General features: G+C 43.1%; 1 protein-coding gene and 1 long non-coding RNA gene across 2 annotated transcripts; one reads left to right on the top strand and one right to left on the bottom strand.

The window, feature by feature from the left end:
• Nucleotides 1-3,813: 3,813 nt before the first annotated feature.
• LOC138844157 (uncharacterized) lies at nucleotides 3,814-4,594 on the bottom strand. Its single transcript, XR_011379697.1, has 3 exons — nucleotides 4,492-4,594; nucleotides 4,261-4,392; nucleotides 3,814-4,047 (listed from the first exon to the last, which is right to left on the bottom strand). It is a non-coding gene; the product is annotated as an uncharacterized lncRNA (long non-coding RNA).
• A 32,429-nt stretch (nucleotides 4,595-37,023) lies between these two features.
• Nucleotides 37,024-66,623, top strand: SERPINB5 (serpin family B member 5). Its single transcript, XM_002713632.5, has 7 exons — nucleotides 37,024-37,187; nucleotides 45,582-45,756; nucleotides 48,317-48,454; nucleotides 51,292-51,409; nucleotides 55,073-55,215; nucleotides 60,137-60,304; nucleotides 65,142-66,623. Exons 2-7 carry the CDS (start codon nucleotides 45,589-45,591, stop codon nucleotides 65,532-65,534), a joined length of 1,128 nt encoding a protein of 375 aa, XP_002713678.1. The 5' UTR covers nucleotides 37,024-37,187; nucleotides 45,582-45,588; the 3' UTR covers nucleotides 65,535-66,623.
• The last annotated feature ends 5,466 nt before the right edge of the window (nucleotides 66,624-72,089 follow it).

Genomic DNA, 72,089 nt, shown 5'->3' with positions numbered 1-72,089 from the left:
GTTTGGTGCAGTGGTTAAGATGCTACTTGGGATGCCTGCGTCTCACATTGGAGGGCCTGGCTCTGAATCCCATCCAGCTTCCTGCTAATGCTAATGCGAAGGCAGTGATGATGGCTCAAGTACTTGGGTCCTATACACTCATGTGAGAAACCCGAATGGAGGTTCTGGCACCTGGCTTTGTCTTGACCCAGTCTGGGATGTTGCAGATATTTGCAGATTGAACCAGCAGATGGAATATTGATTCTCTTTCTCTCTCTCCTCACCCTCATTCCCTCTCTCTTTCTCCCCCTCCCTGTTTCTCTATCTCTCTGGCTTTAAAAAAGGGTACATAAAAGCAAAAAAAAAAAAAAACCACCCAAAATATGAATCCAACAGAGAATTCAAACACGATCCCTTCTTTCTGAAAGTTTCCAATATAGTTGGAAAAATAAAGGTGATACAAGTAGAAAGCAGTCTACAAGGGTCAGAATGAATGCCGAACACAATGCGTGCCTTGTGAGTTAAAAGCAAGGAGAAATGTTAGCCTTAGTGATCATAGAAAAGGTTGGACCTGAACTGCTCCTGAGAGGAAATAAGATACAGCGGAGGAATTTACTTGTTCCTATAAAGATATTCAGTGCTACTGGAGAGAGGTGTCTTTTCATATTATTCAAATTGTAATTACAAAATGAAAATCTTGAAAGCCCAAATATTTATTCATAATCTTGGCCAAATTCCACTTTGGAAGGGTAAGGATAAGTTAAAAACCCCAGCCAATTCAATTATTTAATTTCACTGTATTAAAGCTCAAGGTTGCCAAATGATCTCATTACCAAATTATATCCTAAGGTCATCCTGGGAAAATAAGCTCTTCTGTGCCAGACAAATGCTTCCCAAGGGCTATTCTTGGCCAATGGTATTTTTGAAGTTGCAAAATGGCTGTTTTTCGTTGGAAAATTCCATCTTCCACCCCTGGTCCTCTTGGAGAATTCTGTAGCTTACCTAACCCAGCACAACAAAGCTTTAGACCAATCAGGAACATGTAAAACCCATTCACTAACATGTGAATGACAACCAGCAGCAGTCCAAAACCAATTTTGCAATAGTTCTTGTGAAGAGGTAACTTGTTTTTATAAAAATCACGTGAGAAAGCAGAGGATTCTAGTGTTAAACATACTCGGATGGAAATGCTCCCAATATACTCTTATGATCAGATATTCACAGATGATAAAAGCACTGTAATAAGAGACATCATGCTGGAGAACACTACAAATCAAGACATGTAAGGATAGAAGAGGCTAGCTTTCGCTGTTCATGTTTTCAGGCCTGCTTTTTCAACGGTGGGACTTTATAGAAGCAAAAGTCTCAGGTTCCCTCCTCAAAGAGAAAGTATGCTACTCCATCAAGGCAAGGAGTACCCCCACACAAAGTAGCTTGATTGTGCTAGGGACAAGTGAGAAACTCCAGGGTAGGATATCATAAGAGTCTCTAGGGGTAGATTTAGGTCAGAGGAAATCTATACCTTGGAGGGAGATGGAGACATTAACGTACTTAAAAATTGGCTCCTTCAAAGACCCTGGGGTGTAAAGTATCATGTAATTGATCCGAGTGGCCAACACGTCAATCAACAAATCTAAATCGAGGTGACTAGTCTGTAAAAGGCACCTAAGCCTTCAAGCTCCTTCTAAGTTTCCCAAAGGAAAAGGAGCAGCATTGTGCATTGATTGTCTAACTCACGGGTATTACAACACAAATGGATTTCAGAAGTGCCAACAACGACCTTGTGATCTGACCAGGCCATGTCTGCCCACTGTGGTCTGGTGCAGTTCTGACTTCCTGGCTTCCAACTCTGTCTCCTCCACTCAGCAGAGACTAAGAGAGGGATTTGGATTTAAGGTCATGTGATTGCGTCAGAAGACTCTGGCTCTCCTCTCAGCTCTACCACTGCCTTGCATTTTGATGTTGGGGAAGGCACTTGGTTTCTCTTACACAAATGCCATCATCTCTGAAATCTCTTGCCTGTATTAAGCCAGTCCCTTGATACACAGCATGATTCTATTACCCGTGGTTACAGTGGACACTTAAGAGTTGTATGTGGACCTTTAGGCTGACTCTTGGAGCACTGTGGTGCAACAGAAAATGTTAGAGGTTTTTAAGAGAGACCCACAGACAGGCACTTAACTGCCCTGCAGCTTAGTTTTCTTATCTTTAAAACTACTCTAGTAATTCTTACTTTACATGGTTGCTGCGAAGAGGAGAGATAATGAACTATGGTGGACACTCATTAGTGCTGGTGCTTTTTCAGTTTTCTGTGGATGACTTGATGCCAAGGTATAGTATTATTCCTATGGGAAAGTAAATAGGCTTCATAGCAATCTAGCACGTCTAGGGCATCGCTGTGGCAGACATAGCGTGCAGCTATCTTTTGTAACGTGGCCTGCCACGTATGAGATTGTAGGAAAACCTACTAATGGACCCAGGCATCTGTTTCTTTGCGAAGGTGTTGGATGTTGCCTTGTGGTGCTGCTCATTTTCTGACATTTGATGCCCAGGGCTGCTGCAGGTGGCCAGGCCAGCTCTCACCCGCTCCAAGATAGGGCCACAGACAGAGTGAGTGAAGGGTCTCCTCTGTCACACTTTTCCAGCTCCTGCTTCTCACACCATCTCTAGGACACTGCAGCAGCCCTGCTCTGTGTTGTTGCAATTCTACCACGTTCAAGATGCTCTTGGATGCCTCCTCTTTCTTTCAGGAAAACCCAGAGGCATCGTTGCCTCTCTTGGCTGTTTCCCTTCATCTCCTGTGCACAGCCCCCACCCCCATCCTCACAAGTGCAAGGTTATACGCCATTTACATTTTCTAGGACAATGCTTGCTTCCAGAATCAACTTCAAGTCACTTCTTTTATCCTGTTTCTGAACACCTGTCTTTGGCTGTTCTTGGACAGGGGGGCCTGGTTGGCACTCACAAATGAGCATTCTTTGTAGTGTTTCCTGCTTCAGTGGGTTTACCCTTCACTAGCAAATCCCCGCAAAAGGTGTGGTCCCTGTTCTCCGAGTTTGCAGCACGTTCACCAGTGGAGAGATGAGCAAATGCAATCCTGTGTGACAAGGACAAGCAGAGTGTTGCCAGCAGCAGGTGCGTCTGGAAGGAGTGGAATCCCTTCTGGGCTGGGCTCTGCCCAACGAACTTGAGGTGTGGGAGAGCAGGGGATGGGCTTTGGCGAGTGGAAGTGCAGAGGCCCGGGGGGGGGGGGGGCGCAGAAAGTGCTGACCAAGTGGTTTGTTCAGCTTCTTCTCGAGAGAACTTCTAAGCGAAATCCTTATCTTCCAAGCAGCCCATAAGCCCCCCTGATCTGTGGACCTTCTTTTTGGTGTAACCTAGAGAAGAAGAGCGAGCATCAGGTAGTGGAGGGATGCACTTGGCTGGACCGCGTGTCTGTGTTTAGTCTGACGTCATCCACCTCCAAGGCTAATGCCGTGGGTCAGTGTGACAGCCGCGATGGGGCAGGGAGGTCCCTGGGAAGGAGCAGGTTCTGGTGACTGTGAGTACTGCTGCTTCTGCTCCACATGGGTGTATGTGACAGGTGGCGAGGTCGTACTTAACCTCTGTAGTTTACTAATCTTACCTGAGAATTTACTCACAAGTAAATCCCATTTGTATGAATGACTCTAAACACAGATTTGTAGATTTCCTAGCTCTTTATTTCTGAAATATTTCTGTGATGAATAATTTTAAAAAAATAGTTTTATAGAAATCTAGTCAAATGCGTGAGAATTGTCCAAAATTTTCATGGAAAATGCTTATTATGAAAATAACTACAGGTGGATTTCACAATACTTCTTTTTTTAAAATTTTATTTATTTGAAAGGTGGAGTTACAGAGAGGGAGAGGCAGAGAGAGAAAGAGAAGTCTTGCATCTGCTGGTTCACTCCCGAAATGGCTGCAGTGGGCAGGGCTGGGCCATAGCAAAGCCAGGAGTCAGGAGCTTCTTTGGGTCTCCCACGTGGATGCTGGGACGCAAACACTTGAGCCATCTTCGGTTGCTTTCCCAGACACATTATCAGGGAGCTGGATTGGAAGTGGAGCAGCCGGGGCTTGAATCGGCACCCATGCGGGATGCAGGAGCTACAGGCAGGCAGCTTAACCCACTATGCAGCAACACTGGCCCCTCAAAATGTTTTTGCACTAAAATAAATTTATCTTTAAAAATTATTTATTTGCAAGCATAGAGACACACAGAGAGACAGAGGGCTCCCATCTACTGGTTAACTCCCCAAATACCTGCAACAGGTAGGGTTGAGCTGAGGCCAGAGCCAAGAGCTGGTAACTCATCCAGGTCTCCTGTGTGGGTGCTGGGAACCCGATTACTTGAGCCATCAACTGCTGCCTCCCAGGGTCTACATCAGCAGGAAGCTGGAAGGAGAAGCAAGCGCCAGGAATTGAACCCATCACTCCCACAGGGGTCCAGGACGCCTTAACTGCTAAGCTAAACACTGTCTACCATAAGCTTACCTTTCATTCCCACTTGTCATGGACTTTTTAAAGTACCACCGTGTTAGCAAATAAACCAGAAGACTGCGTCTCGACGTTTGGCTGCTCAGTTTCCAAATGGCCCTTTCTCCTTCAAGGCACCACCCTGCCCTGGTCTCCTGGGGCTTCTGGAGCGAACTGCTGGCTTCCGACAGCAGAGGTGAAGTTGTCTCCCAGTGCTGAGGCACCGGCTCCTCGCAAGTGCGGGGGGAAGGACCCCTTCTTGCGGCTTCCAAGTTGTGCCGGTAGCGGTGCATCCGGTTTGTGGACAAATCGCTCTTCCCTCCTCATTATAATGCGCTCACCTTGAGCGTCCGAGTCTCTGTCTCTCTCCTTGTCTCCTTGTCTGTCAGCAAGCGAGGACTCTGAGCAAGGCGACATCAACAGGAACAAACGTATTAGCTCAAATCTTGTCAGGGACTCCAGGGAAAAGCTGGACCTAAAGACAGTTACCTTCAGGAGCGGAAGAGCCCGTGCATAGTGGATACAATTATGGCTTTGCAAAAACTGCTGAAGAGAGAGGAGGGAGGGAGGCGCTTGGGGGGCAGCAGGGGAGCGAGGGAAGGGTGACTCTTCATGGATCTTGTGGAATGCATAAAATCTGTTCTCTTTATATTAATACTTTTTTTTAGAAAAAGAACATTCCTGAGTACGAAGCCACCCTTTCTTTGGCAATATTTTACACAAATATTTTACACAGGATAAACTGCTTTTGTAAATAAAGTACTTACATCAGGAAATTTGGGTATCTTGCTCTTGAGATCTGAAAGGAAAATTCAAATTATTTTAAAAATTATAGCTTGAGGGAAAATATTAAAGGGGAGCAGTTTCTTACATCACTGCTCCTTTACATTTTTGACTTTTGGAACAGTCTCTTTTGGGCTTATTTGTAAATTTTAAAAAAATACTCTCACTGAGTATGAATTAATTTTACTTTCTTAGTTCACAAAATTGATCTGTTAATCCTGAATTGGCTAACAAATTTATATTGCACAAATTTAAATTCCAAATAATAGGAGCAGGTCCCTAAGGTTTTCAGTCTTAAGTGGGATAAGAGATCCCTCTACTGGCAGTCCTTAGGAACTACAACTTTTTAGTCTCCACTGTAACACAGGGGTTCAAAAGTGACCTTCACCTCTTTAACCACCTTTGAAAACTGTCAGAGGGAGGGGCCTCCGGCACAAACACTGAAAGGCCCAGAATAGGAAACCTGTGAAGTATGCGTCAGCCCACAGCTCTCTGAGTTAAGTTGAAAAATGCTTTGAATTGAAAATGTCTTTTCTCTATGGAACAAGGCGTTCAATGGGAAAATAATGGAAGTCCCAAGTGTGAGCCACACATGTAATCTTAAATTTCCTAATGACCATATTAAAACAAAACTAAAAATAAAAGAGTAAAATTAATTTTAATAATATGTAACTTTAATGACATATTTTTATGTAACCTAGTGTATCTCTGAATTACTATTTCATCATGCAACCAACATGAAAAATGAATGTGACATTTGTGTTCTGTTGTTGCAGGAAGCCTCTGAAAGCTGGTGTGCACTGTCACCTGCAGGGCATCCAGCTGTGTGTCAGGGGCTCAGCAGCCTCACGGGGCTGGTGGAGGTTGTGTTGCAGGGGACAGGACTCATGCCAAGAGCCAGAACAAGGCACAAGGGATGTGGCATTAGCTGGTTCATAGCTTAGCATCCTTAGCTCAGGGCCACACTTTACCATTTGTCTGAAATCCATCTAGAAAAAGACCAGCAAACATTGGCTTGCAAGAACCTAGAGGTTGCTGTTGTCTTGAGCCGTTGTTGAGCACAAGGGCTACAGTGTTCTGCAGGGTGGCTTACATATTTGGGGCCTCTGGGCCATGGCTCCATCTGTGGGAAGCGTAGCTGTGGAATCCGAGCAACAGCCTGGCTTTGGGTGCCAAGCTCTGGTTTGCTGGGCGGAAGCTGGCAGCTGTAGGTCTTTGCTTACACTGGCCCTGGCACAGCTGCCACCTGACAGTGCTGCTAACACACAGGGCTTCCTTTCCTATCCTTCCCCCCCAGGGGGGAGGGGGATCTGAGGTTGGGGGTAGGTTAGGTAAAACTTACATGCATACATAAAATGAAAATCATAGTTAACTTGTATAATTCCATTAAAATAAGTAGATAATTGCACAAAATTTATTATTGATCATGAAGATCTTTGCTGTCCAGGGCCTTTTTTGGGTCACATGAGAAGGAGCCAGGGTTTGTAGGGAAAGGTGTGACTTTCCCAGTCCGTCTGCCCTGGAAGGGCACCTGCCCTAGGGAGGAATAGAGAGGTGCAGTCCCAGAGCGGTGAGTGCAGCTGTTCAGTCTGGCCTTATTTATATTAGAAACAGTGGCAAAGTAGGGGCCGGCACTGTGCCTCACTTGGTTAATCCTCCACCTGCGGCGTTGGCATCCTATATGGGCCCCGGGTTCTAGTCCCAGTTGCTCTTCTTCCAGTCCAGCTCTCTGCTGTGGCCCAGGAGGGCTGTGGAGGATGGCCCAAGTACTTGGGCCCTGTACTCGCATGGGAGACCAGGAAGAAGCTCCTGGCTCCTGGCTTTGGATTGGCACAGCACCGGCCATGGCGGCCATTAGGGGAGTGAACCAATGGAAGGAAACCTTTCTGTCTCTCTCACTGTCTATAACTCTACCTGTCAAAAAATATATAGTAGAAACAGTGGCAACAATGTCGGAATTTGGTTACCATCATGATGCTGCTCGATAGGACATTCCCCCATGGCAGATATTAAACAGGCTTTCACACAGGGTTGCAGCAAACGATTTTCCTCTTCACTTCTCAGGCTTTGGTCTTGTCAGTGGTGCCTGTGTCTTATCCACGAGAGTGAGCATCAGCTCCTTCTGTCCCCTTCTGCACTCCCCAGAAGCCGCCTCATTCGCTGCTTTGGAACTGGTAGAGTGATTTGCTTTCAATTCTCCAAATAACCTACATGAATTTCTGCCTGTGGGTTTTTCAGAGCCAGTCAAGATCTCCTGACTGCTTGTTCTAGAGGGGAGGCTGTGAGCTTCGCCTCCATCAGCCCACGAATGCCGCCTGCTTCCTCTCCCTTCCTTCCTCCTCCTGCCTCCCTCCTGAGAGGCTCTCAGACGGGTGCTGCTCTCCGCCTGCCCCAGGCCTCCCTTTGTCTTCCACCTGACAGCTTGAGTTGCTGTCATCCATTGCGTGGTCTCAGCACTGGAGACCTCTTAGGCTACGGTCTGTACCTGTTGACTCTGTGTGTTGTGTGTTTGGGACACCCCTGACAATCAGGGTGTGAGGAGGGCAGATGTTGCACACAGGCTGCTGCTCTGGGAGGCCTGGGGAGTGCCAACCGCACCACCAGCTGTGCTGCAGGTAGTCCTGAGGCCAGGGCTCTCCTGTCAGGCTCTGCCATCTCCCCACCCCCATCACGAGGTTGTAACCCTAAGACTTGGCTTCTGTGTTGAGGTCTCCTTTGTCTGCCCCTCATTATGGATCAGCTTATCCCCAAGTGTGCCTGGCATTGAGACACCAAAACGTATATCAAGATCAGTTCACTTAAAATCCATCTTATCATTGAACCATCCCACGTAGGACTGTGTTTTCTCCCGAAATGAGGTACAGAACTTGGATGCTTTTAAGTTGGGACTTGAAAATTGGAGAAGACACTGCCATATGGGGACAGGCTGCTTTGCTGAAGGGCATTCCAAGTAGGAATCCTTTGAAACAGGGCAGAGCGGGCTGGGAGCCAAGAAAAGCCACCTGCTTGCTTTAGCTATAGATGAACTGTTCTTGTAGTCAAGATTGGACCACAGTGTTGCTGGGGATTCGATTCGATGCACTCTTGCCTTCCAGAGAGCTTGCACGTATCTTTGAATGTCTGCAGGTAAAAAATCTGCTAGATCCTATTGAAAGCCCATTATAGGACAGGATCTTGCTTGACCCTGAGACAAACACAATCAAAAAGACCGGATCAGGGCCAGCATGGTGCCTTAGTGGGGTTAAGCTGCTGTTTGCAATGTGGGCATTTCATATCAGAGCACTGGTTTGAGTTCCAACTGCTCTGCTTCCAATACAGCTTCCTGCAAAAGTGCCCAGGAAGGCAGCAGAAGACGGCCCACATGCTCAAGCCCCTGCCACCCATGTGGGAAACCAGGATGGAGTTCTAGGTCCTGGTTCTGGCCTGGCTGAGACCTTGATGTTGAAGCCATTTGGTGTGTGAATCTCACTTGTTTGTTGTCTTTCTCTGTTGTTCTATCTTTACAATAAATCAGTAGAAACAAAAAGACAGATGTTGTAGTTCAGGAAGTAGCACGATCACAAACAGTTATAAGTACAATAATTGCTAGGATGGGAAAGTCCTGCTTAGACTAGGAGGAGTGGTCAGGAAATGCTTTCTGGAGAGAGAACTGGAGGAGACTCATCTGGTGGAGAAGATTGTAAGGATCATGGTACCAGCAGACAAAAGCCGAATTCCAAGTAAAATAATGTATGGAGATAGAACAAGTAGGCAAAGACATGTTTAAAGTTGCTCCGTCAATTACACACGTATTCTTATGAATTTTAAAAAACCAGGTGTGCAAAAATGTAACAGTTTTGATAACTGAATTTAGTTCTAGTAAAAAAAGAAGTGTAAGTATGTTCAGCTAGATAGAGTAATTTGAAGGGCATTATTGATTTAAAATTTAGTTCTACAAAGACCTCAGCCTCATTCAGTGCTATCACTCCAGGCGTATTCCTCTCCCCAGGATGATGTTAGGAGGCCACGTTTGTACCCCAACTGCAGACTGACCCGGCCAGGAGCGGACCTGGGCACCTCCTGCCGCCCTTCTCACATTCTTGGATTTGCTGCTTCCCTCCACGGGTGCCACAACCCACCACCCGAACGAGAAGCCTGAGTGTCCCTGAGCCTCCTCTAGCACCCCCAGCTCAGGCCCTGTCTGTTCCTGGGTTCTGAAACTTAATGTGGGGGCTTCATATGTGCTTTTACTACTCCTCCTGCCCCCACCTCAACGTGTCCAGGGATGGGTGAGACTCCCAAATTATATCTTACCCTCTGATTTCTTTCTTTCTTTCTTTTTTTTTTTTTTTTAAAGATTTATCTATTTATTTGAAAGTCAGAGTTACACAGAGAGTGAAGCAGAGGCAGAGAGAGAGGTCTTCTATCAGTTGGTTCACTCCCCAATTGGCCGCAATGGCTGGAGCTGCTCTGATCTGAAGCCGGGAGCCAGGAGCTTCCTCTGGGTCTCCCATGTGGGTGCAGGGGTCCAAGGACTTGGACCATCTTCTATTGCTTTCCTAGGCCATAGCAGAGAGATGGATCGGAAGTGGAGCAGCCAGGACTTGAACCAGTGCCCATGTGGGATGCCGGCGCTGCAGGCTGTGGCTTTACCCACTATACCACAGCACCAGCCCCTAGTTTCCTTTCTAATCCTTCTTTGTTCTTTCCAAGTTGGGAGTCATTAATTGTATTGGAGTCGGGGTGGGGCTCTGAGAGACATGGGTCTTTTCTGCTCTACCTCCTTACAATATTTTCTGCCTTTTCCCTTTCTTTTCTCTTTAAAAATGATTTATGGCTGGCGCTGCAGCTCAATAGGCTAATCCTCCACCTGCGGCGCTGGCACACCAGGTTCTAGTCCTGGTCGGGGCGCCGGATTCTGTCCTGGTTGCCCCTCTTCCAGGCCAGCTCTCTGCTGTGGCCCGGGAGTGCAGTGGAGGATGGCCCAAGTGCTTGGGCCCTGTACCCTCATGGGAGACCAGGAGAAGCACCTGGCTCCTGCCTTTGGATCAGCGTGGTGCGCTGGCCACAGTGCACCGGCTGCAGCGGCCGTTGGAAGGTGAACCAACAGTAAAGGAAGACCTTTCTCTCTGTCTCTCTCTCTCTCTCACTGTCCACTCTGCCTGTCAAAAAAAAAAAAGATTTATTTATTTGAAATAGCTAGAGAGAGACAGATGGACAGAGACCTTCCATCCACTTATTCACTCCCCAAATGGTTACAACGGCCGGAGCTGGGCTGATCCAAAGCCAGGAGCCAGGAGCTTCTCCGATGTTGGTGCAGGGTCTGCAGCTTTCCCAGGCACATGAGCAGGGAGCTGGATTGGAAGTGGAGCAGCTGAGATTTGAACGGGTGCCCGTATGGGATACTGGTACTGCAGATGGTGGCTTTACCCGCCGTGCCACAACAGCTTCATTTGCCGGCTCTAGCAATGCCTAGGCTAGGGGAGGGCTGAGCGTGCTGGAGACGTGCAGAAGGAGGGCGGCAGCCACATCTGATCACACATCCCCAACGCGTATGCCCACCGTGTTCCCAGGAGAATGGGGTTCTAAGACGGTGCGGAGTGTCTGGGTAGTGGACCAGACGATGTGGGTCTCAGGGAGAGCCATGGGAACAGTCATGGCACCTGCATGGAGGGGAGCTGAGGCCAAGAGGTGCTACGGTGGTAGAAGCACAGGAGTTCAGAGTATGCAGAGCCTGACCTTACATCTATGAACGATTTGTACCATGTTGCCAAGACATTTGTTTTTCATTCCTTTTTTCACTTATTCAGTTAAAAAGTGTTACAGTTAAAAGCACAGATCGCTTATTTGATTTCTTGGGTATGAAAACTTTGTTTCAACCTTGGGTACATGCCTAGATGCTTGAAAATGCAATAAATTAAAAGCATGTGGTAGGTTACAGAAGGGTTACAATGAACACCTACGCCTGGCTGAGTGGGTCAAGTTGAGTGTCTCTTTAAAAAGGGCTGTCAGAATGAGACAGCGATTATGTCACCAGTTGGCAATAAAAACACGGGAGCCATCATTGACAGGAAGTTAAGGGAAGAGTCTCCAGGGAACCACATCGTTCAGTGTCTGGTTCCCTGGGGTGTAAATATGTCTCTGGGAATGAGTACGCGTATACTTTATTACTTATTACCACATACAGACCTCTTCCCTAAGGTAGGGCACTTGTCATAATGATGGATTTGAGTACTCAGCTTTTATTCCTCAAAGGTGCGGTTCAGTAACCTCCATTCCTGGGGTGATCAAGCACCTGAAATGTGAGCCTTTTCTAAACTGCCAAATACATACATGGATCTCCGTCCCTACCCTTCCTTAACATGTGAGTTCATTCCGTCGAGCCCAGCTTCGCTGGAGACAGGGGTGGGGCCTCTGTAATAGAGATGCATTCATTCCTGGAAACTGGAAACTGGCGAATCTCCTGCAGGGACCTGTCTGAGCGATTCCCATTTGGAACGGACCCTGCTGGGCACTGTGCCCAGACCCTGGGCAGAGGACCTGCCCCGTCACATTTGTATCCTCAAGCCAAATGTCTTGTCTTATGAAGTTAGTGAGTTCCTCTTAACATTTTATGGGAGCAGCAGAGGGAGTGGTTTGATCGAGGTAAGAGAGAGAGGGGGAAGGCGTGGAGAAGTCCTCGCTGGCTGAGAATCATTGGGAAAAAATTGAGTTGAGATAAAGAAGAATTCTGAGTTATGGAACATTTCTACAGAAACATAATTTAATACTTTAAGATATTACTTATAACTTGAAGTACTTATGGTTATTAGTCAACTAAATGAAAAGCAATAATTTTTCTCAGTCCACGTTGTGTATCAGTGTATCGCAAATATAAAAAATAAACTGTTTTGAACTTTTAAGCAAATACAAATCAGTCATGTGTATGTATGATAATAAATTTTAAATGACTAAAGCTGAAATCAAGGAGGCTCTTTGACTTATTATTAACATTAAAGTAATTATTGCTTAATCATTACAGTTGTAACTGCTATGAGGTCCCTGAAAGGGCATCTAGGAGATGCTCCCCTTTGCAAGGGAAAGATGCAAACTCCATTAATTGTAGGATACATGTTACTGATGATGGACTCAGGCAACAGGAGTTGGTCAGGAGAGGGACGTGTGACCTTGGTCAAGCCGATCATAATGACAGCCTTGAGCTCTCAGGTGATGGGTACCATGATGAGCGACTGAGCAATGGAACCAGGGAAACAGACTGAAGCCACCATTCAGAGAGAGAGTAGAGATGAAAGGAAGTGAAAACACCCTGAGTGTGTGGAATCCCTGGTCCATTCTTGCCACACCCACTTGGTTCAATAGATTTTATACTGTCTGTCCCCTTTCCAGTTTAGGTAAGCTTGTATTTCTGTTGTATGTAACCAACCCTGCTGTTATCTTGATCTCAAGTATGCAGTCTCCAGATTTTTAAGAAAATATATTGCTGCTGTTGCAGCCACCCAGTCTGCAGTCTGTAGTAGTTTTTATGGCAGCCCTAGCAAACTAGTACAGTATGTGTGTGGTTATTACATTCATATCTGGCTGCCAAGTGAAGGTATGGCACCAGAAAACTGAAGCACTTAGAGACATGCGATGACATGTTACAGTCACAGCAAGCTGGAGGTGGCATGATCTTGGTCTCCCATGGTGCTCAAGTGGTCAATTAGAGTACCAGAATTGCCTAGGAGGAAAGTGACAGTTCCACAATTGTATAGGCATTAGAATCCACACAAATAGGGCTTTTCTGAGCCAGCTCCAGGGCTGGAGAGGTTCAATGGTAAGGAGAGCTTGAAGAAGCCACACCTTCAGTTTGCTTTCCGAATGTTCTCCTCCTGTTGTCATCACTTTGGTGAAGTGCATTGGATTTTGAGTATCTGAAATCAGCATTATTTTGGCTAATAAAGTAAAAGAATGCATGAATCCAGTTTTTTTCTCTAATGATGAAATGCAAAGAATAATAAATGTCATGAAAACTATTGGGGCAATAGGTGTGATAAGAAATCCTGTTGATTATATTGTCTTTTTAGTTCTGAAATGAGGAACCTCATTCTGATTCATTTTCTCTTATTTAGTTCAGAGCAAAGATAAATTTTCACAGGCAGAGGTATTCCACTTGTGCCTACTGCGAGGCTGAATGTGTATGTGGTAGATGACAGGAGGATAATATGAGGAGGCTTCAAACATTTCACAAAAGGTGCTGTATTAGTCAGTGTGTTGTTGCTATAACAGAGGAGCTACTAAGGAAGGAGAAAGGTTTATGTTGGCTCATGGTATGGGAGGTTCCCAGTCCATGACTGGGCTTCGCTTCTTGACTGATATCTCAGGTCAGTGGATGGTGGAGTGCCTGCTTGGTAAAGACCATGTGGTGAACTAGGAGGCAGAGAGACCAGGAGATGCTCATTGTCTGTTTCCGTGTGATCTCTACTTACAAAGTCATGATGATTCCATCATAAGTGTTGCACCCCAACAACCTAATTCAATCCAAAACTTCCCAAAGACCTCAGCTTTAGACACCGTAATTGAATTGTTTCCATCTTTAATTAATTAACCTTTAACATTACCCCATTATACATTAACATAAAGCCTAGCATTGTGACGCAACGAATTAAGCTGCCACTTGCAATGCCAGCATCCCATATCAGAGTGCTGGTTTGAATTTCAGCTGCTCCGCTTCTGATCCAGCTTCCTGCTAATGCACCTGTTAAGGCAGCAGAAGATGGCCCAAGTACTTGAGTCCCTGCCACCCACATGGAAGAGCAGGATGGAGGTCCTGGTTCTTGGCTTCTGCCTGGCCCAACCCTGGCTGGTGTGGCCATTTCGGGGAGTGACCCAGTCTATGGACGATCTCTCTGTCTCTTCTTCTCCCTCTGTTGCTCTGCCTTTCAAATAAGTAAATAAGTCTTAAAAAATGCTAGCACACAACTTTGGGGACCTTTATTTTAACACATGGACCTTTGGAGGACACTCAAATTAATTTTCAAACCACAGCAAGTACATATTATGAAAAATCTTTGCATAGATTAAAAAAAATCTTAACACAAAAAATAGATTTATACTCTCCATATTCTACTAATTTTCTGAAATACCCTCATATACCTTCCTGGGACAAATACTAAAATAAAATGTGTTTATAAGTGCTTTCTGTGCAACTGAAAATAGATGAGGAACTCAAGTACTATCTTACCCCCACCAGCAGCAGCCAGCATTAGCTAAGTAAAGAAGAGTCTCTGGGCCTCAGTCTATGCATCTGTAAAATAGGGAGACTAGCTATTACCTACCTTACCCTCAAAGAGGTAGATTGTGGGTTAATAGCATGAACTACTTACAACAAAGGTACTATATACATAAAGTTTTTATTATCATTAGCAGTGATGGTCTGTGTTTTCTGTTCTCTCACTGATTTACCATGAACACTAAAGTTTGCTTCCCCCTTGCATGAGGCTTCCCTGGGCTTTTATAAGTGCTTTCTGATCCTCACGTGAAAGGCACTATGCAAATGATAAATTGCAGAAACTAGAATGCAGAAGGGTCATATTCCAGACCTCCTTCCCCACTGTCTAGCTGAGTAACTGTGGGTCGTTGTTTAATCTCTTTGACTCTCAACTCTAGAACAGAGAAAACATGATCTTGTCTACTTGAATGCCGTGGCTGCTCCAGATCACTCTTTTTTCCCTTTCTACTTACATTTAATCACTGCAATGTATATTTAAAATCAAACTTTATACAAAACAACATATTAATTTAGAAACATTGCACGTTCCTGAATTCACATTTCTGAGACCATTTTATTCAAATTCTTTCGTAGATTCTTATAATGACACCTTCTTTACCATTCCTGAGTTTTGAAGAGTGTTTATGGAGTACTCTTGTGCCTACCTGAATTGTTTGAAATATAGCCTGTTCTCAAGTTTTGAAACTGTAGCTGGAAGTCAAGAATTGTACTCATACGACTCAGACAGTTGACTTAGGTGCTGTAGTTGTGACATCTGCCAAGTAACCACCTGTTTTCTTATTTACTTTTGAGATTTAACTTTTGTTTTTAGTAAAATAACATGTATTATGATCTGTGTATACAATATGCTTATATGCATTTTATGAATTTATAATTTAAGAAGTTAAATAGCGTTAACATGTGCGTGTTGACTGATTGTAATGCTTACAGGGCTGTCCTGACACTGAAGTTCCTTATTTGAAGAAGCAATTCTGTAGCCCCTGAGTCTGGTAAGGCTGTTTTGCTATTTTCTTGCCAAGTAGAACTCTCTCTCTCTCATACCATCTTTTCTTACTTCTCAGTAGGGAACAGCCCTGCCCCCATCCCCTGAGAATCCATGCCCCTTTCTGGGCAACACTATGGGAGTAAAGTCTTTCTCTGTGACTGCTTTTTTTTTAATTTTTAAAATGAGAATCTTCCCCTCAGATTTTGTCCTTTCTCTCCTTGAAGCTGGTGGGAGTGTAACAGACACTAAGAACACACCATTTGGAGATTAAAAGACCTGAGTGGCCTGGGTCTGACCTGGAACCCCCTCTCCAACTCTGTGATTGATGATTTTGTTTGTACTTCCCTGTAGCCTGGCTGCCTGTGACCTGGTCAGGAGACAAGGACCCAGCTAATGATGGAACGTCTGGGAGACCTAGTTAAAATCATGTTGCCCTATTTAAGCCTGACACTCTTCCCTTTGGTGGAGAGGCTGGGTACTGAAGTGCTAGCCTACCATCTCCCTGGTTGCTAGGATCCTAAATAAACTTTTTCTCCCAAATTCTCATCCTCTGCGTCACTGGCTTCTCTAGTGATGAGTACTTGATTTCAGATTCAGTATCGGAAGAAGTGCAGAAGAGTAGAGGGAAAGTTGGGAATCCCAACCTAATTAGTAACTGATATTCCTTCCCAGTTCAGTAGGCTGCTGGGTGTTCTATATTGACTTTCATGTCGAAATGCAATAAGTAAATTGGTTTGAGAATGTCTTCATCCTGAATATAAGTTTTGGGTCTTGGGTCATAGTGTTGGTACTTTCCATCTGATTGATAAAAGTGGTGGTGATCTGGAAGATTGGTCCTCAAATCTCAGAACATTTGAAGAAATATAACAAAGATTACCTTGGTTTGGGGTGGGGTTCAGAGAAACAACTTGTCAACCAGGTTTAGGAAGCATTGGTTTTTGTCTGTTTCATCCCTTTTTTCCTGGCCATGAATTTTTGTCTACATTCAAATTACCTGGAGATATTTTAAAAACGGTGATTTTAAGGCTTCTCAAGAAATTCAGAATCAGTAGACATGGGGGGTGGGCTGCCCTAGAATCTTTATTTTTTAATCCCCCTTGTGATAGTGTTGAAACTGATAGACCCAATCTGAGAACTCTGCTATCCAGTTGTTCTCAATACTGGATACTATTTAGAATTGCCTGGAAGCTTTGAAAAATGCTGAAACCTGGGCCCCATCCCAGATCAATCAAACCAGAATTTCTAGGGGTAGAGCTTGGGAACTGTGCTTGCTGAATGCTCCCAGTGAATCTAACATGCAGCGAGGGCAGGGAGGATCCCAGCCAGACAACTGAATGTTTAGGCTGATGTTGACATCTGATTGTATGCACGGAGAGAATAGTGTTTGCTCACGATTTAAGATGTTTATTTAAACCTTCCATCAATTTCATGAGTTTGGTATAATTATCCCCATTTTATAGATGAAGAAATTGTGGCTCAGAAGGACTATAAATGTAATCTGCAGACGCAGATATTATTAGTGTTGGAACCAGCTTTGGATTCTGGACCAAATTGCCCTTCTATATTTCCCGCTGCCTCCTTTCAATGACAGATGCTATGGAAAAATAAAAGTGTTTGATTCAATTTTAGTATTCACATGAACTGTTTATCACAATGCCTTCATAAAACATTGTTGTTGTTGAAATGTTTCACTAGTACCTCAACATCCACCTTTCCACCAAGGGAAGTGGGTCGGGGTTTTATAGGGAAACACAAATTTAGCTATATGACTACAATTGTGCAAGAAGTTTGCAGGGGTGAGATCTCCCAGATGTTCCTTCACTAGCTGCGTCCTTATCTTGTGACCCTGTGTTCCAGTCCTCATCCTGTGACCAGGTCAGCAGCAGCCAGGCTTCAGAGAAATGCAAACAAAATCATCAAGGGATTCTAGGTCAGACCCACGTCACAGAATGGTGTATTGGTAGGATCTGTTACACTTCACCAGCTTCAAGGAAAGAAAGGACAAAATCTAAGAGGAAGATACTTATGAAACACAAAAAAAGAGTGTTGAAATGTTATGTGCAGGTAATGTAATGAATGATCAACGAACTAGTACAGCGCTGCCAATGGGTAAACACAGTGCTGCCGATTTATGAGAATGCTGGTTACACACAAGATAGTGAAGTGGTGGGATGTCTCCTCCAGACAACCGGTGACTTCTGCTTGCAGAGACTGGAGCTCCTCCCACGATAGCCAGCTTCTTCCTCCTGGTCAGGGACCCCTTGTTGCTTCTTGTTTCTTTTTGTTTAAAGTGTTTGCAATCCCAGTGGACCATTAATTCATGTTAAAAATTGAAAGAGAATATTTAATCCTGAGTCCCATCCACATCCTCCTCTTCCCAGTGTTCTGCACCTGACACACCTCTCTGGAAGGGGAGGACACTGGCCCAGTCATCCTTCCTCTACCTTGCCCGGGATGCCACTGACTGCCAGACTACTTGGGTGAGGCCTCGGCTGGGATGATTCATACTTACTCACAGAGAGCACCCAATAGCCTGGGGCTGATTAGGCAGTGCCATTAACTGCCCCACCCATTGCTCCATTTACTCACCTGTTAAGGAAGGGCTCCTTTCAATTAAATGTAGCAATCTTATATGTTTCCTGCATTCACATAAGGTTTGAATGGGTATGTTTTTCTCAGTAAGCCAACGCAAAAACTTTGACTTTGAAAGTAGACTTGGAGTTTGAAAGAGGAACGAAGATTCTATGCTTTAGATTTTTCAATAATACAATATTCAGGAATGATAACCAGAATGTTACTGGTAAGCATTACTTTTGTGTGATGTAAACAGATGCCCTTCATGTGTGTACGTGCAGTGTAAGTTCTTCCTCCCTCAGCTCCAACAGGAGGGCCGCCACTCACACTCTACCTACCCACTTCCAATATGGAATCCTCATTCGTTTCTGCCTGGAATGTGTACTTTTCAATCTGAGTCTGAAGGCCAGGGCTTTAACCTGCTATGCCACAGCGCCGACCCCTATTATTAGGTCATTTTTCGGTGCATGTCAGTCTGCATTTTCATATTGTTTGTGTCTTTAATTTGAGGCTCAGGAGGACATCTTCCAGAAGAGACTGACATTTGCCTCCCCTAAGCATCATGGCCCCCAGCAGTCTCCATTTTCACCAGCTGATAGGACTCCAGGCCCCTATACGCAGTCCCTGTAGAGGATTAAGTACTTCTGGTTCATGCTGACTCCAGAGTGCAGTCCTCCTTCCGGCTACCAGCCTGGAGCTCCGACCATTCACCAGGCTGCCCTCGAGCGCCCTAGGGAGTCTCTTGGCTTCTGCTTTTGTTTCCCGCTCCCTGTGAGATGGTCGCCAGAGCTACCCGGCTCTCAGCCATCTCCCAGAAGCATCAAATGTGGGATTTTTCTATCTGCGTTGCCAACTCCCTTTGGATTTTGACAGGACTGTGCACTATCTTGTTAGTTCTCCCATGCCCTTTAGCACACACTTTTTATCTTTTTCCAGATCCGTTTTTTCTGGGCGATCTTCAGTGGCAAGACGGTCAGATTCATCCAGATTTCTAGTGGTAGAAACAGAAAGCCTTGGCTCACTCGTTATGCAACCATTATCCCCTTTCTTGGCTGATATTATTTGTGTGTTTTGGGGGCAGTAGGAGGGTGGGAAGTGGATGGAACCACATGTTGACCATTCTCTTTGTCGGGATAAGGAAGTGAAGGAAATGAAACAGGTTTGAGTTTAGAAGCACAAACAAGGTGAATTATTCTTGTCCATTTCTGCCTTCTGGTTTTCGAAGAGGGAACACAAACACTTTACAGAGTGGGTTTTCAAATCTTTTTTCAATCTTTCCCATTTTACCCTCTTCCTTCTCAACATGGTCCTTTGAAGGAGTTATGAAGAGTATCTTGTGGGGCTGGCACAGTAGAGCTAAAGCCACCACATGCGGTGCCGGCATCTGACGCTGGTGCTGGTTCGTGTCCTGGCTGCTCCACTTCCAATCCAGCTCCCTGCTAATGCACCTGGTAAAGCAGCGGAAGATGACCTTGGGCCCTTGCACCTGCGTGGGAGACCTGGCTGAAGTTCCTGTATCCTGGCTTTGGCCTAGCCCCGCCTTGGCCATTGTGGCCATTTGGTCAGTGAACCAGCAGATAGAAGATCTCTCCCTATCTCTCCCTCTATATATAACTCTGCCTTTTGAATAACTTTTTTAAAAAGTATCTTGTACAAAGTTCATTTATTTTTCTTTTTGGACATACATGATCTAGATTCAGTTCAGATTAGGGGCATGTGTTATGGTGCAGCAGGTGAAGCTACCACCTGCAATGCTGGCATCCCATATGGGTACCATTCCAGTTCTGGGTGCTCCACTTCTGATGCAGCTATCTGCTAATGCCTCTGGGAAAGCAGCACCAGATGGCCCAAGTACTTGGGCCCCTGCAACCACAAGGGAGACCTGGATGGAGTACCAGTTTGTGGCCATTTGTGGAGTGACCAGTGGGTGGAAGACCTCTCCAGCCCCCCTGCCTGTCTCTCCCTCTCTCTGTAACTCTAAATTTCAAATAAATACATAAGTAAAAATTTTTTTTTTTAAAAAAGAAGTTTAGATCAGGGCTTCTAGAACTTTCCAGTGCAAGGAATCACCTGGGTTCTTGTTATAACGTAGGTTCCAATTCACAGGCTTGGGGTAGGGATCATGGTTCTGCAATTCTAACAGCTCCCAGGTGATAACGGGTGCTGCTTGTCCAAGGACCTCGCTTTGAATAGCAAGGATCTAGGTAATCTAGATAATCTCTTAGGAGATTACTTATGTGATTATTATGTGACAGTGACAAGGTATAAATATATCATATCCCTATTTTGACAGTGATTGGCCCACTTGATGCAGTGTGTGGTTTGTGTTTACAGACCAACTGAAGTGCCAAGTCACTTTGAAAGAGGATTTTTAGACGCTAGTGTCAATTGGCCTTTGAGTATTGCTGAGCAAAATGACACGTCAGATACTGAGTTAGTGACTCTTAAATGTCTTTAAAGGCTGGAAATACCTCTGAAAAATTAATTTCCACTTTAGCAGTTCTCAAAACATTTGACCTCTGGATCCATTTGGCTCATAAACATTATTTTTAAAAGTTTTTTTTGAAGAAGATTTATTTTATTTATTTGAAAGACAGTTACAGTGAGAAGTAGAGACAGAGAGAGAGAGAAGTCTTCCACCCATTTGTTCACTCACTAAATGGCTGCAATGGCCAGAGCTGAACCTATCTGAAGCCAGGAGCCAGGAGTTTCTTCTGGACCTCCCATGTGGGTGCAAGGGCCCAAGGGCTTGGGCTGTCCTCTGCTGCTTTCCCAGGCCATAGCAGAGAGCTGCATCAGAAGTGGAGCAGCTGGGATGCAAACCAGCACCTATATGGATGAGGGCACTGCAGGTCAGGGCTTTAACCAGCTGTGCCACAGCGCTGGCCCCTCATAAACATTATTGAGAACCCCAAAGACCTTTTGGTTTTTAGTATGCCAAAATAAAGCTAGCAGTAGTGATTTATTGATTGATTTAAAATAATCTTAACATACCCGTTTTGACCTTCTGTTCTGCTTATCTCAAGTGGGAGGCCTTCCATTAAGCGGTATACAATAAACCTGAACCTACAAATAGTTGGCAAGCTTATCATAGTAAGCATTAAGGATATAAGAAAATCTGATGAAACACATCTGAAAATACAGGCTTGCTGGATAAAATCTTCAGATCTTACATTTAATTTAATTATTGACTCCAAAGGTCAAAATGCTTCACTTGCTAGCCATTGTGGGAAATCCTCATGAGAAAGGACCTTTTTTCTTGTTTTTACAGTTGTAGACACAATTTCTTTAGAATAAAAACAGTTAAAGATGATCAGAATGCGTATGTAAAAGCAGGTGCTCATAAAATTGTATCATTTCTTAAATTTTAGTTGTGAAGTAAATTAATTGTAGATTTCAAGTAGGGAAGGTAAGGCAATTGATAGCAAGTTTGCACATTTCACTGGTAAATATTCATCTTATTGCTTACTACCTATTGCGGATTAACTGTATCTCTAAATAGCTCACTCAACTAAAATTTTATGTTTTACTATTATACTGATTAATTCAAGTGTGGCTTGAAGTGACAGACAATTCTGATACATATTTAAAATATTTTTTCAGGATTCCAGAATTTTCTTGCACACTTGAATGCTTTTTAGTACTATGAATTGCTCTACATATTGGCTATTGATAAAACTATTCAAAGGCATCATACATCTTGGGTGAAAATCACAGCTTAGGCCAGCACCATGGCTCACTTGGCTAATCCTCCACCTGTGGTGCCGGCACCCTGGATTCTAGCCCCGGTTGGGGTGCCGGATTCTGTCCCGATTGCTCCTCTTCCAGTCCAGCTCTCTGCTGTGGCCCTATCTCAGGATTGGACTGCTTGACTTGATGTTCCAAATTCAATTGCGTTACTGTATAAGTGAAATAAAATCGTGACTAAAGTTAAAATTTAACCTAATCTAAGGTTGCTATAACTCATTGTTTAACTTCTCTGACTTACAGACTCACAACTTTTTAACTTTTCTGACTTACAATTGCAATAACACCGAGAATTCCCTTATACTTTCACCCAAAATTTCCGAATGTTATCATTTTACCATGATTGCTTCATTCTCTCCAAATCACTTGAGAATAATTGCACACGTGTTGCTCCATTACCTATAAATATTTCTGTGTGTATGCCCTTAAAACAAGGACATTTTCTTATAGTTTCACAAAGTAAGTGATAGAGTAGAAAACTACTATCACTGTGGATATAACTCTATTATCTAATCAAGGACTTCATTCAAATTTTTCTGGTTGTTCCACTAATTTACTTTACATTAGAATCCAATACAGGACTACATATTCATGTAGTAACATGTTTGGAGTTTTTAAAAATCAACTTTATTGAAATTTAACATATTTGTATATATATAATATACATTATAAGTTATACACATAATGAAACACATTCCCTTTTAGTGTCCATTTCATTGAGCTTGGATAAATGGACAAATGCACAGCACCACAATGAAGAACCCAAAAGGTTCTTTTTTCCCTTCCCAGCCAGTCCAATCTGGTCTCAGGCAACACTGATCTCTTTCTGTCATTAGAATGAGATTCATCTTCGCTATAGCGTCATGTAATGAAATTACCCAGTGCCTCCTCTTCTGAGTCCAACTTCTTTAGCCCAGCATGGTGTTTTGAGATCCATCCACAGTGTTGTACATGTTTGTTGTTTATCTTTTCAGTTGCAGAGTGGTATCATATTGTATGGACATACTAAAATTTGTTTATCTGTAATAGACATTTGGTCTGTGTTTTCTTTTCTCCCGATTACAAATAAAGCAAGCTGTTATGAGCATTTCTGTATAAATCTTTGCATGGATGCATGTTTTCATTTCCCATGGGCAGTAGTGTTGGATCATATGCTAAGTGTATGTTTTTCTTTATAAGAAACTGACAAAATTGCCTTCCAAAGCAATTATGCCATTTTACATTCCCATCAGCACTCTATGAGAATTCCAGTTCCTCCACATTCTTGCCAACATTTGATGTGCCCTGTGGTTTCAAGGTTAGCAATTTTAACTGTGTGTCATGGTAATATCTCATTGTGGTTTTAATTTACATTTTCCTGATAATCAATGATGGTAAGCATCAGCTGGTGTGATTTAAACATCTATAGATAATAACTTCTATCCTCATCTAAGCTATGTTCAAGCAATTTACCTGTATTAATTCATTCTCACCCCTTTTTGTGATGGTATCAGCCATGGATAATCATGGCCCAAGATGTATTAATCCATTAGAAGTTCTATTCCTATCATTTCTTCTCTATTAATTAGCTGGAATATACCAACAAAAAGGAAATTTCTCCTTACCAGTTATTTAATTGTCTAAAATTTCTATAGGAAAAGCAAAACAAAGGTTAGTTTCTTTTTTGCATCAGTTTGCAAGATAATAAATTGGTTAGGAGGGTGTATTCTGTAAGACAGTAAAAAGCAAAATATACATGCTGCTTATCCACTTGCCAAGAATTAACCATGCAAACTCTTATTTTAGCACAGTCTCGTTTTTGTTCTACCTGAAGACCATGCCAATGCAAATGGAAATCCCAGTATCTCCTGCCAGAAAATGAGCTCAACGCGTCATGGGGCACTTTGCATCTTCAAAGCACTCAGAGCTAATTATTCCTCCCATCTCCCCAAAGAATTAGGTGTTATTAACTTCATTTTAAAGATAAGAAAATATGAGAGCCATCTGCCTCAAGCTTAAGAGATGAAATTAGAAGTTATCTATGACTTAATATTTAATTTCATCCTTAGGAAGGGATGTACACGGAGAGCCAGAGGAAAAAGTGAGCTGGAGACCCCTGAGTCAGCTCCAGTACGGTGACTGGGCAGCATGCACAAACTTGAGGACCTGGTGGCATGGCCATGATCAGTGAGGTGTGTAGTTCCCAACACATGGAAGGGGAGAACAGATCTGTCAGATGACTGCAAACAACACACTGTATTTTGCCACAATGGCTATCTCTAGTCTGACAAACACCATAAATGCCTCAATTTTGGAACACAAGGCTGTTGGAAGACAGCGGCTGTGTTCCTCTCACTATATTTCTCCTCATGGAAAGCAATGATCATCTATATCTGAAACCTTGAACGTTTTCTGCTCATGCTGAAAGGTCACACGTTACCTATCTGTGAGATGATAGAATTCTTGGGAATGAAACTTCCTCACATCTGGGTTGATACCTCCATCCTTCATTGTAGAGATGCTGATGTTAAAATCATTCCAACACCTGGGAGCCAGGACATAGAAAGTTTGTGTCCTCCACCCAGACTAATTGCCCCAACAGCCTATAATTGCTTCCATCTCAGAGAAACTTGCCTCCTCAGCATGAAGCCTGCTGTTAGTGGCAGGGAGTGGGGCGAAGCAGATGGACACAAGGCATTTTCAGAGGACAAAGCCCAGAAACCTCTTTCTGATGGCACATTTTTCTTATTATTCACTAGTAGCACCCTATAACCGAAAACCCATTTGGAAAGCCTTACACTGACTTGGCAATTTATTTCCTCCTTGGAAAGTACTGCTAATATCTTCTACCTGCTGTATAATTTTATTGATTTATTTGCGAGGCAGAGAGACACAGAGATGTCAGCAGGGAAGGGAGATGAAGCGGTTTGAGATTCCAGGCTACTGTTTCAAACATTCTCAACATGGTTCACAACAATACGAATGTTCAGGTCGTTCCAAATGTTCACAGCAGCCAGGACTGAGCCAGGAATTCAATCTAGGTCTGTTACGTGGGTGGCAGGGACCCATGTACTTGAGCCATCACCGATCTTTCCAGGGTATAGGTTAGCATGATGCTGGAATCAGGAGTGCAGCCCAGATACAAACCCAGACACTCTGATAATGGATTCAAGTGTCTTACCTGCTATGTCAGATGCCTACCCGTGTTCTGTAGACTTTTTGTTTATTACTCAAATCATGTACATGTTTGACTTACTGGGTTTTAAATTTCTGTTTAATCTCTCATATTTCTTTGGTCTACCTGATTCCCAACTCTGTGTTAATAAATCTATTGAGGGTTTTTTTTTCTTTGTTTAAAGAACTGCATTTCTTTTTTTTCCTCCTTTCCTAACTCACCAGTAGCTTTGATGTGGGAGCGGTTCAGTGTTTGCAAGCGTCCTTGTGAGCTTCCGGACAGGCAGGCAGGAAGGCAGAAGGGTCCTGCTTCTCCTATGCCGCCTCCTCTCACGCATAATCCATGGAGACCCCTCTACTTCCTCAGCCTCCTCCTTGGCTGCCTGGTGAAATCCTTCTGTGAATTGGGAGCAACAGGTGAACACTGGTTTGCACATCAAGTCCTGAAGTAGCAAGAACTTGAAAAAGTAGGCTTTCGACTACTATCAAGAACACATTATTTTATGAGGGTTCTCGAAAAAGTTCACGGGAAACAGAAATGAAAAAACTTAGAAATTTGTGCACAGCAGTTTGTAATCCTTATTTTCCTTGAACTTTTTGAAGACTTCGCTATGCATGGATTTCAAATACGCCATCTTTGTTAATGTTATTCAGTTGTGAGTGTGCAAAACCGCAGATCCGCAAGGAGGTACGGAAGCGTGGGTGAAACCTCACGGCGGGCAGCTACGCTGAGGTCGTTAGCATTGTCCAAGGGAGTTAGCATGGTGCGTTGGCTTTGTGGTCAGTTTTTGGACTTTCCTTTCAGAAGGATAATAAATGTTGAAAAGAAAATGATAACAAATGTTGAGAAAATTGTTTTACTTATTTTCTTCCATTGAGCTATATTTAGGATCCCAGATTTATCTTTTACTTTTTTTTTTAAGCAATGGATGGTGGTACAATCTCATTTGATTTTGAGTCTGAACTTGACTTAATTTGTGACTACCAATTACTCTCATTCCTTTATATTTTTAAAATTTGTATTTATTTGAGAGGGAAGTGGGAGCGAGAGAGAGAGAGAGAGAGAGAGAGAGAGAGAGAGATCCCCATCTGCTGGTATCCTCCCCAAAAGCCCAGAGCCAGGAATTCAATCCAAGTCTCCTACATGGATGGCAGGAACCCAATTATTTGAGGCATCATTGCTGCTTCCCAGGGTTTGCATTAGCAGAAAGCTGGGGTCAGGAGCTGTAGCAAAGCATTGAACCCAGGCAGTCTGAGATGGATGCAGCCATCTCATCTACTAGGCTAATGCTTGCTGCTCTTAATTTTTAATGTCAATTTTCTCATCTGTAAAATGAGAACACAATAGATAACAGACTGGGTTATTGTGAAATTTGGTAGAGATAATACATATACAAGGACTCTGGGGACAAGGGTACAATAACAACTTATAAAGTGCAAAATGCCATAATTAGAAAACATGTGGTCAGAGTGATAGTGTTCATAAATATTATTTAACATAACATTTAATATGAAAAATATACACTCCTCTTTTGAAATCTTAATCCTCCTCTCTCACTGTAGGTTTCACTGTCATCCATGTTTTTCTTGTTTATAAGATACCATGACACAAAGGTGGAAAGTGAAAACATGACATTAATTGTGTATGTGTGTGTGTGTGTGTGTGTACCTCTGGTAGGGTTGGGGTCAACTTTTCCTCTAATTAAAACAATCTTGGCTTTTCTCTCCATGCCTCCTCTAGAGGTGACTGGTGTTGAGGTCTGTAATGTTGCTACCGCTTTGACAGAGAGAGGAAGTCATGACAGTTAATGTTGATTGAACACTTCCTGGAGGTGGGCAGTGTTTTATGTCATTTAGTCCTCATTATAACCCTGAAGGGAGTTGCTTAATGTTCCCCCTGTGTCATAGATGAGGGGATTGAGGCAAAGTAAGATTTAGTGATTTGCCCAATGCCCTGACATCAGTAAATGACAGAGTTGTACCCAGCCAGTCTCCTGTCAGAATCAGTGCTCAGCACTGGCCAGTCCGTGTCAGTGCAGCGTCTGCTGCAAAACCTACGATGCTGAGAGGGTGATCTGTGAACACTGGTCCCAGGCCATCGGAAGGAATTCCGATTCTTGGGCCCCATCCTACACCTGCTGAATCCCAGTCTCTAGGGATGTGGGTTTGGGAATATGCAATATGATTGTACTGACTCTCCTGTCCCCCTGTCCACACACACACACACACACACACATGTACACATACACACAGATGCACAAGCACACATACACACTTGTACACATACACACACGCACAAGCACACACACACTTGTACACATACACACACGCACAAGCACACATACACACTTGTACACATACACACATGAACAAGCACACATACACACTTGTACACATACACACACGCACAAGCACACACACACTTGTACACATACACACACGCACAAGCACACATACACACTCGTACACATACACGCACAAGCACACACACACACTCGTACACATACACATGCACAAGCACACACACACTTGTACACATACACACACAAGCACACACACACTTGTACACATACACACATGCACAAGCACACACACACTTGTACACATACACACACAAGCACACACACTCGTACACATACGCACAAGCACACACACACTCGCACACATACACACACGCACAAGCACACGCACAAGCACACACACACACTCGTACACATTCACACACGCACAAGCACACATACACACTCGTACACATACACACCCGCAGAAGCACACACACACACTTGTACACATACACAGTCCTACACACACACGCACAAGCACACATACACACTCGTACACATACACACCCGCAGAAGCACACACACACACTTGTACACATACACACACGCACAAGCACACGCACAAGCACACACACACACTCGTACACATTCACACACGCACAAGCACACATACACACTCGTACACATACACACCCGCACAGACACACATACACACTCGTACACATACACAGTCCTACACACACACGCACAAGCACACATACACACTCGTACACATACACACACGCACAAGCACACATACACACACGCACAAGCAGACACACACACTCGTACACATACACACACACAAGTACACACACACACTTGTACACATACACAGATGCACAAGCACACATACACACTCGTACACATACACACACACAAGCACACATACACACTCGTACACATACACACGCACAAGCACACACACACTTGTACACATACACACACGCACAAGCACACATACACACTTGTACACATACACACACACAAGCACACACACACTTGTACACATACACACATGCACAAACACACACACTCGTACACATACACACACGCACAAGCACACACACACACTCGTACACATGCACACACACAAGCACACATACACACTTGTATACATACACACATGCACAATGATTCTAGTACACTGTGATGATGAAGAGCCAGTAGCACAAGCATTTTAATCTGAAGTGATTGCATTAAAAATCCTTTAGTTTATTAGGAATTTTTAAATCTCTGTGTTTCAAATTGTTAAAACAGCACGACTCTCTTGGAAACAATTTCCTTTCATTACAATCAGTGTCTCACCAAGTTGCTCCTACAGATAACTTACTGGTTTCTACTGCTAGTTATGTGCTCATATGTCCTCTTAAAAATTTTTTAAATTTGTTTTTATTTAATTGAAAGGCAGAGAGATAGAGACAGACACAGAGATCTTCCATCTGCTTATTCACCCTGGGTTTTTTTTTTTTCAAATTTATTTATTTATTTGAAAAACAGAGTTGCAAGGAGGCAGAGGCAGAGACACACAGAGAGAAAGGTCTTCCAACTGCTGGTTTACTCCCCAAATGGCTGGAAAGACTGGAGCTGAGCTGATCCAAAGCCAGAAGCGTGGAGCTTCTTCCTGGTCTCCCACAAGGGTGCAGGGGCCCAAGGATTTGCATCATTTTCCACTGCTTTCCCAGGCACATTAGCAGGGAGCAGGATTGGAAGTGGAGCAGCCAGGACTAGAACTGGTGCCCATATGGGATGTTGGCGCTTCAGGCCAGGGCTTTAACCCGCTGTGCCTCAGCGCTGGCCCCAGGAATATTTCCTATACTCCACACAGGGTGGTGTGCATGTGATTTCAGATTAAACACAGGAGTATGAGGCTTAACCCAAGAGTGTAGTGTGTTTGTCAAGAGTGCTACCTGGGTTTAAATCTGGTTCTACCCTTCTCTAACCTGGTGACCTGGGGTAGCTGACTCAGCAACTCTGCATTGCATGTTTTTCCTTTTCATTTATAAAACATAATAAAAATAGATTGTGCCTGAACTGGTGATTGCAAGGCATGTGTAGAAGATCTTACTCCTGTCACTTTAAGGCATGTGCGCGCAAGCACTGCAGGCGGGGTTTCACCTGCTGGGATTTGGACTTAGTGCTCCACATTCGTCCTGCAGAAAGGAGCTTCCCTTCATCTTTTCTTGGTTGCAATCATCATGCAACAAGGCCAGGATCACGGCCAACAACTGAGTCAGCGCCTCGGTGAGGAGGAAAGGGGAGGAAGAGCAGAGGGCCAGGCCAGTTCCCACCCGCGTGGCTCTGCCCCGGGCTGAAGCTCTGCAGGGTGCGCCTGCTCGGGTCCCAGGCGGGGCTCACCTGGGGGAAAGGGCGGGGCGCGCTGCGCGGAGGCTTCGTCCCAGCCAGGTCGCTGGGGTGCCAGGCGGCCGCTTCTGTCGGGAAGCGAAGTCCCCCCAGCGCGCTTCATCTGGAGAGGCCCCGGGGTGTCTAAAAAACGTGACTTTTGAATCATAAGAAGGATGGCCATCGCAGAACATTTGGAAATCATACAAATAAATTGAAAATTGTCTTTAATTAGCCAGAAATAGTTATTGTTAAAACTATTTTGTGTATTTTTTAAGTCTTCTAAATGTGAACTTTGCTAATATAAAATTAAGAACCCTCGGACACATTACAGCAAGAACCAAAAGCTCCTAAATCTTTTTTTTTTTTAAACTTTTATTTAATGTATATAATTTTCCAAAGTACGACTTATGGATTACAATGGCTTCCCCCCCATACCGTCCCTCCCACCCACAACCCTCCCCTTTCCCACTCCCTCTCCCCTTCCATTCACATCAAGATTCATTTTCGATTATCTTAATATACAGAAGATCAGCTTAGTATACATTAAGTATGGATTTCAACAGTTTGCTCCCACACAGAAACATAAAGTGAAAAATAATAGATGATTTTTTTTAAATGATGATGAAATCAGAGCAGACCTATTGTCATGTTTAATCCCAGTGAGAGTCAAGTTGGGAATTGATAATTTCTTTTTTTTTTTTTTTTTTTTTTTTTTTTTTTTACAGAAGATCAGTTTAGTATGCATTAAGTAAAGATTTCAACAGTTTGCACCCCCATAGAAACACAAAGTGAAATATATTTTTGAGTACTCGTTATAGCATTAAATCTCAATGCACAGCACATTAAGGATAGAGATCCTACATGAGGAGTAAGTGCACAGTGACTCCTGTTGTTGACTTTACCAATTGACACTCCTGTCTATGGCATCAGTAATCTCCCTATGCTCCAGTCATGAGTTTCCAAGGCTATGGAAGCCCTCTGAGTTCTCCGACTCTTATCTTGTTTAGACAAGGTCATAGTCAAAGTGGAGGTTCTCTCCTGCCTTCAGAGAAAGGTACCTCCTTCTTTGATGACCTGTTCTTTCCACTGGGATCTCACTCGCAGAGATCTTTTGCCAGAGTGTCTTGGCTTTCCATGCCTGAAATACTCTCATGAGCTCTTCAGCCAGCTCCGAATGCCTTTAGGGCTGATTCTGAGGCCAGAGTGCTATTTAGGACATCTGCCATTCTATGAGTCTGCTGAGTATCTCACTTCCCATGTTGGATCACTCTCCCCTTTATTTACTCCATCAGTTAGCGTTAGCAGGTACTAGACTTGTCTATGTGCTCCCTTTGACTCCCAGTCCCTTCACCATGACCAACTGTGAACTAAAACTGATCACCTGGAACAGTGAGATGGCATTGGTACATGCCACCTCGATGGGATTGAATTGGAATCCCCTGGTATGCTTCCAACTCCACCACTTGGGGCAAGTCAGCCTGAAGCTCCTAAATCTTATTCTCCAGAAGTTACAATGTATTTTGTTTTAAATAAATTGGGATTTACCCAAATACCTTGTACCTTACTTTTAAACCTTATCTCATGAACATTACTCAAAAATCATATGCTTAATTATTTCCTTATTGGTGAGTATTCGCTGGTTCCCAGTTTTTCTGTTATACGTAATATGAATCAACCATGGATATTTCTAACCTTAACCATTGACCTTGTCTGTAGTTGTTTCCTGTAAATATTTTCCTGAAAGAATGGATCTTTATTAAAATTTGTGTTAAAATTTGTGCTTCTACTGGATATTTTGGAGAGATTGAGTTTTGATTATAGTGTTTGTTCCTTTTGTCCTATGAGAATTACATAGAAGAGTATAGAATCTTCTAAATGCACACATACTTAACCGAATGTGAAGCAACTGAATCACGTAGCTCTATTACCTAATGAGTGAAACTCCAGTCTGAGCTAATTAATATTAATTGTTTCTATTTTCTTGGTTATGTCACGTTTAAATGCAATCTATACTATTAATTTTCAAGGATATTTAAGCTCATAATTGATAAAGGCAGAATTTCTTTTTAATTAGCTTTAAAATGGTGGTTTTATTTATTTGAGAGACGCAGAGGGACTGACACAGAGATTTCCCATCTGCTCCAAGTGCTCGGGAGCCAGGCAAACAGTCCAGGTCTCCCCCGCGAACAGCAGGGACCCGGCTACTGAGGCGTCGCTGCCTCCCAGGGTGTGCATTAGCAGGAAGCTGGACTTGGGAATGGAGCTGGGACTCACTCCCGATGCTCTCATCTGGGATGCAGGCCTTCCAGGGGGCATCTTAACTGCTGTGCCACAGTGTACCCCAGGGCTTTGCTCTTTGACCTTCACACCTACAAGGAGCACAAGGAAAACTTGTCCCCCCTGCCTGTACTACCGAAGATTCTGAAACCTCAAGAAGTTGTTTCCCACCCAATGATTCGTATCAAACAGGTGACGCAGTGGCTCAGCATTAGTTCTCTTTCTCACATCATGACCTCACTCTTCTGCACACCCATCAGTAAAACCTCAGTGGTTTTCTGCTCAGATATACGTTACAAATAGCATTCAACGTTTTTACAGGCAAACTGTGCTGCTTCTGCTATGTGGTTCTCTAAGGTTTAATTCTGGGTTCTTGCTCTCCTTAATTTTATTATTTTTTAACCATTAAAAAAACTATTTTTCTTAAGAAGTTTTCTTAAGAAGAAATTGCACATTGCTTTTCATAACTGGTTGTCATTTACCGTAACTTTTCTTCAAGACAAACAGAAGCTGATAAGACAAAATGCATGAAACTATTGGATTCTCACATTGGAGTAGTTAAAAAATTGTAAATCTGGAGTTTTGTAAACATCCTTTTTCTATGGAATTGAGAAGCTTCAAGGTAAATTCTCCTTGTACTTCTGGAGTCAGTTTTTCTACCTGTGAAAGAGAGACAGTAGTTTTCAGTACCAGGTGGGGGCCTTTGCTGTACCTTCCCGTGAAAGGCTGGGTGTGCAGGACTCACATTATTTATTCCTCTGTGGGAGAGCTAGCCTGTGAAGCTCATTTATCAGGGAGGGCAACACTTGAAGATGTGTAGGCGTCTGGGGAGAATGCTTGGGAATTGGTGACTGAAACTTGTCTTTGGGGTGGGGGAGAAAAGAGAGAGAGAGAGAGAGAGAGAGAGAGAGAGAGAGAGAGGAGATTCTAAGCATGCTGTAACAAAGCTCCCTTGAGTTGCTCCCGGGAGTGGCTGGGTGTGTCAAGTCATCCCTCTGCCAGAATGCTGAGTAACCAAGTTATTATGTTTGCAATGTTTCAACCTAAAAGGAAGAAAAAGCACCAACAAAACCGTCTCCTAGGTTATTAAATATTTGGGCCAAGATTACTTTTGTTGAACTACAGGGAATTATTGTTTGATAATATTGTATAATGGGTGAATGAGTAATTCATTTTTTTAAAGATTTATTTATTTATTTATTTAAAAGTCAGAGTTAAACACAGAAAGAAGGAGAGGCAGAGAGAGAGAGAGAGAGAGAGGTCTTCCATCCACTGGTTCACTCCCTAGATGGCTGCAATGGCTGGAGCTGTGCCAATCCGAAGCCAGGAATCAGGAGCTTCTGAAACACTAAAGAAACACTAAAGAAACACTCTTACAAATGTAAAGTGTTTGTATGGAACAGACATTGTGATCTCAAGTATCAAAAGAGAACTGGAAGAAAAGTGATATTTAAGGAAATGATTTCAATTTTACAGGTGAATTTGTTATTGTTTGAATCTACAATGTTTTATACAGTCTGTCTCGTTATCAGGCTGGGTTATTTCCCATTCATTCATTCATTCTGCACTCACTATGTCCCAGGTACCCACTGTGTGCCAAATACTTTTTAAAATTCTATTTATACAACAGTAAAAAAAGTATAATAAAAACCCTTCTTAGACTTTAGCTTGAGGATGCCATTGATGGTTAACATAATAAGTGAATTGTATCATACAAGGAAATTCAAAATATGCACTTCATAATATGCACTTTCCACGAATATTTTGAAGGCTCCTTGTACATGGGCATTGTATTGAAACCTGCTGAGTCTGGTTTTATATCTGTTTCCTTCCTGTAGGCTCGAATTCCATCAAGAGGAGGGATGATTCAAAGAGCTCATGAGGCCACATGGCAAGAGACTGAAGACTGAACTGATCACAGCAACACACAGCTATTTTGATATTGCTGCTCTCTGGGTTGTTTATGAGCAGAACCTTTTCCTTATAGGTCTTGAGCCTGTAAGTTCATGTATTAAAGTAACAAACAACACTGGTCTTCCAAGCTATTTCCTTCAGGATGTGCATTTTTTTACATGGTAACGGTTACGTAGAATCGCTGGCTCACTGACGTTTAAAGCCAAATGGTAGTCTCATTCAGACCCATAGTTAGGTCTTAGTCTTCTTGGTATTCGTCCCAGGGTCCTGCTCAGAGACTGACACAATCAACAAACACTTCTGTAATACACTTATTCGGTCAACTACAGACTCCACTCAAAGTGTCCAATTGAATGAATAGGTAGAGATGGAACCCACATGTTAAAAGTGGATTGGGGTCTTTGCTGTGGAGTAGTGGGTAAAGCCGCCACCTGCAGTGCTGGCATCTCATATGGGCACTGGTTCAAGTCCCGGCTGCTCCACTTCTGATCTAGCTTTCTGCTTGGCCTAGGAAAGCAGTAGAAGATGGCCCAAGTTCTTGGGGCCCTGCACCCTTGTGGGAGACCCGGAAGAAGCTCCTGGCTCCTGACTTTGGATTGGTGCAGCTCTGGCCGTTGAGGAAAATTGGGGAGTGAACTAGCGGATGGAAGACCTCTTTCTCTCTCTCTCTCTCCTTCTCTCTGTGTGCAACTCTGACTTTCAAATAAATAAATAAATCTTAAAAATGGATCAAATTTTTAAAAAATATTTATTTAAATTTATTTTCATCTACTTGAAAGGCAGAGTGACAGATAGAGACAGACTGACAGAGACATTTCCATCTTCTTGTTCACTCCCCAAATGCTCGCAACAGCCAATGTTGGGCCAGGCTGCAGTCAGCAGAACGCTTTGTTGGCATACCTGTACAGGGTACCTTGCGCCATCGCAGCTCTGGATCTTTGTTACTTTTTCCCCAGACATGAATCAAATCCTGATGTGCAATGACACCACTTCCACGACTCTTCCCCGTCACCCCAGACTGAAAGGTTCACACTTGTCTCTGAATCCCTTTTGTTGTTTGTACTTCTCTGATGCTCCTGCCAGTTACTTTAATTCTTTTGTTTCGTATCTTCCGGGTGTACTATTTGGCGAGAGGAAACCTGTCTTACATCTCTAATTGAATGGCACTTCCGTCAGAATCATGCAAAGATATCATGTTTGGGCTTCCCTGGGTGTCATTCAATTCTTGTCATTGGAAATGTTTGTACTTGGGTTGGGAAAACACTGAACAGGAGTGTGAGAGAACTCAAGGATCAAGAAGGAGAACAGACCGAATGCTATGATTTAAGAGCAAATGTCTTAAAATTATTGGATCATAGTAGCAAGCATGCAGCAGGTGTTCAGTAAATAATTGTGGTGAATCAGATGCCAATAGCGTGTGCCAATCCTTTGGCTACTATGATTATTCCCTGAGTCTGGATAAAGAACTTGCAAAGTCATAAGTGTTATCATTGGGAAGCACAAATGAAGTTCCAGTCACTTTGTATGTATGACACATATGATTTTACAAAGAAACAATCCATGGCTAGAGAGATTAGGCACTTAGTTTAGGATTTCTCAAACAGTGAGTGGGAGTTAGTTTGCAAATCTGTGACTCTGACCCAAATTCTCAGTTCCCACAATATGGCTGCATCTTGCAATCTTTTTAAAGATTTATTTATTTATTTGAAAGGCAGAGTTACAGAGACATATAGGAGAGAGACAGAGAGAGATCTTCTATCTGCTGGTTCACTCCCAGAATAGCTGTATAGGCCTGGGCTAGGCCAGGCTGAAACCAGGAGTCAGAAAATCCATCCTGATCTCCCATGTAGGTGGCAAGGGTCCAGAGATTTGGGCCATCTTCTGCTGCTTTCTCAGGTGCATTAGAAGGGAGCTGGATCTGCAGTAGACTGGCCAGGACTCCATCTGGTGCTCATATAGGATGCTGGTGCTGCAGGCAGAGACTTTACCCACTGATGCACAGCGTTGGCCCCTGGATCTTGCAATTTTAAAGAAGCATCTGCCCATGTCCCATTTCCTATGGCCTGCCTGCATTTTCTCTGTCAGTGCTTGAAATAGTATTTGCAGAGTTCAACTCACCTAGATGATGACTTTGATCCTGGTTAATAAAATACCCAGGATGTGGGGGCAGGGCAAACTTTCAGCCTCAGTTTTGCACAAGGAGTTGCTCTCATTCATTCAGTCCGCAGGCATTTATTGACAGTGTACTGTGTGAGTGTGTCAAGTCCATATCTAATGTTGGTGCTGCCACAATGAACAGGGCTTGGCCCTTACCTTTGAAATTCTTGCAGTTACATGGAGGAGACCATAAAATGAATTGATTATGATGAATCAGTGTGGTCAATGAACAATAGGGAATATTAGCTGTGCACAGTTCCAGGTACTTCCCTGCGAATGGATTCCGTAGGAAGGAACTGGGTCCCAGGGAACCAAGGAGATGTGGGAAGGAAGGCAAACTGGAGTTTGTCACCAGCAGGCCACCCTCCGAGATCTCAGAGCAAAGCTGTGTAATCCTAATTATAGTTTGCTATTGGGAACTCCCTCTGCCACCTTGTCATTTTCTTCTATCAATTTGGTATTAAACGTTTTGCTAACAATACTATATATATATTATTGTACTTCAAAAGCTTACGGAAAACTGGAATTGAAAAATACATTTATTGTAGTATACAGAAATCTGAGTCCCATGCCTAGGTTTTTACGATATGCCTTTTCCATTAGCTTTGTTAAGATCCCTCACATGCATGGATTTCAAATTTGTTGGCACCAGAAAAACATCTTTTAATTCAATTTTCCACCTCTTGTGGTCAGCATGTTGCTTACTAACTAGCATAATGAGCTACCGTGGTTAACAAAGAAAGGCTGGAGATAATTTTCTGTGCCACCCGGGTGCTTGAGAAGTCTGTAGCATTCCCATCAGCACCTATTTCTTTTACTCTGTACATTTCACGTCCGGGTCCTGCGTGGGCTCCTAGGGATGCCTTTGTTTATCTATGAATTTAGCCACAGGCAGACTCCCCCGACAGCCCCTTCCTGCCCGAGCTTGTCGGAGGCCTTTAGAAGCTGAGCAGACAGCAGCAGCTTCAGCCTGAGTCATTTCTTTCAATCGCGGACAGGCTGCCAAGAGGCGTGAGTAAGAGCAGAGTGCAGCGGCGGGCGGGGCGGAGGTGCAGGCTGGGCGTGGCCCAGGTGGGAGCGGCGGGCGCGGCTCAGGTGAGCTAGCAGCCTCCTCGGGTCGCACACAGCGTCGCGTCCACCTCCAGGACTTGGAGCTCCTCGCCTGCTTTTTCTCTTTGCCGCACGTTTTCTGGGATAGCTGTGACTCCAGGTAAGCAGAGTGGGGCATCAGGGCTGGCGATGTCTCCTTTGAGGACAGTTCATATAGAGTAGTTAGGAGAGCTGCTGGGCGGTGGTGAACGCGGTGGACATAATGGTGCTTTTCAGAGGAAGGGCGTTGCCTCCCATCCCTCAACGGGGCTTCCAGCTGCCAGCCCTTCGGGTGCCAGGAATGCCATGTAGGGGGCTGAAATCGGTTAACCATACAAGGTAAGAATGTGAAGACAAAACACGGCGGGGGAGTTTTGGTGGTGGAGGGAAACAGCTATTCCTGGAGCAGAAAGTTTTTCCCCCGGGCCCTCGCAGTCCTACCTGGGAACTCAGAATGAATTGTGCAGTTTTGGAAAGGGTGTAGTTTCTGATAGGGAGGGAGTGGAGAAGTCCTTGGGATTCCAGCTCACCTTCCGGGTTCATAGTTTGGGACTCAGGTGGTCTACCGGCTGCTCTTCCTTTTGGCTTTATAAGCATTAGGTCGTCTCCAGGTGGAGAGTGTCTGCCTTCCTCTTCCTCGGTTTCAACAGGAAACCAGTTACACAATTTAGTAGTCTGTGCTTGGACTTTTCAGTTCGGCTGGCTCCCCACGCCTTCCTCAACAGGCTCTCTTTTTTGAAAACAGCTTCACTCAAGTGCGCCAGCTGGGCTGTTCTCTGGACTTGCCAGTGGGTTCCCAGAGCTGGGGGATCTGAGACCTAGTTTTGCTCAGCCCTTGCATGTTGTGTGGGCAGATCAGAGGCGCACAGAGGTGGAGGGGACATGACTTTAATGAAGTAGAACCAGGTCTGCACACTTGCATCTCCATTTCCATTCTTCACGTCCTTTCTGCCTCCAGTACAAGAGGTTTTCAGTGTAGCTGTGTCCCAAACAGGAGTCTCCATCAGTAAGTGCGGGTTTGATGGCTCCTTGATGGGTGGAGGGGTGGAAACCGGTCTGAGGACAAGATTCTCCATAGAAAATGAGTCAGCAGGTTTCTACCTTTGATTCCTGACACCCTGACTTGTATCACTTCAATCCCTCTGGGGTGGCTGCTTGGCTCTGGGGTTATGCCATCTCAGCGATCTGGGCCATTCTGGTGTGGCTGAGTCTGACTCCAGATTAGTGGAAGGCACCAGTGGGGTGAGTCAGTGTCAAGGTCAGGTTTCTAAAGAAAGGAGAGCTGCTGTGATGTTCAGAATGTCTGAGCAAAGCAGGTGCTCCTCTTTCATCAGAAATGAGAGCAGACCACCTTATTAATAACTGCATTGTACTTTTCCTGATAAAATTTTCACATATAGATTCTCACTTAATCGCTTCATTTAATCCTCACAATATTCTTTTTATTTATTTGAAAGGTAGACACACACACACACACACACACAGATGTGGAGAGAACTTTTATCTTCTGGTTCACTTCCCAAATGCCTACAATGGCTGGGGCTTGGGCTGGGAGCTGAGAACTCAGTCCACGTATCCCACGGGGGTGGCAGGGACATTACGTGAGCTGTCACCTGCTGCCTCCTGGGGTCTGCATTAACGGGAAGCTGGAATCTGGAGCTGGGGCTGGGCATCAAAGCCAGATTCTCTGATATGGAATGTGGGTGTCTTCAAGAGGCTGAATCCCTGCCTCCATCATGACATCCTTTCACACTGCAATGGCGGCAAAATATCTTATTTTCTTAATCTGCCACTGCCTTTTTTTCCTTATTGGGTTTGAGGATGGACAATAGAGGTTGTGTTTTAGGCATACTCCAGTATAGGTATTATAATAGACAAGATTTCTCAAGGTACTGCCCAATATAGCAAATGCTTAAAAGGTGTTTTTCACCACATCTCTCCATCTGCAAAGTGAATCAGCCTAGGTTAAGTGATATCTTCTGACAAAGTGAAAATTAATTTTTAAGGACTGAAAAAGCTATGCAGTTAGCCAGCGGGGTGTGTGTGTGTGTGTGTACACACATGCAAGTACATGTGCTTGTGTATGGAAGAGTGTGGCAGATGGTCCATAACATATATTGTTCAGATTGAGTATATTTAAGCAAGTGAGGGACACCATCACTATGCCAGGACAACAGCTATAAACCAACACTGCCTCATACAAAGTAGACATATAGTCCTGCAGACCACAGGGCCCATATCTCACTCACATGGTGGAAAGTCACAAAGTTTGAGGGTCATTAGCTTAGATGCATCAACAACTTGGAAAATCTGTATACAGGGTCATGACAAGCTGGAGGTCTGGAGAAGTGAGGCTCCTCGCCCACACCTGCTCCTGCACCTCCATTCATCTTAGTACTCTCACAGTCTCTGAGCTCTATCAGTTCTCTCTGGCCCCCATTTTTGCCCTGCTAAGTCCTAATTATCTTTTAGGACTCCACTTCAGTGTGGCTCGCTTAGATGTCATTGCCTGGAGGAGGCATCACTGGGATTTCTAGTATGGGTTAACTTTTACGAGCTCCCAGGGTAACTTGTGTATCCCGTTAAAGTGCTCATCATGCCTATCCTGCACCAGCTGACAGCTCCTTGGAGGAAGGAGCCATGTCATGTTCTCCCTGGATTTCTTAATGCCTTCCGCTGTGCCTGACACATGTGGTACTTACTCAACAAGTGCAACTTTATATGAAAAGTTTGCAACTTCAGTGGCAGAAAGGGAAAAAGAGCTCCTTCAAGTAGGAAAATAGCAGGGAAAACATGTGGTATTGGATAAAATAATGTGTGGGATGTCTTGGTATCTTTAAAGGGGAAATTCAGGCCATGTAGGATATTGGAACTTGAGAGACTTCTGAGAGAACAAATGGCAGCAAAGACATGATTATCAAGACAGAAGGTGGTGGGTGCAGTGGGGAAACCAAGGCTGGGGTTGAGGAGAAGTGAATGAATTCCAGGTCTGGTTTTGCCACTCTCACTCCTTGCGTGGGTGGCCTGGGAGAATCACTCTGTCTGGTCTGCTTCACTTTCCTCATCTGTAAAATGAAGAGGTGTGCCAGACTAGATCCACCCCAAGATCTTATCTCATTTTCAACAGTTGTCTTTTTAGGACAGACTGCAGAAAGCAAGCCTATTTAAAGTGAATTCTTAAAACTGCATTTCTATTGCAAGCTAAACTTCCAAATCACTTTTCTGTGGTTAAAATAAAAAACTTCTAAGTGACTAAAAGATGTAGTGCTTTGTACATTGGACCCATAGATGAAATTGTCTTTGTTAAAGTCATTACAAAATTTTCACAAGAAATGAAATAAATTATCTCTGAAACAAGGTGAATAATGAAAAAGGATTGTAGTAGTTTTATCACTTTGAACTCAAGATATTAGACATGTAAATTTCCTGTATAGGAATTGCCAATTTCAACTGTACTTATAATTTTTATAGCATTTGCTCATGCAAAATAGGCTGTATAAGAACTTGATACTTTTTCCTGGGTGTGTATTACTAACATTGCTGTGTGTGTTCCAGCTACAGAAATGTAGCACTTGGCAGTGGCCAAAGTAATTTCTTGAGCTATCTCAGACCAGGTCAGCTTTCCAATGTTTTTATTTCAGCTGAGGACTAATCCTGGAGCAGTTGGTCAGCTTTACCATGTAGCATGGACTGGGTACTAAGCTGGTGCTTGCCACTCTAGCATTCTCCATGTACAGACCACTTCTGATTCCCAGCCGACACCAAACAAGGCTGCTGCAGCTGGGACCTCATATAGGAGATCTGTGGTCTCCCCCGTGGGAAGGAGAATTTTCTGAGAAAGGAGTCTGTCAGCAAAAGTACCGGAAGGCAGGCCTGCCTGGACCCATGCACCGAGGATGACTGTACCAGGGAAGGGGCTCCCTGAAGGGGAGGATCTGCTGCTGGTGGGAAAGCCTCCCCCTGCCAGGTGTTAGGAGTGCACTACTCTACATTCTCCAATAGGCACTTGGCTCTAAGCCTTGAATTGCATCACAGTGTTAATTGTATTGTGTAATGATGAGCTGTGCTGGAAACCACAATGATCTTGTATTCAGAGTCATTTGGGCTAAATGTATCTCAAAATGTTATAATGAGTGAATGAATAATGCTTTAGTTGAACAGAATGGTAAAATGAGCATTTCCTTACCCTCTGATCCATTTTCAGGACCCACTTCTAGGTGTTTGCAGGCAGACTCCCTTGGAAGCTGAACCCAAGGTCTCAAATACAGTTTTTCTACCCAAAGGAAATCACCAGAAGTACAGTTTGTTGTCGCCCAGGAAAAAATGGTTCTGATTTCTCTTCTCAGAAGGTGGTATACACCTGCTAGGGAGAACTAGAAAGTGCAGTTTGTGTATTTCCAGTGTGATTAGACCTCAAGCTGTGGCAGTGTCAAGACACTTGCACTTGCTCATCACTTCATGTATATGTTGCGTTTCAGTTGTTGATCAATACTTGTCAATATGACAAGTTGCTGGAGGGAGCCAGTCTGCTTACTCTGAAAATTTGTTACATGGATACCCCAGACCTCTTGTGAAGAGTTTTGTTTGAGTTTCCTGGTGGTGGGCATCCTGGTTGAAATGCACCGCAACCTTCCATTTCTGTCCCAGACACTGCAGGTCTCAGGATGCACCTGATGCTGGCCATGGTCATAACTTGCCTATGGTGTCATCCCTCAGGCCTTGTCCCTGCCCCAGGGGAAGATATAAAGGTTCTGGGCTGAGGGGATTAAGAAGCCCACCCTGATTTCAGGTTACCTTCGATAGATTTCTACTGGAAACCCTGACCTGCGTGATTCTGATGTACTTAACCAGGGACTTGAGGAAGTCAGTGGAGCTGGCCAGTAGCATGAATGGGGTCAACACAACGTTGTTTTCTTGCTAATGAACCTGTTTTTTCAGACACTGAGATATAAACTTTCTGAGTCCATCCTACATGTAAGCCAATGTACCATAAATGGGGGAATTCTGAAGAAATATTTGAGGATTAGAGGTCTGGTCTTCGGTCTTACACTCATGGCTTTGCATTTGGTAGTTCTGTCCAAGTATAAGGTTCAAGCTGAGATCTTATTGCTTCATCTGACTCTAGGACATCCATGGGTCCTGGGTAAAGGGTTCCTTTTATCTTGAGTAGGGAAGCTTTCTCCCTGGCCCCAGGGTACTTTTCCTACCTGGATACTTTCAACATCGCCAACATCACTCTGCATGCATGCTTGATTGCTTTAGGGGGATTTCTTTGAGCCTTGATCAATCCAACAGTCAGAGGTACTATGAATCCATGTCCCTTAGAAACACATTGTCCGGATCAGGCAGAGCCTAGAAGTCCATGCTGCTTCCAGAAGGGGCTGTTCACTGACTGATTTCATCAAGGTGCCTTTGGACTTGATCAGCATCTTCTGTTTCATTAGAAAAGTGATCCTCAAATGTTTACAATCTGAAGTCTCCTTTAAATTCTGGAAAAATTGAGGATCCCAAAGAACTCTTTGGTAAAAAATGTGATTGATTGAATTTATCAGTATTTACCAAACTAGAAATTAAAGGAAAAATTTTGAAATGTTTACTTACTAATTTATTTAAAACAATCATTAAACCATTATATATATTTTAAAGACTTTTTATTTATTTATTTGACAGGTAGAATTACAGACAGTGAGAGAGAGAGAGAGAGAAAGGTCTTCCTTCCATTGGTTCACCTCCCAAATGGCCACTATGGCTGGCGCCGTGCTGATCCGAAGCCAGGAGCCAGGAACTTCCTCCTGGTCTCCCATGCAGGTGCAGGTGCCCAAGCACTTGGGCCATCCTCCATTGCCCTCCTGTACCACAGCAGAGAGCTGGACTAAAAGAGGAGCAACTGGGATTAGAATCCAGTGCCCATATGGGATGCTGGCACCAAAGGTGGAGGATTAGCCAAGTGAGCCACGGTGGATAATATGAATAATATCTTAATGGGAAAACCCATTTTTTTTTTTTTGACAGGCAGAGTGGACAGTGAGAGAGAGAGAGAGACAGAGAGAAAGGTCTTCCTTTTGCGGTTGGTTCACCCTCCAATGGCCACCGCAGCTGGCGCGCTGATCCGAAGGCAGGAGCCAGGTACTTCTCCTGGTCTCCCATGGGGTGCAGGGCCCAGGCACTTGGGCCATCCTCCACTGCACTCCTGGGCCACCGCAGAGAGCTGGACTGAGAGAGGGGCAACCGGGACAGAATCTGGCGCCCCAACCGGGACTAGAACCCGGTGTGCCGGCGCCGCAGGCAGAGGATTAGCCTATTGAGCTGTGGCGCCGGTGGAAAACCCATTTTTTAAAGTGAAAAATGTAGGGAGATGAGTGATACTGTTTTCATTTTGGCAAGTCCCATTAATTTTTGCCTTAATAGAAGATATGTCATATAGTCTCTGGAAAACTCCCTTGAGTATCTATGAGAGATTAATGTGGAAAAAGGAAAATAATGTCTACATATTACTGTTTAAAATAGTTTGACCTCACACACCTCTTGAAATCATTTTAGGGACTGCAGGGTCCCAGGGACAACACTGAATGAGAATTACAGACTTCTGAGACATACGCAGATGTTTGCTCTGCCAGGCTACCTGCTTTTTAGCTGAAGTTCTTCTCTCTTTTCTTTAATTCCATGTTCTCTGTTATGCTACACAAATGGCACCAGCAACTCTGCATCTGATTATTTGTCTTTGTGTTTTCCCGGAGAGATTGCCAACACATAGGAGAAGCTCAGTGACCTCTTACCACACTTTGCATAGTGTCTTACACATGGAAGGCATGGATTGGTAACACAAAGAGTAAAGGTGCTGGATAGTAAGTACTGCCAGTTTCTGGGCGTCCCACTGAGGCATTACTTACTGCACTTGTCTCCCAGGGCTGCTGAGACAAAGGACCACACTCACTTGATAGCCCCTGTTCCCCAGGTCAGAAGACTGGAAATCACTCCGGAAGTGTTAGTAGGGCTGCGTTCCACCAGGATGCTCCCGGGAGGACTATCTCATGCCTTTCCCTTTGTTTCTGGTGTTGCCAGCAGTCCTTGGCTTCCATCACTGACCCTGCCGTCTTCACATCATCTTCCCTCTGTGTGTCTGTCTCCGTGTCTTCTCTTGTTCTTAGGAAACCAATCATATTGGATTAGGGCCCTCCTCACTCCAGTTTGACATCATCTTAATGAATTACGTCTGCAAAGATCTCATTTCCAAATAAATTCAAATTCACAAGTACTAGGATTGCAACATCTTTTTGAGGAACATGATTAGACCCATAAACACTAACCCACAACATTTACTAAATTTTAAATTGTGTCACAGGAAACTTCTATGGTTTGGCTTTTTTTTTTTTTTAAAGATTTATTTATTTATTTATTTGAAAGTCAGAATTACACAGAGAGAGGAGAGGCAGAGAGATAGAGAGGTCTTCCATCCGCTGGTTCATTCCCCAGATGGCCTCAACTGTTGGAGCTGTGCCGATCCGAAGCCAGAAGCCAGGAGCTTCTTCCGGGTTTCACATGAGGGTGCAGGGGCCCAGGGACTTCAGCCATCTTCTACTGCTTTCCCAGGCCATAGCAGAGAGCTGGATCAGAAGAGGAGCAGCTGGGACTAGAACTGGTGCCCATATGGGATGCCAGCACTTCAGGCCAGGGTGTTAACCCGCTGCACCACAGTGCCGGCCCCTGGTTTGACTGTTTTTATCTAAAAAAGAAATCCAACTTTGTGTGGTTTAATTCAAATTCTAATTGAAACGTGTAAGTAAAACCAACAGATTCTGATTAGTGCTGTCAATAGTTCTTATCTGACTGGTTGCTGACGAATGAGCATGACCACTGGGCACCAGACCATGGCCACTGTGGCTGAGCAGGCCTGAGTCTGGAATTCTGAGCAGAGCAGTACACACAGAGAACCTGCTATGTCTTAGGATGTTGGTCCAAATGTTTCTTCACAATTGGCTTTTTTAACTTACTGAGCTTCTTCCCCTCTTCCACCCAAGATCAGTACTTTGTTGAAAGAGAATTATTTTTAAAGTTAAATTGATTAATTTGAAAGGGAGAAAGAGTTAGAGATATAAGGACAAAGATAGATAGAAAAAGATAGGTAGAGAGAGAGGGAGAGAGAGAGAGAGAAAGAGAGAGAGAGAGAGAGAGAGAGAATCTTTTTCCACTGGTTCAGTCCTCAAATGCCTTCAGTAGCCTGAGCCAGGCCAAGCTGAAGCCAGGAGCCAGGAACTCATTTCAGGTACCCTCCATAGGTATCAGGTACCCAACTATTTGAGCCATCGTCTGCTGCTTCATGGGGTGCTGGAGTGAGAGTCGAGCTGGGATTTAAACCCAGCCATTCTGATATGGGATGTGGGCATTCTGAGCAGTGTCTTAACTGCTGTGCCAAAGCCCGCTCTTGAAATAGAATTCTTATTGTGTTGGAAGAATACAGTTAAGAACACTTTAAAAATGCTTTGGGAATTAACCTCTCCCTTTTCCTTGGTTCCAGGCCCACGATGGATGCTCTACGACTGGCAAATTCAGCTTTTGCCGTTGACCTGTTCAAACAACTGTGTGAAAAGGAGCCAGAGGGCAATGTCCTCTTTTCTCCAATCTGTCTCTCTACCTCTCTGTCACTTGCTCAAGTAGGTGCCAAAGGTGACACAGCAAATGAGATTGGACAGGTAAGACCCAAGCCTTGTTTCTATTAGAACCCATGGGCAGTGCCTAGGGAAAATGAATGGAGACTTTGTGGTCAGAAGGGCTCAGGATTGAGAGCTGTGCCATTTCTAAGATTCTCTTGATCTATTTTTAAACATGAAAGCTCCTTTGAGTGTCCTGTAACCCATGTTTAAGGTAGGCACCAGGGTGTGATGGAGAGCCTGGGGATCTGCTAAGTAATCACAGGCTGTCCTTTCACTGGTGGCCTACAGCAAGTCACATGCCGTTCTCCTACTGTATTATAATGATCTGTCGAGGTGGTGTTTATGAGATAGATGTTCCATTGCAAACACCTTGACCAGAAAGAGGATAAATCTACAGGTCTACCCTATTCTGTAACAGAAAAACAGTCTACTTACCATGGAATTTGCTTACAGGATCAGGCTTTGAGATGTAAGAGCAACTGTGTTCCTAGAATATATCCATGCTTATTTTAATAGAAATTACATTTTAGACATCTGCCTTCAAGTAGCATGGGTAAATGAGGAGATGAATTATGTTTACAAATGTTTTAGGATACTCATGAGTGTTCCATTTCAGAAGCATGGATTATGGTGCTGTTTTACACACACATATACATACACACACACAGCTATGCTTAGTTGTCTAGTTTGTTAGGCCTTCAAGTGAGATTATTTTCCTGATTGTTACATTTTAATTCCTCATGTAGTTTTAGATAGTAGGTGGATGTCCTTCTAATTCCATCCCATTATTAATCTTAGGTTGATTGTTTTAGGCTAGAAAGAATATTTGTTTGCATGAGCTCAAAAGCATTTAAAAAGGGAACATCTTATATTCATAAATCCTCCAAAACTTTGACCAACAAAATCTTATTTAGATCAGGATTAAGAACTTGTGTTTGAAATTGAGTAGAACTTGATGAAAAACCTTCTGTTTGAGGAAGAGGAACTACATTTTTGCATCTGTCCCGTGCACTCCCCAACCCCGCAATCCCTACCCCATCTCCCATTCCTCATTACTCATCTCTCAGTGGAGAAAGACCTGAAGGAGCTTCCTTGTAGTGGATCTGCTTTTCTTTGTAAAGGGTGGTTTCAGGACATGCAATTGAATCACACAGCAGTACCTGGGCACTTTGGTTTTCTGATCTCCTTTACCCCTCATTAGGCATGAGAGTTATACCCTGCCTCAGACTAGCCAAAAAGTGACCACACAATGTTGAGACTAGGTGCAATGTGCTGGGTTGGTGACGTTACCTGAAGTGTGGCTTTGGAGCATGGACACTGGGTTATGGAACAAAATTAACAATATTTAAGCCTTCCAAATGATAGCTTCTTAGTATTGAATGGTTTAGAATATTACCACAAGAATAAATGACATTTTAGATGTTTTACATATTTGCAGCCCTCATAACAACTCAGACAATTAGGTATTGTCCGTCCTTTTGACTGAGGGGAAAGTGGAACTCTGGAGAGCTGAACAAGATTGCATTTCTGGTAAATGAAGGATGGATTGAAAGATAACACTGTCTGCCCTAATTCACCCAGGGCAGCCCATCATTTATTATAGTTGCTCATCATAAATTATGCATCAGTTGTTGACATTTGTTAAAACATCTGAAAGGACTACATAGATGCTGGGTAAAGGCAGCTGTATGCTGGAATCTAATGCTGGCTTGATGATTGCTTGTTGGTATTAATCTCTCTTGTGGGCTCTAAATTGAGTAGAAATTATAACCCATCTTCATTTTGTTCCAAGTTTGGAAATCCTTCTGAGTGAGCATAGGAGGCATCACTTTGCAGAAGGGCAAATTTTCCCCCATGGTTCATCAGGAAGAGGAGCTTAATGCTATTCTTCTTCTTCTAAAAGATTTGTTTGTTTATTTGAAAGGCAGAGTTACAGAGAGGTGGAGGCAGAGAGAGAGAGAGAGAGAGAGAGAGAGAGGGGAGAGAAAGAGTCTTCTATCCACTGGTTCACTGCCCCAAATGGCAGCAATGGCTGGAGCTGAGCTGATCCGAAGCCAGGAGCCAGGAGCTTCCTCCAAGCCTCCCACGTGGGTACAGGGGTCCAAGGACTTGGGTCACCTTTTACTGCTTTCCCAGGCCACGGCAGAGAGCTGGATTGGAAGTAGAGCAGTTGGGATTTGAATCAGTGCCCATTTGGGATGTTGGCACTGCAGGTAGTGACTTTACCCGCCATGCCACAGCGCCGGCTCCAGTGCTATTATTTTTCAACTGGGGAAAATTTTGTTCTCCCTTGCATACCCTGGGGACATTTAGCAATATCTGGAGACATTTTTAGTTGTAATGACCAAGGAGAGGAGAGCAGCTGGCATCTAGTAGTCCAGGGATGGTGCTAAGCATACTGCAAAACCCAGGACAGCTTCTCCACAAAAGAGACTCACTAGCTTGAAATGTCACTAGTGCTGGGGTTGAGAAGCCTGGCTTTATGGAACAAGTGAGCAGGGGGCTACCCTGCCCAAAGAAGCTGACTATCATCATGTACCCAATACAGTTGGAAGGGGCAATACTCTTTGAGTAAAGTTTTTTTTTTTTCTTTCAACAGGTCCTTCATTTTGAAAATGTCAAAGATGTACCCTTTGGATTTCAAACAGTCACATCTGATGTCAACAAACTTAGTTCTTTTTACTCATTGAAACTGATCAAGAAGCTCTATGTGGACAAATCTCTGAACCCTTCTACGGTAAGCTGTTTAGAGAAATTAGCAAGATATAATTTTTTTAAACCAGGATTAGCATTTCACAATGTACAATGGTAGACCAATAGCTTTTCTCAGTGAAAGTGATTTCCAAGATGTTCACTGATGGTTTGGGACTCCTGAAAATAAATCAATCTTAGCAGAGAGGTTTAATATAGAAATCAACTGTAGTCACATCTTCTAGGTCAAAATATGTGAATCTTGTGGGATTCCCCTCTCCCTCTCCAACACTCACAATACTATCCCTCTCTGCTTTTTTTTTTTTTTTGAGATTGGAGAAAATTAACCCTCTAATAAATGTATTTGCATTTCCATAGTCAAGGGAGTTCAAGACAGCTTACAATTTAAATTTCTTTTTCCCCAAATAGCAGGACATATGGCCTGGGACAGTGTTTTAAACTCTGTACCTCATTTGTTTATATACGCACTGTTCTCTTGATGTTATTAAAAATCCAGTAATAGTAACTATGAATTAACTTTTCATCAGCCACAAACTGGTTTTGTTTGCTTTACTAGGCTTATCAGATGTTATCTATATGAGGCATCTCTTGTTATTTAGGTTCAGTCATTTCTTGAAGCAGTCTTATAAAGAATGCTAAGGCAACCTTACATTTGACCCAAGAGAACATCATAATATTTTTACAATCTGAATTAGAAATATATAGGCAACATTATAGACTATATGGAGGTTCTCCTACTTTAGTAATACAGAGTTGATTCAGTTCTCGCTTGGCTAAAAGACACCGGTTACTACATATTGTTGTGCTTATTCTTGTTGCTTGAAGACATGTATACACATTTTTTTTTTTGTTCCAAAAATCATCTGGGAAATCAAACAAAATTGAAATGTGAGTTTGGGCACAGAAAAATTTAAAAGCTCTCTAGATGATCCTTAAAGAGCTGCTCAATACATTCTTGTTGCAGGCAGTGAGGACAATGGAGGTCCTTCATCTCGCCAAGATCTTTAGATGTTCTTAGGGGGCACTGGTTCTCTAAGTCTATGCCAACAGTTGGTACCAAAGTTGGGCTGCAGTTAACTCAAGCTAAATTCATTGACTAAGATTGTAGCTGCTCTGAAAATATTTATGGAGCCTTGTGCTTAGAAGTGAAGTGACATGACATTTAATCAAGTTAAATTTAGTGTGGTTGAAATTCCATTTTACATTTGGAATTATTTCAATCAAATTAGGAGTAGCAAGGCTTTAGAAAATGAAGAAAAACTAATTTATTTTTTACTTATTTGAAAGGCTGAGAAAAGAGTTGGAGGGGAGGTTAGAGATCTTTTAACTGCTGGCTCATTCCCCAAATACCCACAATAGCTGGGCCTTGGCCAGGATCCTGGTTCTTAATCTAGGTTTCCCAAGTGGGTGGCAAGGATCCAAGTACTTGAGCCATCCCCTGCTGGCTCCCAGAGTACATATTAGCAGGAAGAGGGAATTGGAAGTGGAGCTGGGACTCACACCCAGGCACTCCAAGGGCGTGGGCATTCCAAGCAGCATCTTAACTGTAGATTGGAAGTAGGGCAACTGGAATATGACTGGGCGCCAACCTGGGATGCTGGCATTGCAGGCAGTGGCTTTACTCTACTGCTGTGCTACAATGCTGGCCCCTAGTTCTTCACTTTTAACAAGCATTAGAATCAGAACTGCTACTGTTCCCTTTAGCACTGTTTCAAACTTTAATGTTCAGGTGAGACACCTGGAAATCTTGTTAAAATGCACATTCTGCTCCAGTAGCTATGGAGTGGGGCCCGAGAGTCTTAATTTCTAACCAAGTCCCTAGGTGTGTAGAATACTTCTTTATTTAGTAAGGATGAGTTTTCTGCTCATAGTTCTCTTTGCTATACATTCACTCTATTCCTTTTTTTTAAAAAGCTTTTTCTTTACTTGGAATTCTTTTTTTTCTTTTTAAAAAATATTTATTTATTTATATGAAAGTCAGAGTTATACAGAGAGAGGAGAGGCAGAGCAAGCGAGAGAGAGAGAGAGAGAGAGAGAGAGAAGTCTTCTGTCTGATGGTTCACTCCCCAATTGGCTGCAATGGCTGGAGCTGCACCAATCCGAAGTCAGGAGCCAGGAGCTTCTTCTGGGTCTCCCACGTGGGTGCAGGGGCCCAAGGACTTGGGCCATCCTCCACTGCTTTCCCAGGCTGTAGTGGAGAGCTGGATCAGAAGTGGAGCAGCCCGGTCTTGAACCAGCACCCATACGGGATGCCGGCATTTCAGGCCAGGGCGTTAACCTGCTGTGCCACAGGGCCGGCCCTACATTTGCTCTATTCTAGTATATAACAAGGACATTTCAAAAGTTCATGGAAAAATGGAATTAAAAGTATGAGTTTATTCTGGTACAAAAAATTTTTGAAATCCATTTGCAGTTTTTTCATAATACACATTTCCTCTTATTATGAAAAAGACTTCTTTGCACCAAAATAACTTCATTTCCCATAAACTTCATGAAGTTCTCTCAAATATATATATATATATATATATATATAACATTTTAGTGTTTCTGAAATTGGAATCAGTATTATAATTACATTTACTTGTATTTAGCAGTGTTAACACAGTGTTTCTTTTATTTTCCCAAAAGATAATACTAAATTGTTGGATGCATTTGATAACTGATATTATCGTTGATAAAGTGAAACATGTAATACAAAGAAAATTCACTGATTTCCACAAGGTTTCAATTCATATAGTGTTACCAGTTTTGAAAGTGTGTCCATGGTAATACACATTTAAGTATTTTTGTTAGAACAGTATAATTCAATAGCTTAATCAGAAGTTTTAAGGTTTGTGATTTTATGAACTGGATGTATTGCAGGAGTTCATTAGCTCTACAAAGAGACCTTATGCAAAAGAATTGGAAACCGTTGACTTCAAAGATAAATCAGAAGAAACCAAAGGCCAGATCAATGACTCAATTAAGGAGCTCACAGACGGCAAGTACCCTTTTCTTGTTCTGCTCTGAACTGCTGAATAAACACACCTTCCCTTCCCATGAATCCTTGCTCCAAGAGTAAAACAAAATCAACACAAAACAAAAACAAAAACTTCTGGAGGATTCCTGGGATACTCTTAGTAGACAAGCTAAATTCTTGCTCATCGAGCCAGTGGATGACTTGGATTTTGGGGCATTTCTTTTGCTTGATGCCATCACTTGGCAGACATGGCTAGGGCTTCAGTTTGAGTCTGCTTTGCCTTGCTCTTTGTGGAGGTGCCAGAAGCCCTTGCAGAGCCCCAGCTGTGCCTCTCACAAAGTCTGACCTTGGGCAAAGCTTGAGGCCAGCTTTCCAGTTTGGAAAGGAAAGGGCCTGACTACAACTTGATGAGCCTTGAGACCAACATCCGTTTAAAAAATCACACACTTATAAAGACAAAAAGGAGAATATGTCATAGGCAAAAAGACATAAGAAAAAAGGTAAGCCATGGTATATAAGTTTGTCCTCAGTATCACAACTATGGGCATTGTGCCCCAGACACTCCTGGGGTCCCATGGCAGCACCTACCCCGTCCTGCCTCCTGTGCGGTGCTTCCCCGGCCTCTCTCCTCCTAGACTCCTTCTGTTAAAACTTCTTCCTGGAATGGAACTGGAGCAAAGATGATTTCGATTGCAAATCAGTCACCATGTCCTCTTTCCCAGGTAATATATGCGTATTTATAGTGTTTGCCCAGGGAGGAGCCCACAGGGAGGCAGCACGTAACCAAGAACTGATTCTTGGAGCAGTTGCTTCCTGCCTTGGGAGCATCACTGCTGGTCAAAGGAGACATACTTCCTGGCAAGGGGAGAACACTTCCGGGCAAGGGAGACACACTTCCTGTGAGGATCACTGGAGCCCGGAGTTGTGCTGTGGGCATGTTCCTCACGAATGACAAAGACCCATCCTGGCTATAACTGCGTAGCATGAGGTGGAACTTAGGAGTCATTCAGGACCTGGGTTCAAATTCAGATACTGTCACTTTTATCAGATGAGGTATTTGGACAGAGAATCATAATTTATTCAAGTGTGAAGTGCATCATATATCACTTGATTTAATCTAATTAATTTAATTAATGGCTGTGAGGATTAAATTTGATAATATGTACTAACAGATAGTAGCCACACATGTATGTGCATATGCACATATATTACAGAAGTTTCTTTGACTTTATAGTTGAAGAAAAAATTTGCTATAATTAATACCAAGTTAGGCATAAGTTATAAAATTATAAACAAAAAGCAGCTCCTGTTTAAGTAATGTAATGGTTTTGCTTTAGAATTGGTAACTGCATTTTCTTTCAAAAAGTCTTTTTTGAAAACAGATTATTTATTTATTTATTTATTTTGAAAGTCAGAGTTAGAGGGAGAGACAGAGAGACAGAGAGAGATCTTCCATCTGCTGGTTCACTCCTCAGATGGCTACAATGGATGGAGCTGGGCCAGGCTGAAGACAGGAGCCAGGAGCATCATATGGGTCTCCCACGTGGGTGATAGGGGCACAAAGAGGCCATCTTTTGGTGCTTTTCCCAGGTCATTAGTAGGGAGCTGGATTGGAAGTGGAGCAGCTGGGACATGAACTGGCGATCATATGAAATGCTGGCTTCACAGGCTGTGACTTTGCCTGCTAAGCCACAACACAGGCCCATCAAACTGCCTTTTATTTTAAAATCTTGGTAAATTTAAGGTTTTTACCTAGATGGTAGTTAGTGAAAAGACTTGCAAATTTGGAGTCAGAAGCTCAGAATTTAAGTTGAAGCTCTATTATTTATTGACCCCTGTACCTCCTTGTTCTTCAATAACATATTGCATATTTAACTCTTGATACAGCAGTGGCAGGACTGGTTACATGATTTTTAGGGTCCGTTGCAGAAATGAAAACGCAGGGCCTTAGTTAGAAAATGTATTAAGAATTTCCAAACAATAAGAACCAGAACATTAAACAAAGGCAGGACCCTTCACATACACATCTCAGTCCCCCTATGTGAGTCTGAACATAAATGTGAAAATAGAGATTACATAAATGAAAATACTTTGTAAAACTATCAAGTGCTGGGGCTTGTGCTATGGTATAGTAGGCTAAGCCTCTGCTTGTGGTGCCGGCATCCCACATGGGCCCTGGTTCGTTTCCTAGCTGCTCCACTTCCAATCCAGCTCTCTGCTATGGCCTGGGAGAGCAGTGGAAGATGGCCCAAGTTCTTGGGCCCCTGTACCCACATGGGAGACACAGAAGAGGCTCCTGGATCCTGGCTTCAGATAGGCCCAGCTCCGGCCATTGCGGTCATTTGGGGAGTGAACCAGTGGATGGAAGACCTCTCTCTCTGTCTTTCCCTCTCTGTGCCTGTAACTCTGCCTCTTAAATATTTATTTATTTATTTATTTGAAAGTCAAGTTACACAGAGAGAGGAGAGGCAGAGAGAGAGAGGGGTCTTCCATCCTCTGGTTCACTCCCCAATTGGCCGCAATGACCAGAGCTGCACCAGTCCGAAGCCAGGATCTAGGAGCTTCTTCTGGGTCTCCCACATGGGTGTAGGGGCCCAAGGATCTGGGCCATCTTCCACTGCTATCCCAGGCCATAGCAGAAAGCTGGACGGGAAGTGGAATAGCCGGGTCTTGAACCGGCGCCCATGTGGGATGCCGGTGCTTCAGGCCAGGGCTTTAACCTGTTGCACCACAGTGTTGGCCCCAATTATAAAAGCAAAAACTATCAAGTACTATTCCAGTGCGTGGAGTTATTTTTATTACTGTTTTATTTTATTTTATTTTTTTTGAGAAAGAGAGAGTGAGCACTCAAGAGAGTTTCCATCTTCTGGTTCACTTTCCCAACACCTACAACAGTCTGGCCACCAAAGCTGGGACCTGGTAACCTAATCCAGGTTTCCCCCATGGTGGCAGGAATACTACTTGAGCCATACCCTGCTGTTTCCAGGGTCTGCATTAGCAGGACCCTGGAATTTTGAGTGAAACTGAGACTTGAACCCAGGCAATCTGATATAGGGTATTGGCATCCCAAGCAGCATCTTAACTACTAGGCCAAATACTTGCCTGAAATTTTTTTTATTGGTGGATTATCACCATTGAATTGTTTTGGCTATTGGATATGTGAGCTCTATACTAATTATAGTTGTGATTGAACTCCTGGTATTGCATTTGACCTTGAAGTAAACAACCTTCCTGCAAGGAGTCCAACTGGGGAGGGAGTGCAGAGCTGTGAGGTGAAAGGGAGAGTTCCATGGCCTTAGACACGCTTTCCAGCTGAGTGGATTAGGATTTCCACTTAGTCTCTCTGATCCTCAGTTTCCTCAACTGTGGAATGGGAACAGTGACCTTTGCCTTAAATGACCATTGTGAAAAGAGGGAGATGGTATACATGAAAATGCTGAGAAGAGGCTCAAGTGTGAGGCAAGAGAGCATACATTTTTGTTCAGGAGTCATAAAGGCCAAGTCTCATATTCTAGGTTTGGTAAGTCTGGCGGTGGCGAGATGGAAGGAGGGAAAAGTGCCCATTTCATATGAGATGATCTGGGCTATGAGGCTTACATGGTGTAAACACCCCATGCGTGTAAATGTCAGATGCAGTTCGGAAGAATAATTTTTCTATTTGTGGTCTTCTAAAACTATTTGCAGGCCACTTTGAGAACATTCTAGGTGACAACAATATAAATGACCAGACCAAAATCCTTGTGGTGAATGCTGCCTACTTTGTCGGGAAGTGGATGAAGAAATTTCCTGAATCAGAAACAAAAGAATGCCCCTTCAGAGTCAACAAGGTATGTGGCAGCAGGTAGTGGTGAGAGGATTCCAACTATACATCTGAAAAATTGCAGCAGTAGATACAGGCGCACAATTTATTCTAATGAGGAAAATGATGGCATGGAAGGCAAAGTGTTTTCCTGGGATGAGCAGCTGTGAGGAAAGTGACAGAGTAAGAAAGAACCATAAACAGAGATGCTCCTCCATTCCTTTACAGGGAGTCTTCAGGGTCTGAGTTGAGTGATACTTTATGGAACTTGTATCTCAGTGGGTAAAGCTAAACTAGCAACTGGAAAATAGCTGCAAATATTTGGGACCTTCATCAAGAAAAGAAAACAAATAAAACACTACTGTTAAAGGCCTTAGGATTATCAAGAAACCTGACAATGTAGAAATTTTGTTCCTTATTGATTAATTCCTCTATGACCTTATTTTCTCACCTGTTGATAGTGAGGTATATGCTTCTGGTATTTTCTTTTATACTTCATAAGGTGCTTTCTGGTACTTCTCGGCTGTGCAGAAAAAGTATAACTTCCTCCTCTCCACCACTGGGAGCCATCATGGGGAAGAATGAGAAGGCTGTTTGACATAGTAGTCTCATTAATACGGTTGAGGTAGTTGTGTAAAAATGAATTACTAGAAATAGGTAAGATACACCCTTTGTCAATAAAATCAAAGAACTGAAACTGGGAAATTGACCTATTCCAGTGGAGAACCTAAGGAAACGTACAGGATAACATGATTTGGTGTCATTTGGTGCAATCTGGTGTGGTAAGAACTGAGACGTACAGCAACAGCACAACAGGTTAGCACAGTACTTGAAGGCAGCTTATTTACTTTGTAGTCCTAGGCATCAATTTCAACTTTCAGGTTTCTCTTAACACCCAGAGTACTTAGCATCAATTGCTTTTATTTTTGCCAAGTACAGAAACACCTTCTCATGCTAGAACCAAAGAGGAAAAGTTCTTCAAGATACAGCCTACGCCTGGATTAGCTGGCTTCCATTACTCTTGCTTTGTTCCCCTGGAGTTTTTCTTCATATTACTCCTCCCACTTTCTTACACACTTAGATCTTCTCCTAGTGCAAGGACTTAAGGGTAGGGACATGCCTTATTCTCTTCAGTGTTTACAATCCCTTGCACAATAGCAAATGCTTTGCAAATTTGCTGAATGAATGCTCAGTCATTCTTCAAGGATTATTTTGATTAAACAGTCATCATCAGACAAAATTTGGTTGCTGTTGTTTGCATTTTCATTGGGAGAGGACAATAGCCACTATTCCATTATTGCTCCTTACCTACTCAAAATAACCCATGGTTGTTGTGGGATACTGGGGAGCCAGGACGCAGGCCTCATTTTGATTCTTGTTCCTGGCTGCAGTGGTCTTCCCAATGCTGAATGCTAGGGCCAGGACTGGCCCTGAACACCACAGATGGTCTGAGATGCTAGGGACACAACATGCGGCTCCTCAGGCTCTGCATTTTTTCCACACACAGCCTCTTGCTGTGGATGGCTTTTGGACCTAGTGTCATCTTTTATTTGGAACTGAAGTGGATCATGGCTTTACTTTCCACTGGGAGGTGAGGAGGTGTGGGTCCCAGTGGCCTCAACTGTGTCCACACTGTCTTGCTGGTGATAGAGACCCCCTCTGGTACATTCAATTAGTGGTTGGCCATCTACCTTGAGAAGGGCTGGCAAAGGGCCCTTACGTTGGTAAGTAAAATCTGAAATGTATTGCTAAAGGTGTTTCTTGTTAAAGCTCCAGGGCTACATCACAAAATGTAATTAGTCAAGTGACTAATTGAACTTTTGTGTCAACCACACCAAGTGTAGTTTTTACATGTAAGGAAGTTTTAATAAATGTCTTCTGAGAAGGGAGGAATTATGAGTGCTTTATGCTTCTTAATAAATCATAAAGCTACACTGTGTCAGATCCTGGAAACCCAGACTCTATTATTAATAGAATTAATAGGTGTTTGAATTAACAAATATTTCATTTAATAAGAATATAAAATACCACCCAGGGCTGTTTGTGGATATACCCTCCTTTTGAATGCAATTGCTGGTACTTTTCCTTTGATTCCTTTGAATTGCTTTTGTCAGCTCCTAAAGTTGTTTTTTTTAAAGATTTATTTATCTGTTTGAAAGTCAGAGTTAGAGAGAGAGAGGGGGAAAGGGGGAGAGAGAGAGAGAGAGAGTGAGTTAGTGATAGAGAGAGAGAGAGAGAGAGAGGGAGAGAGAGAGAGAAAGAGAGAATATTCCATCCACTGGTACACTCCCCAGATGGCTGTAATGGTCAGGACTGGCACAATTCGAAGCCAGGAGCCAGGAACTTCTTCCAGGTTTCCCAAATGGGTGGCAGAGCCCAAGCATTTGGGCCATCTTCTTCTGCTTTTCCCAGGCCATTAGCAGGGAGCTGAATCAAAAGTGGAACAACTGGCAATTGAACTGGTGCCCATATGGATGCTGGCATTGTAGGCGGCAGCTTTACCTTCTATGGCACAACACTGGCTCCAACTCCCAAACTTTTTGGGGGACAGGACTAAATTTTGTCTCATGTCCTGTGGTGTTCTCTTTAAGGAATACACTAAATTGGAGTAGTTATATTATTAGAAGTTTAGTGCCTTTTCTTTTTATATATTTATGGATTTTTACGTACTTATAGGTATGTATTTTCTGGGATAAATATTTAATGATATTCAGAGGATATATCCTAATTTGTGTTTTGGAAAAAGGGTTTATTGTACCTGTATTCTGCTGACGAATGAAATTCATGACAGATTTGGAGGCTACAACCATATGCATTTCCAGAAACGACTAGCAGTATAACCTGATGGATAACAAACCTGTATTTTCTTTAGGAGAAGTAAATGAAAGGCTTATTAGTTAATTTCAAAAGTAGAATGTCTTTCTATTCTAATTTAGTTTCTGGTTATATATGGAGTTAAAATCTTCAACTATTTATCAACCAAATGTTTAGTGAGTAATTGCTATATGTTGGCATATATCAACATAATAATACATATTTTCTGCTTTGATTGTATTCTAGTGGGAGGGGAGGTTGAGACGGTCATGTGAATGTGTCTAACACTGTGACCGGTGTTACAACTGAGGAGTGTAAGAAAGTAAAATAAGTGAGGTGGAGCTGTGCTTGACAGAGGTGTTTGGTAAGGATCAGTTCTTTGTCTGAGATCTCAGACACAAGCTTTACTGCAGTGTTATCCCTGCAGGCCGATATAAAGCATGAAATTTCACCCCATGAGGGTCAGTTAACAGGCAAATACTCAATAGAAAGTGTATATCACAACAAGAAGTCACACTGAATTTCTATCAGTCTTTTACTTCTTAGTGTGAATTCATAATTTTTCTTTATAAACTCGGTCACCTCTGTAACAGGGGCAGGAGTTCACATGTTACCATGGGCAGAGAGAAGAAAAGGCCTGGGGTGGTTCCTGGAGATCAAGGCCGGGGTAGTTAAGACCTTGAGTCCCATGGTGAGAGGACCATGTAGTGTACTGGAGCTGAAAGGGATCTTGAGATAATTTCTTTCAAGCATTCTCATTTTCTAAAATCATAAAATTAAATATGCAAAAATTACAGAGGGCAGTCAAGCAAACACCAGTGGACTTCCCAACCAACTTTTTTTAAAAAATATTTATTTATTTATATATTTGAAAGTCAGAGTGACACAGAGAGAGGAGAGGCAGAGGAGAGAGAGAGACACAGAGAGAGAGAGAGGTCTTCCATCGGGTGGTTCACTCCCCAGATGGCTGCAACGGCCAGAGCTGCGCTGATCCAAAGCCAGGAGCCAGGTGCTTCTTCCAGGTCTCCCACGTGGGTGCAGGGACCCAAGGACTTAGGCCATTTTCTATTGCTTTCCCAGGCCACAGTAGAGAGCTGGACAAGAAGTGGAGCAGCCGGGTCTCGAACCGGCGCCCATATGGGATGCCAGTGCTTCAGGTCAGGGCGTTAACCCACTGCACCACAGCACTGCCCCCCCCCCCCAACCAACTTTATAAACCTAACATTTTGCCTTGATTGTTTGAGACATTTTCAATAGAAAATATTATGACAATTGCATGGCCTTTTGTGTGTCCTCTGCTACCCCACCCTGCCTTGGGCCTCATGCTCTCCTATTCCTCTCCCTTCTTCCCCAGTGGTAGCCATTGTTCTGAATTTTCCAATTCCCTAGTTGCACTGACAAAGATACTGAGACCCAGAGAGGTAAAGTGACTTGCTGAAGGTCACATCTGTTTATGTCACACCTGGGACTAGAACCCAAGGTTCTCAATACTGCATCTCTGCTGCTCAGATCAGAGTAGGTGCCAATGCTGGGAGGAGTGGGTGACTCAAACTGATGGTGGTATTGTTCTGCTGTAAGCTAGGTATTTAACTTGGGTATTTTATTAGGAAAAACTGTACAAATAGATATTTGCATTTGTGTTCAAATTTACTTTTAAGTCAGCCCAACCAAGAGAAAAGATCTCATAATTATAGGCATGTATTAAGACTAACTTAAACTTTGCCAACATGTTGAGTAAAAGTTTTATGTATGCAACTATGGTATTACATATAGTCCTATAATGTATGAAATGGGAAATTACAAAGCACACAGTGACATTTCAAAGGAAGCCATAAGCTCTTCACAGGATGTCTCTGATGGTTTGGGTGCCTTTTGGATCCAAGTGGGTGCATTATAAGCCTTTTTGACACAGTTATCTCAAGACCAAGGCTGCGTATGTATGTATATGTACATGTGTGCATATATATATGCACATACACGTGACTCTGTGTTCCCATACATATAGGCTTGTGTGTGTATGTGCAGTATATATGTGCATGTGTTTCTGTGTGTGTATATGCTCATATGTATGTATGCATATTTATTTCTGTTACGTAATTGGGAAGTAAGCAGTCCAGATGTTTCTTCTTCAACAGACAGACTCCAAACCAGTGCAGATGATGAATATGGAAGCTACCTTCTGTATGGGCAACATTGATGACATCAATTGTAAGGTCATTGAGCTTCCTTTTCAAAATAAACATCTCAGCATGCTCATCCTGCTGCCCAAGGATGTGGAGGACGAGTCGACAGGCTTGGAGAAGGTAAAGATGGAGCAGGTGCTCACTGTGAAAGTCCCCCTGCCCCTCTATGGCAGAGTGGTGCAGGGACAATGCTGTGTGGGGCTGTGAGAAGTGGGTGGCCGCCCTGCCTTCCTCGCCACTGGCTTGGTCACTTCCAAGGATTGCAAAGTCTTTTCTGGGCCTTTCCTCTTTGATATTAGAAGTAGCCAACAATGTACCAATGCCATCTCACTAGTCCAAGTGATCAATTTCAGTTCACAATTGATCATAATGAAAGGACTAAGAGTCAAAGGGATCACATAAACAAGTCTAGTACCTGCTAATACTAACCGATAGAATAAATAAAGGGGAGAGTGATCCAACATGGGAAGTGAGATACACAGCAGACTCATAGAATGGCAGATGTCCTAAACAGCACTCTGGCCTCAGAATCAGCCCTAAAGCCATTCGGATCCAGCTGAAAAGCCCATGAGAGTATTTTAGGCATGGAAAGCCAAGACACTCTGGCAAAAAAAAACAAAAACAAAAACAAAAACAAAAACAAAACAAAACCTAAATGAAAGATCTCTATGAGTGAGATCCCAGTGGAAAGAATAGGTCTTCAAAGAAGGAGGTACCTTTCTCTGAAGGGAGGAGAGAACTTCCACTTTGACTATGACCTTGTCTAAATAAGATAAGAGCTGGAGAACTCAAAAGGCTTCCATAGCCTTGGAAACTCATGACTGGAGCATAGGGAGATTACTGATGCCATAAACAGGAGTGTCAATTTGTTAAGTCAACAACAGGAGTCACTGTGCACTTACTCCTCATGTAGGATCTCTGTCCTTAATGTGCTGTACATTGAGATTTAATGCTATAATGAGTACTCAAACAGTATTTTTCACTTTGTGTTTCTATGTGGGTGCAAACTGTTGAAATCTTTACTTAATGTATACTAAACTGATCTTCTGTATATATAGAAAATTGAAAATGAATCTTGATGTGAATGGAAGGGGAGAGAGAGCGGGAAAGGGGAGGGTTGTGGGTGGGAGGGAAGTCATTGGAGGGTGGGGGGAAGCCATTGCAGTCCATAAGCTGTACTTTGGAAATCTATATTCATTAAATAAAAGTTAAAAAAAAAAAGAAGTAGCCAACATTATTTTGGTACTTACATGATGCCAGGTTGCGTGATCTCATTTAACTTCTACAACAGTCCAATGAGTTAGAAATTATTGCCAGACTCTTATTTGCTCATGAGGAACTGGTGAGCAGAGGGGCAGATAACTGGCCAACAGTCACCTAACTAGTCAATGGGAGGTAGACTTGGGGTTTGAGCCCAGGAAGTTGGAGCCATGTTCCTAACTCCAGGCTTAAGTGCCTTCTTATCTTAGCAGCATATCACATATACTTCTTGGTCTACTCTCCAGAGAACAAAAGCTTTTTTCCTTTTTCAAGAAGTAGTAGAGACTACTTTTAGAGTAGTTTTAGGGTTATAAAAAAATGAGCAGAGAATATAGAGACTTCCCGTATAGTCCTCCTCTTCCCAGTCCTGCAGTTTCTCTATTATTAGCGTCTTGCTTTAGTGTGGTACAGTTATTACCTTTGATGAGTCAACATTGATATATTATTATAAGAAGCCCACTGTTTACGTTAAGGTTTGTTCCTTTTGTTTTATGTTTATGAGTTTTTACTACATACATACATGTAAATGAGATTTTATTATACTTCAATAAGTTTCTGGATGGGCAGGTGCTTGGTTTAGCAGTTAAAAACTCTGGTGGGGATGCCTGCATCTCATTCCGGAGAGCCTGGACTTAATGCCCACTTTTGGCTCCTGATCTCCTGATTCCAGCATCCTGCTAATGTGAACCTTAGGAGGCAGCAGTGATAGCGCAAGTAATTGGTTCCTACCACCCTGGGTTGTGTTCCTGGCTCCTGGCTGGGGCTCTGGTCCAGCTCTTGCCATTGTGAGCCTTTGGGGGAGTGAAAAAGCAGGCTGAGAGCTTTCTTTCTTTCTCTGTCTGTCTGTCTCTCTGATTCTTAAATCAATAATAAGTTAAAAAATTATTTTCATGCAAAAATTTTGAAATCATATATATTAGGGGTTCAAAAAATTCGTGGAAAACATGTGCTATGAAAAAACAGTGCATGCGTCATTCCTTAGACTTAAAGAGCCAGGGATTAACTGTTGTATTTCCAGTCAGGGCTCAGTTATACCTGAATTCCAGGGGACAGTCTAAGCCAGTCCCCGTCCTACCACTGGTCACTATGTTGTATCTTCTTTTTATCAACTGGATCATGATTTCTTTCCGCATCCTACTTTGATGTGTTGTTCTCTTTCTTTTCCACTGCATTTTATGCTTTGATCTCAGCCATTACGTGTTTGCCTTGGATTTTACCATATTTAAAGTGCCCTCATGCAAACACCAGTGTTTTATTCATAATGCATTTCAGTGAAGAAAACTGTATTTTGAGTTTCAGGAAGGAATATCTAAAAACACATATTGTGTGTGTCAGGGCCACCATAACAGAGCACCATGAAGTGGGTGGCTTGAGTGCAACAGAACTTCATTTTCTCATAGTTGTGGGATTTACAAATCTCAGATCAGGCGTTAGCAGGGTTGGTTCTTTCCAAGGGTTGTGAGTGTTCTGTGTCCCACTTCTGCCTTCTGGAAGGTTGCTGGCCACCTTTGACACTCTTGGAAGATACTTCACTGCCTCCTGCCTTCCCCCTTGCAGGGCATTGCCCTGTGTTTGCGACTGTCTCTGTCCAGACTCTCCTTTTGTGTAAGGACATCAGGCACTTTGGGTGACCTCATCTCAGCTAATTACACTGGAAACAACCCTGTTTCCAAATGTCATATTTGGAGGTATTTCTGTGAATTGTGGGGCACAGGCCAACACGTTTACAAGTATAAAATGGTTCCTTTGAGTGACGGTGGATTCTCCCCCTTTTCACCACTCCTGAGTGACAAACGGACAAGAGCATATACCAGTTGGCTCAAAACCTCTATTTTTTTAAATAATCTTTTGATTCTAATAATTTATCTTAAATGAAACCATATCCACTGAAAAGCCATTATAATAGGTTAATAAGAGAATCAAATGATCCCTTCTCTCATAACAAAGAGAAATACAACAGCCTGTGACCTTGCCATGTCCTTGATCTTTATCAGTTCTGTGTGAGCATGCGGGTGCAATATTGTTCCGTGGTAGTAACAGTTAACTATATCATTATCCCCTGGTGTATGTGTCCTTCTTTTGCCTCCAACCAGTGGAGAAAGGGCAAGCAGCAATTTATGATTTGCTCAATGAAGAGTGTGACGACTGAGTAATTTTGTGCTTCACTGCATCTCTCATTTTTCAGACCAGCTGAAATGGACGCAGTCACCACCTGTGATATTAAAGAACAACTCAGAGAGAGTCCATGTTTCCATTGTAAAAGAAGAGTGACTTTAGCTTTAACTTGAGTTATTAAATTTGATTCCATGCCTACCACAACAATATCCTGGATTTCTATATAGAGACTATAAGAAGTATTCAAGAAATACATATAAAAACCTTTCTAATGTTATATTCATTTTACTATTGTGTATGCAACAAAACCCGTGTATCTGCTTCTATAGCTACTTTATAACTGAAAGCAAATAAAAACCCTGCTCTTACATTCCAGTGCAAGGGGATAATTGCTGTAGGGTTGGGAGGAGAACCAAGCTGGTGGTTCACCCATACAGCTTTGAAACTGGGTTCACAAGAATATTTTTCTCATATAAGATTTTTAAAAAATATTAATTAATTTTTTTTTGACAGGCAGAGTGGACAGTGAGAGAAAGAGACAGAGAGGAAGGTCTTCCTTTTGCCGTTGGTTCATCCTCCAATGGCCGCCGTGGCTGGTGCACTGTGCTGATCCGATGGCAGGAGCCAGGTACTTATCCTGGTCTCCCATGGGGTGCAGGGCCCTAGGACTTGGGCCATCCTCCACTGCACTCCTGGGCCATAGCAGAGAGCTGGCCTGGAAGAGGGGCAACCGGGACAGAATCCGGCGCCCCAACCTGGACTAGAACCTGGTGTGCCGGAGCCACAAGGCAGAGGATTAGCCTAGTGAGCCACGGTGCCAGCTTAATTAATTTATTTTTTAAGGAAGACAAATTTCATATGTGCAACCTTAGGAATATAGTAGTTCTTCCCACCATACCTGCCCTCCCACTCACACTCACACCCCTCCTCCTCCTCCCTCTCCCCTTCCCAGTCCCATTCTCTATTAAGATTAATTTTCAATTAACTTTGTACATAGAAGACCAACTCTATACTAAGTAAAGATTTCAACAATTTGCACACACATGCACACACACAAACTGTTAAAGAATAAGTATCACATTTAACTCTCATAATACAACTCATTGAGGATAGAGGTCCTGCATGGGAAGCAAGTGCACAGAGATTCCTGTTGTTAATTTAACAATTAACACTTTTATGTATGATGTCAGTGACCACCTGAGGCTCTTGACATGAGCTGTCTAGGCTATGGAAACCTTTTGAATCCACTATCTCCGTCAGTATTTAGACAAGGCCATTAGCAAAGTGGAAGTTCTCTGTTCTCTTTAGAGAAAAGTATATCCTTCTTTGATGGCCACTTCTTTCCATTGGGATCTCACAGAGATTCTTCATGGAGAATATTTTTTTTTTTTTTTTTTGCCTCAGTATCTTGGCTTTCCATGCTTGAAATGCTCTCATGGGCTTTTCAGCCAGACAAGAATGCCTTAAGGGCTGATTCTGAGATCAGAGTGTTACTTAAAGCAGTTATCATTCTATGAGTCTGCTGAAGATGTTGTAACTTTATTCCTTCCTACAATAATTTCCTTTCCTTTTTGTCTTTCAGATTGAGAAACAGCTCAACTCAGAGACGCTGTTGCAGTGGACAAATCCTAGCACCATGGCTAATGCCAAAGTCAAACTCTCCATTCCAAAATTTAAGGTGGAAAAGATGATTGATCCCAAAGCTAGCCTGGAAAATCTAGGGCTGAAAACTATCTTTGATGAAAATACCTCTGATTTTTCTGGAATGTCAGAGACCAAGGGAGTGGCCCTATCACACGTTATTCACAGAGTGTGCTTGGAAATAAATGAAGATGGGGGAGAGTCCATAGAGGTGCCTGGATCACGGATCCTGCAACACAAGGATGAGTTCAATGCTGACCACCCATTTATTTACATCATCAGGCACAACAAAACTCGAAACATCATTTTCTTTGGCAAGTTCTGTTCTCCTTAAGCAGGGTAGCACAAGTTAAGTCCCTTTGGACTTGTCTACAAGCTCTGCATCCAGAGAATCACTTTCTAAATACAGTATATTGTTAATGTTCCTGGATCAGGAAGCAACTTGTACTTTTCCTGTGTAGCCTCCACAGTAATGGGCCCTTCCTTTCCAATTCTTTCATTTCCCTTGTTCTCCACAAAAGATAAGGACGTGCTTTTAATGAACAGTAGTCATCTTAGAGTAAAAATATTTATTTGTCATGAGGGGTCTTTAAAAAGGTCATGGAAAATGAGTATTATAAAAAGTACTATGCCTGGATTTCAGTTTTTTTTTTTTTTGTACCAGAAAATAAGCTTACCCTTTAACTCCATTTTTCTATTAAGTTTTTAATGTACCCCTGTATTTGTCAAACTGTCTGGGTTATTGCCAGAAATACCTTCTTCTACAAGAAAATATCTGGAGGATCTTATCCCCAGAACTTTGCCTTTCTTCACTGAGATGTAGAATTTTCTAGACAATCTCATTTCCCGAAAAACTAAAGAAACTGTAGTGTATTAGACTCTTGGGCATATATTCAGGCTAAGAAGTTCCCATGTTAAACTATGGGAAATAGATATTGTTATTCAAACTCTGAATTCTGAGATTTTAGAAAGGTAACATGTGATACACATGGCATGTTATGTATCAACTTCATTGATAGGATCTGAGACAGCACTGTACAAAATTTTTGCAACAAAATGTAGAATATACACATAAAATAGCTAAGTAATGACTCTAAGTAAGCCATAAGAGATCAGCTTTTACTGGCAAATGAACTGACATAAACTAATGAAAAATTTTGTTGGCAGAACATTTTTTAGATTTTTGAATGTGGGATATGGAAATACATTCCTATAGTAGTGAAAGTATAAGAACCCCCCTCACCCCCAAAAAGCTCATATCTTCTTAATAATTGACTCTCATTCTTGATAGACATCCCACCTGGTCATTTAGTGGTGCTAGACTGGGGGCAGGGGTTACTAAATGGTTTTGGATGTCTCATACCAGGAACCTGAATTGACAGAGACTTTTGCAATAGCTAATAAAGTAATTTTATGTGTTGAAGGAACTTGTCTTTTTGTTTACTGTGATAGTGGGAAAATAAAGGAACCCAGCATCTTTAGAAAATATAAGTAAAGCTATGCTCACACTGTCCTGACACATTTTGTTTCCAGGTCTATGGATTTAGTTACTTTAGATACAGAGTTTGTCACTTGCATTAATAATAATGTTTAGACCGGTGCCGCGGCTCACTAGGCTAATCCTCCGCATTGCGGCACTGGCACACCAAGTTCTAGTCTCGGTCAGGGCGCCGGATTCTGTCCCTGTTGCCCCTCTTCTAGGCCAGCTCTCTGCTGTGGCCAGGGAGTGCAGTGGAGGATGGCCCAAGTGCTTGGGCCCTGCACCCCATGGGAGACCAAAATAAGCACCTGGCTCTTGCCATCGGATCGGCGCGGTGCGCCGGCTGCAGCGTGCCAGCCGCGGCGGCCATTGGAGGGTGAGCCAACGGCAAAGGAAGACCTTTCACTCTGTCTCTCTCTCTCACTGTCCCCTCTGCCTGTCAAAAAAAAAAAATGTTTAAAGTTGATGTGATAAGCTATCTGTGTTGCAGATTCATTTATTAATTCACTACCAAAAGGGTCTATTTTTCTGTAGGTTGTGACATTCCTTCCCATCTCTCTGCCTTAGTGATCATTGTACATAGATTCCTCTTGCTCTGAAGGTTCAATGTGGAATTTCTCCTAATTGTTGAATTACATGTTATTTTGACCCTTAAGTTAGATTTACTATTTTGAAATTGAATCAAGCCATCCATTTACAGAAGCATTCCTGGATGCAAATGCTTTTCTGAGGGTTGATACAGACTGTAAGGGAGTCACAATATTGACTGGTCTTTCCACCTTATTTCCCTTCCTTTCTGGGCACCAGCTCTTGCTTCTTCCTCCCACACCCCATTCATCCTAGGGGAGAAAGGAGCAGGGCAGGACTGGAAGGATTCTCAACCACGTGGGAGGGTACCACGAACTCAAGGGCTTTGCAGGTGGACATGGAACTCTCCTCTGGCCCTTTATTCCTTGGGCCCACCTACAACGTGTAATTTTATTAGGTAGGGTGTGTGTACATAATATATTTCCTTATTAAGGACAGTTTTCTTAATACGATGTACACTTGTTTTAAATTAGTTTTGATGTCCCTGAATCAATTTAGCCCTTAATCTGTCCCTATGATGTCCTCAGCTTCTGTCTCCTTTTGCCATTCATGTTGGGTCAAAAAGATGACAAACACTCCCACACTCTAAACAAAGAATATCACTTATGCAGGATTGAAAAACCAGATTTTGTCACTTTGGGCTTGTTGTTCCTCTTCTCTAGGTTACAAAACAGAAAATATGGAATAATTGTGAAAAAGGTTAGGAAGTTTTTAGAAGAGGGGAGAGATTATCGCCTCTTTATGCCTAATGTTCGGGGAGCTTAAAATTTACTCCTGGGACATGAAAAACACTGAAAATTTTGGTCAACTTGTACCTGTGATAGCGTAAGCCGATAATTTTCAAATGAAAGAGCATTCTGCCCCCTAGGGGACATTTTTATTGTCACAACAATATGGAATTCGGCAAGTAGGCAGAGGCCAGGGGTGCAGCTAAACACCCTCCCTTGTCCAGGATACACCAACTTCCCTGCAGCAGTTTGCCAGCCATGGTGCCAGTCAAAATTTGGCCATAAATGAAGGACAGATGCTGGCTGGAGGGATGCCTAAGGCAGAGCAAGGAGAAAGGGCAGGAGCCCTAGCAGAGGGGAGGGGTATGCTTGCTGTCAGCTAAAGTGATATGCAGAACTAGTTGGGCTTGGTTATTTCGAAGGAGACTGTGCTCAGGGGGTCTTCCCTGTGAGGGGGTGAGGTCTGCAGAGCACCCACAAGAACACCTCAGGAAAAAGTTAACATCCAGCATGTCCTGTCGCCAAGATTAGATTCCAAGTGCACCAGCGAGGAAGGCCTCTCTGCTCTCTTCTCTCTTCCTGCCCCTGCTCCACAAGTGCTGTGTGCAGAATGCTGAGGGGGTGAGCGGTGAGGAAGCCCACCTCTGCTTACTCTCCCTTGGGGATTTGAGATTCCTGTCCAGACCTTTTCATATATCTATGAATGTGGCCGGAGAAGCTTTAGTCTGGGGATTTAGTCTAGGGGGTGATAAGGAAAATGCAACAGAATGGGTGTGAAAGGGTATTTGAGAAAAAGTATTCCAGTGCACTTTGCTAGTACCTTGTTTAAGCCAACTCACCAATAAACCAGTTTCAGACGCACTGTCTCATTTAATCATCCTCCAAACATAGGGAGAGGAAGCCATGATCCCATCTAAAAAAACAAGGGCACTCAGACATAGAATAGATATATCGTCAGCTCAAGGTCACAGGGCTAAGAAATGTTGATGGCTTAGATTTGAACTCAAGTAGATTGAACTCAAAGCCAGAGCTCCAGGATTAGCTCATTTTCTGTTGCTATAATGAGATACCTATGGATGGGTACTTACAAAGAGGCTTAGTTAGCTCACAGTTTTAGTGGCTGGAAGTTCAAACAGCATGGTGCTGGCTCTGGTTGGAGTAGCTGCGAGCAGAAGGGAGCCAGGGGGTGGCTCAGGAGCCAGGCTTGCCCTTTTGTATCAACCCCCTCTGTTGAGGACTAACCAGGCTCTCGTGATAACTGCTTCAGTTCCTTCTGAAGCCCCCACCTTCCCACATTACACCACCGAGATCCAAGCTCCGAACACATGAAGGCTTGAGGGGCAACACTCAAACCATATCCAAACCACAGTGCTTCCTAACCTCTGTTCTAGATGCCGCCACCTTCCAATCAACACCAACCTCTGAACGATGGCTTTGAATGAACCTGAGAGCTCCCTTATTTCCTCTGCAGTGTCTCTGTTTAGCAGTTCCCTAATGCTTAGTTTATTCTAAGAGTCCTTTCGTAATGAATTAAAACATCCCCAGTATCAGATGCAATCTTCCAGTAATGGGCCCAATCACTTCATTTGATTATTCTCACACCTACCCCTGCCTATTTTATCAGGATGTAGGAACTCAATGGAACTGGGTAACATATCCATAGCAGGGCTCAGATTTGGCTGCAGGTCTTTCTGACCCCAAAGTCCACATCCCTGTGGTTAGACTCTGTACTCACCCTCCAAGGGCACGTGGAGCAGCAAACCCTTAGGCAAACTCTGAGAGCACAGGCCCAAACACTCATCATAGCACAGAGTACTTCTCCTAAGGGACCCGGGCCTGGAAGGCTTTGAGAAGGAAGTGGGAAGTTAGCTGGGCCTGGAGACCCAGGAGGATGCAGAAAGGAGAGATGGGTGGGGCATCCCACAGAGGAGAGCCTGGTGTCCTTGGCTGGAAAAGGAAAGGCCAGGTGATGCCAGGATGTTTCTGAAGGGTTGTGAAATGGATGGGAAAAGGCGGATCCCAGGTCAAAAGTGTGGCTGTGCCTCAGCACGTCTCTCCATGGGCTGATGAGAGCAGTACTGATGGCTGTGGTGCTAATGTTTTATAATCTGTGACGGGCAAGCCTGCAGCTCCGCGGCTTCTGCTCTGCAAATGCTTGAAATCATTTCGACTTGCTTGAGTATGTACATTTGAACACTTCCCAGATTGTTTTCCTGTTAATGTTAGGGTGATTTCCTTTCCCCAACACCTTGGTGATTGCCATGGGGACCACAAGGAGCAGCCTCATACCCTGCCTCTTACTACCTCTGCCCTGTCTCATTTGCTCTTTCTAATCTTTGCCAGCCAGGAAATCAGTTTGCCAGAACTGTGCATAAACTAAAAGTTAATTGGCCAAGAGGGTAACAAATAGGCTTTCTTGTAATGTGAAAGGCATCAGGCCAGTGTAATGAATTTTTATTTGCTATCATTCTTGGTAGCCCAGAAACCTTTATACTTTCTTCAGGGTTTTCAGTGGATTATGAATCTGTTGGGATATATGAGCTATTGCTACAGCACTTTTTTTAACTTTTATTTAATGAATATAGATTTCCAAAGTACAGCTTATGGACTACATTTGCTCCCCCCCGCCATGACTTCCCTCCCACCCGCAACCCTCCCCTTTCCCACTCCCTCTCCCCTTCCATTCATATCAAGATTCATTTTCAATTTTCTATATATACAGAAGATCAGTTTAGTATACATTAAGTAAAGATTTCAACAGTTTGCACCCACATAGAAACACAAAGTGAAAAATACTGTTTGAGTACTCGTTATAGCATTAAATCTCAATGTATAGCACATTAAGGACAGAGATCCTACATGAGGAGTAAGTGCACAGTGACTCCTGTTGTTGACTTTACAAATTGACACTCTCATGTATGGCATCAGTAATCTCCCTATGCTCCAGTCATGAGGCTACAGCACTTTTTACAAAAACTTTTATTTAATAAATATAAATTTCCAAAGTACAGCTTTTGGATTACAGTGGCTTTCCCCCCCATAACTTCCCTCCCACCCGCAACCATCCCATCTCCTGCTCCCTCTCCCATTCCATTCACATCAAGATTCATTTTCAATTTTCAATTCAATTTATATACAGAAGATTGATTTAGTATATATTAAGTAAAGGTTTCAACAGTTCGCACTCACACAGAAACACAAAGTGTAAAATACTGTTTGAGTCCAAGTTATAGCATTAATTAACATTGTACAACACGTTAAGAACAGAGATCCTACATGAGGAGTAAGTGTACAGTGACTCCTGTTGTTGACTTAACAATTGACACTCTCGTGTATGGCATCAGTAATCACCCTAGGCTCTTGTCATGAGTTGCCAAGGCTATGGAAGCCTTTTGAGTTCACCAACTCTTATCTTATTTAGACAAGGTCATAGTCAAAGTGGAAGTTCTCTCCTCCCTTCAGAGAAAGGTACCTCCTTCTTTGATGGCCCGTTCTTTCCACTGGGATCTCACTCGCAGAAATTTTTCATTTAGGTTTTTTTTTTCTTTTTTTCCAGAATGTCTTGGCTTTCCATGCCTACAATACTCTCATGGGCTCTTCAGCCAGATCAGAATGACTTATGGGCTGATTTTGAGGCCAGAGTGCTATTTAGGACATCTGCCATTCTATGAGTCTGCTGTGTACCCGGCTTCCTATGTTGGATCGTTCTCTCCTTTCTAATTCTATCACTTAGTATTAGCAGACACTAGTCTTGTTTATGTGACCCCTTTGACTCTTAGTCCTATCATTATGATCAATTGTGAACTGAAATTGATCACTTTGACTAGTGAGATGGCGTTGGTCCATGCCACCTTGATGGGATTAAATTGGAAAACCCAGGCATGTTTCTAACTTTACCGTTTGGGGCAAGTCTAATTAAGCATGCGCCAAACTGTACATCTTCTCCCTCTCTTATTCCCACTCTTATATTTAACAGGGATTACTTTTCAGTTAAATTTAAACACCTAAGAATAATTGTGTGTTAATTAAAGAGTTCAACCAAAAGTATTAAGTAGAACAAAAAAGAAATACTTAAAGGGATAAAGTATTAAGT

This window comes from Oryctolagus cuniculus, chromosome 10 (assembly GCF_964237555.1).
Source record: "Oryctolagus cuniculus chromosome 10, mOryCun1.1, whole genome shotgun sequence".
NCBI classification, from domain to species: domain Eukaryota; kingdom Metazoa; phylum Chordata; class Mammalia; order Lagomorpha; family Leporidae; genus Oryctolagus; species Oryctolagus cuniculus.
The sequence above is the reverse complement of the archived record's forward strand: the minus strand, read 5'-3'. Positions and strand labels throughout refer to the sequence as shown.

What these genes read in the sequence shown, in the direction of transcription:
- SERPINB5 (XM_002713632.5), top strand. Translation starts at nt 45,589, where the DNA reads ATGGATGCTCTACGACTGGCAAATTCAGCTTTTGCCGTTGACCTGTTC. An exon ending in AATTAAGGAGCTCACAGACG is followed by an intron (nt 51,410 to 55,072) that starts GCAAGTACCCTT and finishes AACTATTTGCAG; the next exon opens with GCCACTTTGAGAACATTCTA. An exon ending in AGTCGACAGGCTTGGAGAAG is followed by an intron (nt 60,305 to 65,141) that starts GTAAAGATGGAG and finishes TTTGTCTTTCAG; the next exon opens with ATTGAGAAACAGCTCAACTC.